Below are 66,712 nucleotides of genomic sequence, written 5' to 3' on the forward strand. Positions count from 1 at the left end.
CTCTGATGAACATGGATACAAAAATTCTAAGCAAAATACTATCAAGCCAAATTCAGCAGCACACTAAAAAGATCACTCACCATGATCAAGTGGGGATTCATCCCAAGCATGTAAAGATAGCTCAACATAAATCAATAGGTGGAATAGTTAACATCAACCTAACAGAAGACAAAAAACATATGATCATTTCAATAGACACAGAAAGAGCATTTGATAAAATTCAACCTTTCTTCATGATAAAAATTCTCAATACTTTAGGTACAGAAGAAAAGTACTAGAATACAAAACTACACAAATAATATCATACTGGAGAAAAGCTGATTTTTTTTTTTTTTTTTTGTAACATCTGGAACAAAACAAGAATGGCCATTTTTACAACTTCTATTCAACATTATAGTCAGAGTAATAAAATAAAACCTATCCAATTTGAAAAGGAAAAAGTCAAATTGTTCCTATTTGTAGTTTACATGGTTACAATGTAGAAAGTCCTAATGATTTCACCTAATAGTATTAGAATTAATAAATGAATTCAGTAAAGTTTCAAGCTGCTACAGTCTGGCTGCAGCAAAATAACCGGGGAGGGTTACGAGCAACTTGTGTACATTGATACAGCAGGAGTGGGACAGGACAGGAGGGGTATATATACATTACACACAGCTTATCTTAATTAACATAAACTAGATACAGCAGTCAACCAATAAGGAATCTCCACACTAAATGGCTCGCTGGCGTTACTTCACAAACCACTCCCTCTCACAAAATGCCAGGCGCCATCTTGACTGGTTTACAGACTCTAACATTAAGCTATAAAACCAACATACAAAAATAACTAGTGTTCTGTTCATCAGTAGCAAACCGTCTAAAAAAACGAAAAAATCAATCTCATTTATAATAGCTATCAAAATTGAAAACTAGGAATAAATTTAACCAAGGGGGATAAACATCTCTAGGATTAAAGCTATTAAAAATTGAAGAGAAAAACTGAAGACAAGTAAATAAGTTGAAAGACATTCTGGGTTCATGGATTAGAAAAATCAATATTACCAAAATGTCCCAAAGGCATATTCATATTTAATGCAAATTTTATCAAAATATCAATGTCATACTTAACTGAAATAGAAAAAAATCCTAAAAATCATATGAAGCAGAAAAAAAAATATTAGCTGAACTATCTTGAGCAAAAAGGATGAAGTTGGAAATAACGTACAAACTGTCTTCAAAATGTACTACCAAGCTGTAGTAACAAAAATAAAAGATACTGTCATAAAGTATCATACCCACAGTCATTGGAATGTAATAAGGAACACAGAAATAAACTCACAAACTTACAGTCACATGACTTTCAAAAAATGTGTCAAAAACCACATTTAGCCAAAGACCTTCTCTTTGGTAAATACTTCTGAGAAAAATGGATATGGATAAGTAAAAGAATGAGATCAAAGAATTCCAAGATGGTGGTTCAGAAGAATTCACAGTGTTTTAGCAGCTTTCCCAGAGTGAATTAAATAAGCCATTTTGCAGCAGTAGAGAAATTTCTCTACCGAAGTAGAGAAATTGGAGAGAAAGCCGGGTAATAACTCAGTGAACTAGTATTCAAAGGAAAACAAAAATATTGTTTCCTAGAAAAGAAATCAATAGAATTAGTGAAGTCAATCGAGGACAGTGGTATTATCAGTCATGCTATGGCTCAGTAGGGGAGGGGAAGGATTCCTTCCTCAAGAAGAAAGACACTTTTCCAGGAGCTTAAGGAAAGCAGATGCTAATCAACATATCCACAAATGGAGCAGATCCTAAATTCAAAAAAGCTAGGCCGTGTTTACCAGGGAAAAAGCCTGAAGTTCCTAGTTGGAGAGAGAAATGGCAATCCCAAGAGTTACCTAAATCTTCAGGGGTGATCAGAGCTAGGGAAGCACTAACATCTTGAAAGGACTTATTGAGCTGACTTGGAACTCCTACAGCTTACCACTGTTTTTCATTTTCTTCTTTTTTTCCGCCATGTTCACATTTTATTATCTCTTTATTTATTTATTTTTGTTGTTGTTGGATACTTGCTTTTTGAATATACAAGGCCAAAACCCACATAGGCAATACTTTTCACTGAATCATTGGTGCCAAACAGCCACTTTCTGAGCATAGAACACCCTTCTGGGCATAGCAGGTTGGGGAAGAACAAAGGGTGCTTCATTTGGAATCTGACAGTCTGATCTGTGAAATACAGTGTGTCTGACAGGGGACAGGAATCTGGGTAGGAGGAGAGTAGATGCAATATCCCAAGCCCACCCCTCCCCAAGCTTAGCACAAGGACAAAAGGCACATTTCAAGCCAGATCAGTCTACAGAGAAAGAAGGTAAGCTTGTTGATCTAATGCCTTGACAGATTCCACTCTCACCCCAGGACAAGACAACAAAGCCATTCTGAAAGAGAAAAACAGTTTACTCATCCCACTCCCCGATAAAAAGACTGGTAAGGCAAGATGGGTGTTTTAGTCAGCTTTTTCACAGCTGTGGCTGTGAAAAAAAGACCCCATTGGAACAACTGTAGAGGAGGAAAATTTTATTTGAGGGCTCACAGTTTCAGAAATCTTAGTCCTTAGAAGGCTGGCTCCATTTCTCAGGCCTCAAGGTGAGGTGGAACATCATGATGGAAGAGTGTAGCAGGGGGAACCAGCTCACCTGGTGGTCAGGAAGTAGAGAGAGAGAGAGTGAGAGACTCCATTTGTTGGATACAAATATATACCCCAAAGCCACAGCTCCATTTAACCACTTCCTCCAGCCACACCAGACCTGCCTCCAATTACCACTCAATTAATCCCATTAGGGATTAATTCACTGGTTAGGTTGAGGCTGTAACCCAATCACTTCTCCTCCAAACCTTCTTTCATTGTCTCACATGTGAGCTTTGGGGGGACACCTCACATCCAAACCATAACAAGGGGATTGAAATCTGCATGTAATACTCAACCTAACAAGTTTGATTGACTTGGAGGAAGAGCTGAAATCAAAATAGATTTACATTTTAAGGTCTTCTTCACAGATGGCAATTTCTAAAAATAGAAACATCAGAATCGAAAAGACTATTTTCAAAAACTTTTGCAACAATTAATCTGAACCTCTGAGTGATGAACAGCATATTAATTGATTGATGTTAACTAATAACTAGTCTCTCTTACAACTATTCCACATCAACCTCGTTTTCTGCACCCACTTCACTCTTCGTATTTTAACCTCTGTCTCCTCACCCACTATCTTCTTTGCATTTTTTCTTTTCTTTTTCTTTTCCCTCTCTTTATTTTTTATCCCATTTCAAATTCAACATAAAATTATTAGTATGTAGCCATTTTTGCCTATGTTATATTAGTCCTCACTCAATTCCTCCTCAGTTAATAGAATTATATAGATCTTTAGAAAATACATTTATAGTATATGTTAATATGTGATTTATTTTTAAACTACTGCTGTTACTTACACTCTCTCCTTTCAAAAAGTTGTTGGAGGTTGAAATTAACATTTGGATGTCACTGAGCATCTGTTGACACTAAGATACACTGACAGCACAGGACAAATGCTCCCCTCATAAAAGAGAAAGAGAAATCCATTTCAGCATATGTACAAGTCTAATACCTCTGAGAACATCAGAGAAGAGCAAACAAATCTACTCCCTCCACAGAACTTAAAATTCTCCAAAAAGGAACTCATAGTTATTGAAAGGGATGAAATTCCAGAAAAAAATTACAAAAAAAATATTGATTTTTAAAATGGTTACTGAGCAAAAAGAAGACCTAAAAATAAAAGAAAGAAAGAAAGAAAGAATGAATGAATAAGGAGTATAAACATAGGAGATAAAAGATAATGTCAATACGGGAGATTCTGAAAAGAAGCCAATCAGAACTCCTAGAAATGAAAGACAAAATAAATTAAATAGAAATTTTACCTGAAAACACCAACAGATTAGATTATGTAGAAAACAGAACTTCAGACCCTGAAGACAGGGTATATGAACCTTAACTCCCAGTAAACAATAAAGAAAAAAATAGGACCATGACCAAAATATATAAGAACCCAGGGACAACATTAAGAAACTAAACATAAGAGTCACTAGAATTGAAGAAGGCATGGAAATGCACGTTAATTATATTATGAATTTTTTCAATGAAATAACAGCAGAAAACTTTCCAAACTTTAAGAATGAGAAGGACATCTGCAAAAAGACCACATAGAACACCAAATAGACAATAGCAGAAAATAACTTCCATAAGATTCATTCTATCAAAATACCTAACACAGAGAACAAGGATATAATATTAAAAGCCAGAAGAGAAAATCAAGTCACATTTAAAGGAAAACAAATAAGGCTGACTTCTGATCATTCAGCTCAGACTCTAAAATCCAGGAGGGCCTGGAATTAGATAACCCAAGCTCCAAAAGAGAGCAATTGCTAAACAAGATAGTTATATCCAGCAAAGATATCATTCAGAATTGTTAAAAAATAAAAAATAAAAAACAATTCTTTCAATACAAAGATAAATGAAAAGAATGCAAGACCACTTAGCCAACACTACAGAAAATGCTTGCAAAAATGTTCTAAACAGAAGAACCTTAGAACAAACCCCAGAGCTCTCAAATGGATAAAGCTCACTAGAAGAGCAATCAAGAAAATGTAAATTAGGAGCTAATTAAATATATGAAACAATCAAAATGGAAAGAAATAATAAACATTGCTCCACAATAACTTTGATGATAAATGATCTCAATTCTCCAATTAAAATATATAGAATGGCAGAATGGATTTTAAAACGTATCTAGTTATAGCTGTTCTCAAGAGACTCATAGGCAAAGATCCACAGGCTGAAAAAAAGACATTCCATGCAACTAGTTCTTGAAATAGACAGAATATTCGTATTAAAAAAAAAAAAATTCAAGCAAACAGAAGAGAAAGCAATTTTACTAAATAAGGGTAGAGAGAACTCTTCAATAAGAATATGTAATAATGAATCCTAGAACAAGGAGACTTGGCCGAATATTCCAGCTGTGCCTTCCCGGAGTGCAGGCCAACTGCACCACAGACAATAGCTCCCCTCCCCTCCAGTCCCTATCCCTCCCTGGGCCAGGCTGGCACACTTGTCTTTTTCTTCCGGAATGGCCCTGCTCCGATGCCTACAGGTATCCACTGATTTAGAGGATTTAATTCTAAAGCTAAGAGTCTTGTAACTATTAAGCATGGGGTTTTATAAGAAATTGGAAATAGTTACAACCAGAGCAGCACAAGTAGTGAAGAAAACTCAAACCACCAATGTATCAGTTCAGCCCACCAAAGCAACAAATATCAACAAACAACCGAAACCTACTACTTCTGTGAAACTGCTACAAATGGAAATGTTGGCCCAAAAGGATCCTTCTCCAACACCTGAGGATGTTCCCATGGAGGAAGAGAGCCTCCACCAAGCTTTTCCTGATTCTTTGCGCTGCAAAATCAAAAACAAGCATAAAGAGGATTGGAAAAATCCTCAGCTCTACAGTGACTACATTAAGGATATCTACCAGTATCTAAAACAGCTTGAGGTTTGTCAGGGGCTAGAAGGAAATTCTCCTTCAAAGAATAGCCTGACAGCCCCCTGGGAGACATCCTGCCTGGGAGACATCCTGCAGCTACCTATCTCCCTGGAACATCCTGCGGTTATCAGGATCAGACATCTTGCAGCTGGCAGTTTTACCACCCACATCCAGCAATTGCTGATTAGAGAGCTTCCCCATCCCCAGCATATAAATACCCCTGTGTGAACAATAAAAGTTTGCAGCTTGATCAGAATTCCTGTCTCGCTGTCATCCTTCTTGTCTCTTGTCCCTTCATTCCTCCCCATCTAGGTTTGCTGCCCACATTGATGTGTCCTGCCAGTTGGGACAGAGGTTTTGTAATCCATTAACCACATTTCTTAGATGGAAGAGATATAAATGGACATATGCTATTCTGGTGGACTGGCTGGTTCAAGTCCACTCCAAGTTTAGGCTTCTGCAGGAAATCTGTACATGCACATTACTGTCATGGATTGATTTTCACAGGTTCAGCCAGTCTCCTGTTAGAAGCTTTTGTTGGTTGGGATTACAGGTCTGCTATTGGCTTCCAAGTATGAGGAGATGTTTTTTCCAAATATTGAACACTTTGTTTACATCACAGACAATGCTTATACTAGTTCTCAAATCCAAGAAGTGGAAACTATTTTTGAAAGAACTAAAGTTTGAGTTGGGTCGACCCTTGCCACCACACTCCTAAAAGCCAGCAACAAAAGCTGGGGAAGTTGATGTTGAACAGCACACATGAGCGGAATATCTGATGGAGCTGACTCTTTCAATCAGGCAAGAGAAGGAAAAGAGAAGAAAAAGGAAAAGGAATTTTTAAAAGGATCTCAGAAAAATAGAGAGGAGACCAGAAGAGTAGAGGAGGGGGATAAAAGGGGAGAGAGAGGGAGTTAGGACATGAAGAACTACAGAGAAATAAAATCTACCAAATTATACTGTCTATGTATAAATACACCACAATGAATTCTGAGGAAGTTGGATGCCTACTAATACTGAAATCAATAGGAATAATAAAAGGACTCGCACCGAATAGGTTTTAAACCAAATCCAAAATCCTCACTGTATTTTGGGAGAAAACTGAAAGGCAATTACTAACTGTATAATCAGAAGATGTGATTTTTCAGTGGAAAAAATATTTTATAATAGGTTATGAGAAGCATAGCATAAATTTTATAGAACTTTAGCTTCATTCTTCCAGGTCAGGAAATGCAGAAGGTCGGGGTTAGAAAAGAGCTCTGAGCAATACTGGTACTATAAGAGCATGGTCTTATAGACTTGGGACTAAATGACAAACTTGTCATTCATGAGTTTGTGATTATTAGCAAAGTACAAGGCCATCTCATTTCCTCATGTGAAAAAAATGGAAATACTGTCTCAAAAGTGCCTGGTAAAGATTAAACAAAACAGTGTTGGACTCTTAATAAAATCTCAAAAAAAAAAAAAAAAGTTTACATTCTACATTCTCTTCCTCATCTTATACTTCCTAATCTGTCTAGTGGGAGTTTGATTGTAGTCCTATATAGAAAAATTTAGAATATAAAATATTTTGATAATTCATTAACTAGCCTTACCAGTTAAGAAGGTTCATATTAGACTTAATTTATGATCAATGAAGAACTTCTGTTAGGTCATAAATTAGCTTCTTGTTTTTCTTCGTACACTGTCTTAGGCATTAGGAGAAGGAGGGTGCCGTGAGTCTCAATGCCATGTATAAAGGATAAGCAAATATCTTTCCAGGGTGCCACTTTGCTAAAAGCCTGCCATATGTCCATGATGCACTGAAGCATTAACAGCACATCTCATTTTATATCCCCACTTGACAAGCACAACTTAAAGCAAGAATGAGCTTGCACTAAGTATGCTTGTCTAATTCCCATTACTGCTAATTATGTGCACACAGCAGGAAGGCCACATCTCTTCAAAATAAGACTTATTTTTCAAGAGATAGAGTACAAAAGTCAGTAAGCTTTCAAAATAGAAAATGATTTAAGACATTTATTAACATTTATATACCTGCAAATAATGTATTTTAGACCTTAACTACAATTCAGTTGTGGCCACATACCCTATATGAGCTTTCAAAAAATAAAAACTTTACCCTAATGCCTAGCAAGACCTAGTGGCAGTTTGTCTTCATAAAGAACCCTGGCAATGCTATTTTCTGAATTGCAAAGTAGAAAATTTGTCTCAAGGCTAAGTTGCATCAGTAAAAGGAATGAAACACACAAAAGTAAAAACCTCCCTATATCTCTTTATTTGAGTTCTATTAAACTAGAGTGTGCCATTTTAAAAAGGAAATGAGAAAATTTTCAACCAGTTTTTCAGGTGATTTTCAATTTTGATCTTTCTGATTATATAAGGAAATACTCATAAAATGTTTTGGGCATAACAATACAATATAAGACATTATAGGATATACTATATAAACACTTTTTTCAATGCAATTTCCCCAGGATATTTATGATGTAATCAAAGGTTAAAACCTAACATGTTTTCAGTCATTCACTATGAAGTACCTATTATCAAGGTTTTTAAGATTATAGGACTTCAGAGAGAAAGTATATTATTTTCATAAGGTATGAAAATATGATATTGTCCAAGATGCAGAGGCTTACATTATTGCTATAGTAAAGAAAATTGAGAAGACTCTTTTATTAAAATCTGCCTATATTTCTATGAGAAATCATTTTCTGATGGAATATTCAATAGAAAAACAAAATTCCTTTTTACACCACAATAAAAATAGCAAAAAGAGTCAAAATTCAAAGCTTGGAGAAAAACAGAGTTTACACTTATCTTCTTTATCCCTAGTTGACAGAATATATATTGTTACTTTCATCCAAATCCCAATCCAACTCAGTATCTCTGAAGACTGATTGCTACTATTGTGCCTTTTGCCAAAGGATCTCTCATTAGATTTCCAACCTGTGAAAATTCTTGAGATTTTATAGTTTGAGTCTTTCCACCTTAAATTTTATTGATCAGAAGTGTTTGAAGCATTTTATGGAAGGGAAACCTTATGTCTACCCTATGCTTACTTTAAAGTGTATTTTTATAAATGGATGTTCTCTATCCAATGAAGTGGAATCATCATATTCAGTTCACATACAAGTTACTGTAAGTGCCTCAGAGGAGAGAGCAGAGACCCATCATTAAGTAAGTTCATGTATGGCAAGAATTGAACCATTTGCTTCTCTAATCTTATCCTATTCTCAAATTACACCCAATTTTATCTGTGTCATCTTCAAAATGGAAAAATAGCAAAAACAAAAATCACAGGTTATTGTCTTATTTAGATGGTTAAGTCTTTTTACTGTTGTCAACACATGGGCCTAAAAGTCTCAATTGAAAAGCAGGGTTTTTATGAGTATAAAACTGACCCCCCAAACAGCAATTGTAATAGTGAGCAACACATTATTTGGCCCCCACATATCCTCTCCAACTAAGCTTCAAAAGCTCTTCCAAGTTAAACTGAGGGCAATTTATGCTTCAAATGGATAGAGACAAATATCCTGAAAATGATAAAATACCTACTTCTCCTCTGCTTCAAAACAATCAGTCTGTTTAGTTCTCAAAAGATCAAAATAAAGTGTATTTTCTAAGCCAGGTTTAGGACTAGTCCTAGAACACTGTCCAGGAAAAATGTACATGTTCAATGGTGGAATGAAATTGGCCAAACTATCTCATGTATATAATAGACCATATTGAATTTCACCTTTATGTATATCTATAAAGCACTAATTTTAAAAAATGTAAATAAATAGATGGAAGACCAGTAGAGTAGAGGGAAGAAAATAGAAGGAGGGAGGAGGGGAAGGAAAGGGAAATACTGGTGATAAATTGGAGCAAATTATATTCCATTTTTGTATAATATGTAAAAATGAACCCCAATATCATGTACAACTGTATGTACTAATAAAAAATGCATTTATCCAATAACAGAATCAGTTTACTAAACTTCCACAATTGAAGATAAAATGTGAACATGCCGACTCTATTCATGTTGATGGATAAACAGATAAAGACTTCTAAGAACAGACAAAAGAGCAATTGTGAACTAACAAGGCATTTCATAAGTTGAATAAATGCAAAATAATTTTTAAGAGGCTTGGAATTTGTTCAACCTGGTTGGTTATTCTAGGCATAATTAGGATTGGTTGATTCTTTATTCTTTTCAAGTGAATTGGATGAATACTTGAAAGTTGACGAGGGGTACAAATCAAGATTCTGGAAGCAAAATAAATAAGTAGTTATAAATGTGTGTGGTAGTGCCTGGTTAAAGGGAGACTCAATGACATAGCTGTAGCCTGGTCCTTTGACTCACAGGAGAGAATCAATAGGTAGTCATTAGGCTGCTATCAAAGTGGCAGGAGTCACAACATCAACTGTTGTTTGCTGCATATTTCTTCCTTATCTCTTTAACAATCCTACCCTGTTAACAGTAGAAAAACAAACAAACAAACAAACAAATAGGAAAAAGCTTTAAAAATGTGATTTCTCCACATAGCTAATTGACAATCCTTTCAAATCAGCACATTTGAAGGAAAACATAGATTTTTCTCTATACTTATATTACATAAAATTTTCACAAGATTGCTCATTACACTGATCAGTATTATGATTTCCTTTAAAAATAAGCATTTATTAGCTGAAATTTATAAATCACATTCACATGTCTATAGGCAAAAACTTCTTTTCCAAGAGTTCCCTAATTCTGACACAGAAACCAAACAAATCCTCATTCCAAGCCTCAGATTGACTTTTGCCATTTCATTTACCCTAACCAGTAAGCCTAGCCCTCCTTTTACCATCACAGGAGATCCTTTCCTTCAGTTTCCTCTTTGGTCCAGTAACACCCTCCCCCTTGCCATTCAAATACATCATGTACGTTCCTAAAGGAGTAAACTTTACATGTCCTACTGCTGGTTATAGCCTCTGTTCAGATGGCTTCAACAGTTCTCAAACACCACAAGTAAAGTCCAGGTACCATGGGAAGGATAAGAGGAAGACATCCAAGTCCACGACCTCATCTGACCACAGCCTTTGACACAATCTTTCCCATTGGTCCTTTTCAAATTGTGTTATGCTCTAAACTGTTAGATTCCCACCTCAGACTGTACTGCAAGCCCTTCTTTGCAGCCTGCATGATATTCACTTTCTAAGTGCTTCTTTCTCTTCCTCAGGCTCCTCAACTCTTCTATAAATTATTTACTTGCCAATTCTGGCTTACCTTCCTCAGATCTCTGCTCAGATTCTATCTCTTCTGGAAATGGAGAAACTCCTTCTCTGAAAGTTCAGACCAGATGAAGACCTTTGTCCCATACTCTCCTGGAATGTATGCTTCTTCTTTATACTGTTCTTAGCACAGGTGACAAATTAAATATTCACATAATTATTTGTCTAATTCTGCTTCTGCCTCAAGGCAGCAAACATCATAAGGGAAAAGATTGAATTTATTTTTTTCCTATATTCCTAACACTTGGGAAGGCAATAACCATTTCTCCTTCTTACCTTTTCTGTGCAATTTCACAGTTCTTAAAGAGAGTGGTTCTCAAACAGACTGTGCATGGTGTCACGATGATGTGTAGGTATCTTATCTGTAGCCTTCATGCTTTATTTACCTGCTTCTCTCTGGCAGCACATTGCACAAATATGTGAAGTTAGTGTGTGGAAATGTTTGTATAATCTAGTTGAATTAAAAAAAGCATTAAATAAATACTTTTTCATGCCGAAAATTCACATCTAAAAAAATCAGTCTCTGCCAGATTGAGATTATTAGCTCTGACTTCAGATAATTAGTATAAATTTCTATCCAAGAGATAATAAATGAAGGGATCTTTTTTCTTCAATTTCATTAAAGTGAAAGTCTTAAACCCTGAACTTCTCTATTGATTCTAAATACATTTATTTTTATTGTGGTGTATACCTTATAGTTACTTTTCATTTACATACCTCAAATTCCTTTCAACATTTTCTTTTTTGTCTACATGTTATAGATGACTTCAAACAGAAATATGTCAATATGCTAAAGGTCAGGTTTTTCCCCCAAACATGAAATATTTACTATACTTTTGGTTCTCCTTCTTTGTCAAATGCATCCTACCAACTTTTGCTGAGGATTGACAATGTGCCAATAGTTCCTGAATTTCCATAGCAGCTCCAGAATTACTACATGGAAATACAGTATCATGCTTGAGTCTAACTCAGGGACATGTATAGAATTTTATAGTAAATATGCTGTTTTTATTTAAACTCTTATGTCCATTTGGAGTGACATAGACCAAAGTTGATAGAGATTATGGGGAACATACTTTCTCACCACCATCAGTTGATGGCACCACTAGCAAGGTCAAGAAAATCCTAGTATTACTATAATATTAGAGGCAAGTTTTTCTCTTGTTCAAAAAGTGAAAAATAGGCAGCCATTTTTATTCTTCTCCTGTCAACAGCCTTATAAAAAAGGTAGAATATTTACTTATAAGGAACTGGGTGTTCTATTGAATTGAGTCAAAATGGTAAATTATACAAAGTCCAAATTTAAAATAATTTTATTAACACTTAGTTAAGTAGCATCCAAGTGTGTGAAGCAGGATCTACTGGAGGTAAAATCTTGCAACTATCTTCACTTACAAATAAACAAATGTCTACTTCATTTATCAGGAGAGGCAACCCTTCCTGACATGGCTCAATAAATATTACACAGTAAATCATTTATAAAATACATGCTTCCTTTCATTCTTGCCCACCTAATAAAAACATTTGTAAGAGAAAACAGTAGATTAGTCAGTTCAGAGAGAGAAGAGCTGAGCAGAGCTTTAGCACATGTTCTGTCCATAGAGATTATCTTCTATCCTTCACCTACTTCTCCAATCTAATTTCTCAAAGCTGTATTTTTAAATTAGGGTATTTTACTACTAGTCAAAACATGTGTTTTTTAATTTCATGTATATTTTAAAATAATGTAAAATATTACACATAAGCACATTCTGAATATGTGATTTATATGTGAGTGCTGCTCATCATTTCAGACCTGTCAAATTTTTCTATTCTAACATATAGAGACTCAAAAATTTACTTTAATTGTTGAGACTAATGACAACTGCACAGATGTTAACTTAACCCCTTAAGTTCCATTGTCCCAGATTTGGGGGTAACTACACAAACTTAAATTGAGCAACAAATACATCACTTACAGTAAGTTTTGAAATAAAATTTTTAGGATTCTATATTTTTGAAAAAGTAGGTGAATGATTAGAGGGTTTCAAATTATATAAGCATATATATACATATGAAAATATATGTAAAGGATTTATAAACTCTAACTTATGATTTCCAACCTATTTTAATGAGCCTGTATCAATTTTGTTTAAATAGTTGCAGAATTGAAAACTTGGATTTAATGGGTTAATACATTAATAATTTTTTTCATGCAGATTAAGGTTAGATGGATGTCAATGAGCTGATCACTTTTTAAACAATGGTTACAAAGCTGTTTCGGTGAAGAAACATAGAGGACATTTTGAGCTATTCCTGAGCATATGGTGGAACAGGCATGCCAAACTTAAAAGAACCTGCCTTGTAACAGTTGGTTTCATATTTATATTTTGAGCAATGATTCAGTTTCAGCAAACAACATCATCTGTCGCAGAAAATCAATGTTTTTAAATAAAATTTTATGTTCTCTTTTAGTTTGGGTTGCATTTTATTCATAAGATTGTTTTGGAGGTTATGGAAGGGTAGAAAATATGGGGAACTACACCCCATGCCCAGATACCAGTTGACAGGATCTTTGGGCAGGACAACAGAAACACAGTGTTACTGTCTTAGATGTAATTTTTCATATTGTTTTAAATGAACTAATGAAAAGTGATATCATTGTTTTTTTTTTCCTTCCATATTCAGCAGCCTTATAATAAGGGATAGTACACTGATGAATAAGCAAAGAACACTTCCACATTTTAAAATATTGACAATAATGACAGATAAAATAATTTAAAATTTCATTGAGAAGGAATGTGCCATTTCTTTTTCAATTATAAGAGGACATGCACTTCTGAATTTTGATAAACACTGTACTCATTTGCTCAGTATTTTTCCCCTTCCTTCAGGAATAGCAACCCACTCTTCTCTTGAAAAACTGTTCCCCTATTCCATGTGGTTCTAACAGAACTACAAATCATGATGGTGCTACTTTCCTTACCCAAGGTATAAGCACATGACTCACATTAGAGCAGATCTCTCCCAGAAATGTGAATATTGAGTGGAGACACATAAAGGTAGAGGGTAGATGGAAATGAGTTATTTCCAAAGAAAATGACTAATCCTGAGATCCTTGGAACTACAATGGGTTTTTGTTCTTTTCTGAATCTATGTTTATTCTGTCATTTTATAAGTAATGCACTATCCTTCCTGTAAACCTCCACCTTTTTTGCTTAATTTAATCAAAGTCAGTTTCTGTTGGTTACCACCAAGAGTCCCAGTCCACACGCTGATTTAAACAAAATAACCCAACCTCACACAAAATTCAAAGAAGATCAAAAATACTCAAGAGCTTACAAAAGGATAAGGAAAATACAGCAAGAATGTATAACATTTCCATCCTTTCTGTGACTGATATGTTTTAGATTCACTTATTAATTAAAACTAACATTCAGGTCTACACAGTATCACACTTAACTGAACATTTCTTGAAAGCAGGAAATAATTCTTATTCAGGTAGTATCTCCAACTTCTCACAGATCATTCAGCACAGATGATAGGTAGTCAATGAGTAAACTCTAAAACATTTCAGCTCCAAGGTAAACAGTTATAACTATGCAAATAAACAAACAGTTTTAAAAATTCATGGAATTTATAAAACAAGTGATTCTTCCAATTTTCAGATCTATTGTTCTTATGGTTTTTAGTCAGTTTAATTACAATGTAGGCATTTACATAAGCATGATTATGCTATTTGTATTCAACTCATTGTTGAAGTTTTATTTTAATGACTGCAGAAGTTAAAGAAAAACATGAACATCATTACCATCACAGCAGTTATAATTGAGTTTTGAATAACAAGTGAAAAGTATGCAAAAATATTGTTTAAAAGAAGTTTATCATATGCATTTTTTTCTTGATATGTATTAATACCCAATGGTTTATTGCTTAAAAATGGTGGAAAATATTATGACATAACAGAAATGTCAATACTAATGATATCACTGAACTTAATTTAAAAATATGTATTAATGAAATTCTATTTCAAGTATTCTTTACTATCAATGTAGTGAAATCATGAGTATGTCATTTAAAACCTAGAAAGAAACCACTTATCAGGAGACTTTTAAGTATTTGTTAGTTTTTGGAACTTTGTACCACAGCAAATACAAAAGAAATATCATTCCTGCTGATGTTTGTTTGTTTCTTTTTATCATTCCTCTATATTTTATTTTCTAATTGGAAAAGAACATGTTTTTGTGGTCTAAGCCAGAAGCGCACTACTTCCAATATTTTGAAGATGCATGTATATGGAAATTAATAGTGTGTCACGCTTGTAATACCAGTGGCTCAGGAAGCTGAGACAGGAGGATTGCAAGTTCCAGGCCAGCTTCAGCAATTTAGCAAAGCCCTATACAACTGAATGAGACCCTGTTTCAAAATATAAATAAATAAATAAATAAGTAGGGCTGGGGATTGTCACAAGCCGCCCAAGAGTTGCAGGTGGGTCACCACACACAGAAGCCTTGTGAATAGAGACATCTGGTGTCTGGGAATAGCCAGTGGACATTTCCTCCGGTCAATTGCCCAAGGACAATGTGAATCTCTTTCCCCACTTAGTACCTGAGATGGGTGTGACCTGCCAAAATGTCAGTAAACCTGCTGACTGTCAGACACCACAAAGCAAGATTCAGCCATGAAAACCTTATCTCTGCCTTTGATGTACCTCTTAAGCCACCAGAGCCCTTTTCCCTTTGTCTAATTCCAGAAGCCACGTGGGCTAGATCTATCAGGGGCTTCACATTTTGTAAATATATTTCTGAGTATCTGTGTTTTGTTACTTATTAATTATCTGAGATTTAAAGTTTTAGGGTAACTTGGATTCCCCTGGGCAAAAGAAAAACCCCTTATTGAGACGCTGGCCAACGTCCTCCCTGCAAAAGGGGATGATGTTCAATTCACAGTACAAAAAAGAGAGAGAGAGAGAGAGAGAGAACCTGATTTTTTTACTATGATTATAAATAGAAAAAAAAGAAGAGCTAAGAATTTGAGAATTTCTAAATTTGTTCTTCTTTATCAAAGTAATTAATACTGTGGTGAGCAGTGTTCAAAAAGTTAGGTGGACTTTATAAATTCTTAAATAATAATAATAATGTATATGGAGGAAAAATAAGAGATGGTACAAAAACAAACGATAAGTCATGATAATTTCTGTAGAGCAGCTAACTAGTAACATATCTGCAACCATGTGGAAAACCTCTAAAAAGAAATATGTAAAGAAATCTTCAATTACTACTATTTCATTGCCTTGTATACTATACATATTGGTGCTTATTTATTTTCATTATTTTATATCTGTTTTCTTAAATTTGTCAGTATGGAATTGGGAACTAAGTGTAATTTTCTTCTAGAGTTGTGATAGCTCAAGGTAACTATAAATTTGAGGAGAAGTAAGTTGGCAACAAATCTGATTCTGCATATTATATCAAAAGGTCAAGAATTAATAAGTAATGTTAAAGAGAACTACCACTTTACAGCACAATTTAATTGACCAATGCAGCACAAAATATTACTGGTTGTACCTTAATGAAACTGGGGCTATCTATTTGAAAGCAAAAGTCTTATTTTACTTTTTCTTCTGAAAACGTTTCAAGGATATTGATAAATTATACAAATTGCAAAATTATCTTGCTTTTCTGGTTACCTGGGTCACATGAGCTTTGATATGTTTTCAGTTTCATTTGTTTTAAGGATTTTCAGATTTTCCCTTTTATTTTTCCATTGATTCACTAGTTATTCAAAAGAATGTAGTTTAATTCCCATGTATCTTTAAAACTTATAATGTTCCTCTTGTTATTGATTTCCCATTTTATTTAGTTGTGGTCAGAGAAAATATGTACTATGATTTTGATTTTTTGAATTTGTTGAGATTAGCCTGTGGCCTAACATATCTGAGGAGAATGTTGATAAGAAAGCACTGTATTCTGTAGCTATAGGATGAAATATTCCTTAAATATCTCTTAGGTCTATTTGGTATATAATATAGTTTAACTCTGGTGACTCTTTGTTAATTTCATGTCTAGATAAACTATCCATTAATGAAAAAAGGGTATTCAATTCTTCAACTAATATTGTTAGTCTTTCTTCTTGTTTAGAGACAATAACCTTTGCTTTATAAAACCAGATGTTCCAGGATTGAGTGTGTAAATATTTACAATTATTATTTTTTCTTTTTGAATTGATCCCTTCAGCATTATATAGTGACCTTATTTCTATCATTTCCCAGTTTTTAACGTATAGTCTACTTTGTCTAAGTATCGCTATTCTGTTTATTTTGGGCTTCTGTATGTGATATAGATTTTTTTAAAAAATTTTAATTTTAATTTGTTATATATGACAGCAGAGTGCATTACAATTTATATTATACATATATAGCACAATTTTTTATATCTCTGGTTGTATACAAAGTATATTCACACCATTCGTGTCTTCATTACATGTACTTTGGATAATGATATTTATCTAATTCCACCATCATTTCTAACCCCATGCCCTCTCCCTTTCCCTCCCACCCCTTTGCCCTATCTAGAGTTCCTCTATTCTTCCCATGTTCCCCCTCCCAACCCCACTATGAATCAGCCTTCTTATATCAGAGAAAACATTTGGCATTTGGTTTTTGGGGATTGGCTAACTTCACTTAGTATTATCTTCTCCAGCTCTATCCATTTACCTGAAAATGCCATGATTTTATTATATTTTATTGCTAAGCAATATTCCATTGTGTATATATGCCACATTTTTTTATCCATTCATCTACTGAAGGGCATCTAGGTTGGTTCCACAGTTCAGCTGTTGTGAATTGTGCTGCTATAAACATTGATGTGACTGTGTCCCTGTAGTATACTGTTTTTAAGTCCTTTGGATATAGACTGAGGAGAGGGATAGCTGGGTCAAATGGTTCCATTCCCAGTTTTCCAAGGAATCTCCATACTGCTTTCCATATTGGCTTCACCAATTTGCAGTCCCACCAGCAATGTATGAGTGTACCTTTTCCCCCACATTCTCGCCAACACTTATTGTTTATATTCTTAGTAGCTGCCATTCTGACTGGAGTGAGATGAAATCTTAAAGTCGTTTTGATTTGCATTTCTCTAATTGCTAGAGATGTTGAAATTTTTTTTGTAGTTTTTTTGATTAGTTGTATATCATCATCTGAGAAGTGTCTGTTTAGGTTCTTGGCTCATTTATTGATTGGATTTTCTTTTAAAATTTTGCTTGTTTAGTGTTTAGTTTTTTGAGCTCTTTAGTGTTCGATCTGATGTGTGAGGGGTAAAAATTTGCTCTCAAGATGTAGTGTCTCTATTCGCCTCACTGATTGTTTCTTTTGCTGAGAAGAAAATTTTTAGTTTGAATCTGTCCCACTTCTTGATTCTTGATTTTAATTCTTGCACTATAGGAATCTTTTTAAGAAAGTTAGGGCATAATCTGACATGATAGAGATTAGGGCCTACTTTTTCTTCTATACACATAGGGTTTCTGATTTAATTCCTAGGTTCTTGATTCACTTTGAGTTGAATTTTGTGCATGGTGAGAGATAAGGGGTTTAATTTCATTTTGTTACATGTGGATTTTCAATTTTCCCAGCACCATTTGTTGAAAAGGCTATCTTTTCTCCAATGTATGCTTTTGGCACCTTTGTCTAATATAAGATAGCTGTAGTTATGTGGGTTAGTCTCTGTGTCCTCTAATATGTACCATTAGTCTACCAGTGTATTTTGGTGCCAATACCATGCTGTTTTGTTTTTTTTTTTTTTTTTTTTACTATTGCTCTGTAGTATAGTTTTAGGTGTGGTATAGTGATGCCACCTGCTTCACTCTTCCTGCTAAGGATTGCTTTAGCTATTCTGGGTCTCTAGTTTTTCCAGATGAATTCCATGTCTGCTTTTTCTATTTCTCTGAGGAATGCCATTGGAATTTTGATTGGAATTGCCTTAAATCTTTATAGTACTTTTGGTACTATGGTCATTTTGATAATACTAATTCTGCCTATCCAAGAGCAAGGTAGATCTTCCCATCTTCTAAGGTCTTATTTGATTTCTTTCTTTAGGGTTCTGTAGTTTTCATTGTATAGATCTTTCACCTCTTCTGTTAAGTTGATTCTCAAGTATTTTAGGCTAATTTAAATGGGGTAGTTGTCCTCATTTCTCTTTCAGAGGATTTGTCACTGATATACAGAAATGCCTTTGATTTATGGGTGTTGATTTTATATCCTGCTACTTTGCTGAATTCATTTACTAGTTCTAGAAGTTTTCTGGTGAAGTATTTTGGGTCTTCTAGGTATAAAATCATATCATCAGCAAATAGTGCTAATTTAAATTATTCTTTTCCTATCCAGAATCATATCATCAGCGAACAGCGCTAATTTGAGTTCTTTTTCTATCCATGCGATATGGCTTTTTCTGTCCCTCCTCTTTTAGTGTCTCTGTGTCTTTGGATAAGCAGTTTCTTATAAGCCATGTATAATTTGTCTTTTTAAAAATCCATCAACCAGTCTATATCTTTTAATTAGGAAAATTAACCATTTGTATTCAAGGTTGTTATTGTTGAATACTGTTATGCCCTATTGTTTTATTAATGTTTTCTTAGTTATTTTGTTTATTCTTAGTTCCTTTCTTCCACTATTGCTCATCTTTATAGTTTGGTGGTTTTCTGTATTGATCATATTTGATTTAGCTACATCAAAGAATAAAATTATCTAATTTGCAGCAAAAATGGATGTGACTGAAGGACATTAAATTAATGGAAATAAACTAGGTACAGAAAGACATATGCTGCATGTTCTCACCTACTGTGGAAACTAAAACTTGATCTCAAGGAAGGAGAAAATAACAGTGGTTATCAGACCCTCAATGGTTGAAGAGGAGTAGAAAGGGAGGGAGAATAGGAACAGAGGTATAGTTAAATGCAAGGAATACTTTCAATATAGCAGAATATGTCAATCATGGCTAACAACTGAATTTTTCAAAAGAGCTATTAGAAACTATTTGAATATTTCCAACCCCCAAAATGATAGATGTCTGAGGTGGTATATATGCTAAATACCCTAATATGATCACTCCACATTTTTATACACATATTGAAATGCCAGACTGTCACTCACAAATATGTACAGTTACTGTGTGTCATTTAAAAAGAAAATATATTTTTAAAAATATTACTTCATATAGCTTAGATAAACCTTTTTTATCTTAATGGTAATGCGTTCATTAAATATGTAGCCAAATATATTAATAATACATCAAAATTGTGACATTATTGTTTGGATAAATCTGAAATATTGTTTAGATTTTTGTTATGTTTTTTTCAAGAGTCCCAGTTTAGCAAGAAATCTTAAGTAATATATGAAGATTGGTATATGTACAAGGAAAAGCTTAGAAAAATTCTACAAGAATTTACTGCTTGAAAAAACAGTGATAAAATTGCAAAAATAATGAAAAGTTGACTTGTCTCAAAAAAGAATCAAAATTATATCCTAAATTGCTGTACCTAATTTGTATCTTATTATTAAAAGCAGAAAATGGAATAATTTGTTCCCATATTGAAGGACATCTTCAGTCATATCTTGAAGGTACTATTCGATTAAATTTAAAGTTATAAGCATTAACTTTTAAAACTGAGCCCAAAAGTAAAATGTGCTGCATTTTAAATAATGTATAGTATTTACAGATTTTCCTCCCACTCAAATATGTGCTTTACTCTATGAGGACAATAAATACCAAGGCCTGAAAAGATTTGAAAGTGGTTCCTTAAAAGCCTTTCTGGAAATTTATTTTAGCCAGAAATATTAAGAATCAAGTAACATAAAGTAAAACTGAACATAAGCTGAATATGATCCTAATGCAGCATCATAATAAGATTGTGAGGAAAAGCAAGTTCCATTTAACAGTTGCAAAAGGGAATGTGGTAGAATTTCTGTTGGTCACATTAGGGGAAGTTTTGAGCTTTGTCCACTCAAATTATGAATTTGTGACCCTTTATTACTCAGAAAAGGGAGTGAAAGCATCTAAATAAAAGGCAAAATATTTATTTTGTTTATAATATGAACAAAGATTACCACTTGGAGCTATTATTTTCAGATAGATGCATGATTATAAGTACTATAAATACAATTTAGCTATACCAGAAGATTATGACACAGTGGTTCAATCTGAAAGGTGAATAGTACAATAATTCAAAATCATATAACACGTTTATAATTCTAAACTGAAAAGTTATAAAATTTGCTACATGTAAATGATATATCAGTAAAAACAACTTGAGGTGGGGACAATATAGGAAGATCTAAGTAGTAAAGCTAATAGAAGAATTATAGGATTAGTCAACTCCTAGTAATAGTGAGCGCTGACTAAAAATTATTCTATTGAAGTACTTTATATATTTAAGATATATTTTCAATGGTTTGGCATAAATGTTGTGATAGACAGCAGCTGGGGAGATGCAAATTAGAGAGCTGAGATTTAGGCACACTAGCCTGCCTACAAGAAATCAAATGCAAGTTCAGTGAGACCACAATATATCCAGCTCCAGTACAGTAAATTGACTCTGCATCATTGCTAGCAAAATACAACATCTTCACACAAATAGTCATGATCATAAATCCATCATCTGGATCTTTCCCTTCACTATCCATCCAGGGGAGAGGAAATGGTAGAGACTGAAAACAGAAAGCCCACCTGCTTAAATTTATGAATGTAAAATTCGGACCCAGTACTCATTCTTATCATTTGAATATTTTACTTACAAGTGTTTATTCCCCATTCTCACATGGTTCTTTCAGTCTGCCTTTTCCCTGCTTTTCATTTTTCAAATATTTCCTTCTTAATTTATTTTTGAGGAAATTCAATTGTTTAATTATTGTTAAAACTGCCATGATATTCATCAGAACTTTCAAGGTCTCTACATTTTATATTTCTTGTTATATCTGCATCAATTGTCTTCAACAAACTTCCAAGATGTTTAGTTGCATAAAGATTTATATGTAAAACATAGTGTTATATGAGAACATAACACATAATTTAAAATTATGATGTTCAATAAATCACTGTTTTTTGTTCTTTCAATTCACATTGTATTTCTTTGATATCTCTGTTGCTATGCAATCCAAGTTTACTCCTTTTGTCCTCTGCATATATCCCAAAGTAAACATGTGGCACATTTACTTATCCAATAACTCTCCAGCAATGGACATCTATATATAAGCCCTATTACATACTTGTAAGAATGTGTCTTAGGATAGATATCCAATTTTTGTATTTCTCTGCTTAATGCCATAGCACTGTCACTCTCAGATATGTACATATAAATGGAAACTTCTACTGTTACATATGAGGAATCCATTTTCTGCATTTTAACTTGTTATTGATTGTATTTCTTTTTAGTTTTGCTGATCACACAGAAGTATAGAGATAAATTATTATTTTAAATTTGCATTGTCTGATTATTATTGATGGTGAAACTCTCATTAGCCATTTTTTTTACCTAAAACAAACATGTCTTTAAACCTCTGTTTTTTGAATTGAGTTTTCTGAAATCTTACTGATGGAAGTGGTTCCATGTTCATTCAAGATATTAATCCAGGTTGAACATTAATCTTTATTTCACCTTCTGCAAGCTTAACTTTTGCTTCAACTAAACAAAATAATTAGTTATATTGTAAATAATGCTTTCTGTGTTAGAAATAATTTCCCAATTATAAAATTTTCTGTAACATTTCTTTCTAGTAACCTCATAATTATATATTTTATATTTAGAACTTTAATCCCAAAATTTATTTTTGTAGCATTGTGAAGTAGGTATCCAACTCAACTATTCATCATATAATTTACCAATGGTCAATACTTATTCTTTCTTATAGTAATCTATCCTTTCACATTAATTGGTGATGCTATGTATAATTTTTATTCAGATTTTATACTAAAAATAGAGGTCACAAATTTAATCAGTGTTTAAATTTCCTATATAAAATTTTTAATTTTGCTATATTTATTTCTGAATAGTGTGTAATGTTTTCTATGCTATGTGGATGTTAATAATAGCCATATAGTGGTCTTAAATTTTTTTTTATAAAAACTTATTTATTCCAATAGTACTTTGATTCTCTTGATTTTTCAATGTAAATGATTATGTATTATTTGAAAATTAAGTGTCTCTTACTTTCAATTTCTGTGTTTATTGGGGTTTTGCTTGTTTTCTTGTCATTGTTTTGTAGTTCATGAAGGAAATAAATTTAAATTTCTCCACTAATATTTATTGTAGATTTTGGTTGTATAATTTTATGATTTTCTAATCATGATATGTAAAAACTTTCCAAAAGATTTTAACATGTATAGACTTTGAACTCTTATCATGTGTTTTTATTCATCTGTGGAGTTGATCAGAAGTTAGTTCTTTTTATGGTAAATTACACTGATAATTTTTAAATTTTTTTATTTTAGCATTATAAAAAATGCACAGGATTAAAAAATTATAACATATAACCAATTTTAATAGAAAAATTATCACAAATAATCTTAACATTTAGAGAAAATGTCTTAATAAATCTGTATATTTTGCTCTAGGTTTTATATATATATATATATATATATATATATATATATATATATATATATATGAGAAATACCAGACACCTGGGAAGCTTAAAATTGTGCTTTGCACATTTAATATTGTACTTTAGACATTTTCAAAATAATTGCTGTATGATATAACCATATTGTTTGTAACAAATATTTTTCAACCATTTCATATGTTAAATATTTAGGGGTTTTTTAATTGATTAAATTCTTACCATATATTTATTTAAATACCTGTTTGTTGTTCAAAAATTTTCCATTTCTGGGGAGCATATTCATTGAGACTTTTTCATAATACAAATTTTCAAGAAGTTCTTAGAAATACTTCCAATATGCTTTCAAAATATAAAAGAAAAGCTAATGCCACCAATATACAAATGCACATATAATCATAATGGTCAAATTTAAGTAAAAAATATCAGTAGATGATTACTAACCAAACTTCTAATGTCTCCTATCCATAAATGTGACAGTATTTTAAATTTTAAAAGAATTTAAAAATTTTTAAATAAATAAATATATATATATATATATATATATATATATATATATATATATATGGAAATAAAGTTCACAGTTAAATAGCCTAGATAATTAAATAGTTCAAGAAATATTAGCATATTTCTGGCAGGGGCAAAAAGAATGTTCACCAATAGTAATTAATACATTACCACTCACATTTAGTATAGCATAACCCGATTCTGTACCTCAAATTCTGTGTAATCTAAGTTTTGTTCCATATTTCATAGGTACCATCACTTGTGTCTTCGTTAGTACTATTTTTTAATTATGCAAAGAACTAACTTTGGGCTATATTATTTCTCTTTCTTTCTACTTTCTGTTATCTCGTATTATATCAATTTCTGCATTTCTTATTAGTTTCTTTCATCTACTTCCACTGGCTTTATTCTATGATTCATTTTCTTCTTGAAAAATTTAGCTTATTAGTTTTATCTTCCATCCTAGTGTAGGTATGTATGAATATAGATGTTCTTCTGAATATTACATTAATAGCAACCTATCATTAGAATGAGACAGACATTATTACCCTGTATACATGTATGATTACACTACTGGTGTGACTCTGCACCATGTACAGATGAAGTAATGAGAAGTTGTGCTCCATTTGTGTACAAAGTATCAAAATGCATTCTACTGTAAAGTAAATTAATAAAGAAATAGCAACTTATCAAAAATATTCATGTAGTAGTTTTAGGACTTTCTTAAAGTTATAATTATATAGGAACAAGAAGTTCTTGTGTGCTATTACACAGTGGAGTGAGTGTAAATAACAATAATGTACTGCATATTTCAAAAAGCTGGAAGAAAGGATGTTGAGTTTTTACCATTAAAAAATGATAAATGTTTGAGGAGGTGGATATATTTAAATAATTTGAACATTACATAATATGTACATGTATCCAAACATTACATGGTACCCCATTAATATGAAAAAAAATATTTGATTCTTCCTTTCATATCAACTTCAAAACTTAACTTTTGACTGTCTAGATACACACACACACACACACACACAATAGGGATTAAATTAGGAGCACATTACCAATGAACTACATCTCTAGTCCTTTTTATTTTTCACTTTGAGATGAGGGTCTTAATAAGTTTCTGAGGGTCTTACTAAGTTACTGAGGTTGGTCTTAAACTTGAGATCCTCCTGCTTCAGCCTCCTGAGCCTCTGAGGTTGTAGGCATATACCACCATACCTGGCAAGTTTTAGTAGTCTTACTAAAAATATTTTAGTTTAGGTTAGAGGCTAGGTACTTTAAAAGGTTGGACATTTAATTAGTTTTTTTTTATGTTCTATATGAATCATGAAATATTTTAGTAAATTTTCTTCATATTCTTAGAGTATACATTCTCTAGTTCTTGGATTTAAAATCAAGTTTTATAAATATATCCTTCTCATTATCTAATTTTATTATCTAAAATTATCTAATTTTATTGTACAACAGTTTGATCAATTATTGAAATGTTTGAAAATACTATTATAATACAAACATCCCTAATTTCTTTTGATTTTATAAATATTTCTTTTGTGTCTTTTTAGACCAAGTTTTTCGGTGCGTACAAGATTAGAATTGTCTCAAGTTATTATCATTATCTAATAATTTTCATCACATATAACTACATATATATGATCTTTATCCATCTATCCATGTATCTAGCTAGCTAGCTAAACACAGAATTTTAGATACATCTCTTATTTAAAACATAAAAATTTATTTAATCATGTTTTATAATGTTTTTTACTTTATTGTTTTACATTTACTGTAGCTAATGATTTGTTTTCATTTATTACTACATTTATACCACAGCATCAGCCTTAGTTTTATAATTTGTTATCCTGTGTTTCTGCCTATGTTCAGTTAGAGAGATTTTGCTTTGCATTTCATTCCACTTTCCTTCTGCAAGTTAATAAAGTACACTCTCTAAATTTTTTCTTGTGATTGCCTAAGGTATCTTAACCTGCATGTTTAACAACATCTAAATTTATTCATCTTTGTCTTTCAAAAAACATATGGATATACCTTGAATGATTTAACTTTGTAAATTCTTTGCCATTTTATGTCAGTTTTGCTCAGGCAGCAGAATACAACAGACACTAATATAGCAGTATGTACAAACGTAGCTGTATAACCAACGTGATCCTGCAATTTGTACACGTGGGAAAAATAAGAATTCATACCCCAATTGAATCAAATGTATGATATATGATATGTCAAGATCATTGTAATGTTTTGAGCAACCAATAAAAAAAAAACACAAAATAGACATCATCATTTTACTTTTTAAGGCCATTGATGATTTGATGATTTGAATACCTATTTTTTTAACATCTTTGATCTTTTCTTACCTTTATTTTGCCCAACATAAATTATTTTTTTGTACCAGCCTTTGGTGAATTTAACACATTTTTCATATTAAATGTAGCATTTTTAGTTATCTTAATATGGAGAGTCTTCCAGATTGGTTAGTAGCTCGTTATTTTCTTTTTTTAAGTTTAAATTTTTTAATTTTTTTTTAAATTTAATTTTTTCTAATTTGTTATATGTAACAGTAGAATGCATTACAATTCATATTAGACATATTGAGCATAATTTTTCATATCTCTGGTTGTATACAAAGTATATTCACACCATTCACGTCTTCATACATGTACTTAGGATAATGATGTCTATCGCATTCCACCATCTTTTTTATACCCCTTGCACCCTTCCTTCTCCTTATCTTCCATTATTCAGATAAATATTAGTGGAAAATCATATTTTAATTTAATATATTCTTTGGCTCAATTAGCTAATATATTATCAAAGACTTTGTATCTGTTGATAAATGGAATTGTCCTATAACTTACTAAAACTATATGTAGTTTTGCCACCAACTTTTACTAGCCTCAAAATATACAGTCTTTGTGTCCTTCTTTTCTCTCTTTCTGTCTCCCTTTTTTTTTTTCTCTTTGTGGTACTGAGGGTTGAACCCAGTGTGTTGTGTATATGAGGCAAGCACTCTACCAACTGAGCTATATCCCTATCCCTTTAAGTCTTTGAATTTAACTATTATTTGATTGACTTATGAGAAACTATACAAACCTAAAATATAAAGTCAAGCGAAGGATAGATGGAAACTTCAGTGGGGGCAGAGTTGATGAATTGGCAGTTTAAGTAATGCTGAGACACAGAAATTAGTCATTATTTGTAAGAAGAAATTCTGCCATTCTCAGTTTAGGGTTCCTACAATCAGCAAACCTGACTTCTGCATATGCCACCTTTGTAGAAATACTAAATAATCAATAATAGATACACTTTCCTAGAACATTTATTATTGAACAAATAAGGAAAAAACATTGAAAGTTTTCTTTGTCTACATCTGTCTGAATGGAAATACAACTTGTGGAAAATAGATACTACATAGCATTTCCTCTTTTAAAATAACAAAATCCCTCTTGGAAGAGTTCCAAAACATCCAGGTAATACAGACATATGATTTAGCACAGTGTTCTCTTTTCCTTGGTCTAGCACAATATCTGCAGATGGCAGTTACTATCATTCAAATATATTTATTAGCATATATCTATTCTCTTCTCCCTACTTGTAGGATTCTGGTCAAGAAACCATTGTTTTTTTAGGGTAGAAGTATATTTTTTGCTCTAATTTTTAATCTCCTGAGATAAAATTCATTTCATTTTTGTTTGAATAATAGATTTAATGCAATTCCTACCAAATTCCAGCACTAGTATTTCTAGACATAGACAAGCTCATTCTAAAGTTGTATAGAAGGCATGGACCCTAGAATAGCTTTAAAAAATCTTGAGAAAGAAAAATTAAGTATGAGAATCATTCATTCAGTTCTATTTTGGACATCTTCAAGTAATTTTTTTAAAAACAGGAAATTATGGATCACAGACTTTACTCACAAAACTGAAAAATTGATTTTTTTTAATGTAAGTATTCATTTTAATTTATTTAGAAAGACTGGAATTTCTTGTACGAATATATGCTTTGACCATTCCCCTACTTTGGAGTATATAATTTCTTTACAGCTTTGTTTTGCTTTTATTTATTTATGTATTTGTTTTAAACAAGCAGCTCTTCAGTGATGTTATTTTAGCCTAAGATCTCTGCAGTATCCTTATTTATTACCTTTGAACAGATTTCTAGAAATTGAGTTGCTGGGTTCAGGAGGATGCACTTCTAGGGCTTTTGATATGCAATAATAAGCTGACTCCAAGAGAATTCTCAAGTAGCACTTCATCAATAGTATAAAAGAGAGGTTACTGCAATCATTTTTTTTTAATTGTTGTAAAATGTACCTACCATTAAAATTACCATTTTAACCATTTGTTTAAGTGTTCACACCAGGACGTTAGGTGCATTCAGATCATTGTGTGCTCCCTACCCATCTCCAGAACTTTTTCAGCAAAAACAAAAGAACTTTAAAAAAAAAATCTCTGCAGTTCAATGCCAAAAAAGGATATTATTGTCTTAATTCGTGTTTCTTTTTTACTGAGAAGGTGTAAGGTTTTTGGTGCTGGGGATTGAATCCAGGGCCTTGTGTATGCCTGGCAAGCGCTGTACCACTGAGCCACATCCCCAGATCTTAGAAGCTGTAACATTTTTAAAATTTATGTATACTATTTATTATGTGACAGCAGAATTCACTTCAATTCATTGTACACAAATGGAGCACAATTTTTCACTTTTCTGGTTGTACACGAAGTAGGGTCACACTATTCATGAAATCATTCATGTACCTAGGGTAATGATGTTCATTTCATTTGTTTTTAATATTTCTTGTTTTATAATATGTTTGCTATAAATGTTTTCAGCATTCTGCTTTAGCCACAACTAGAAGTTTTGATAAATGATGGGAATACTGTTAGGCCAAATTATGAACAGTTTATATCTACCATTTTAATTTCCTTTTGAACACAAAGGACCTAGTGATGCATTTTTTCTAGTTGTATAATTTTTAGACTATTGACATATCACATTGTGAACAGAAAATATGTTTTCCTCTAGGTAAACAATTTCTGATATTTGTTAAGACTTCCAAACAATCTTGAGAGTTATCTTTTGTGTGTTTTTGCATACTCTATGTTGGGGGAATACAAAAATTTATGCAATTCTATTAGAATCTAGTATTTTATGCTATAATATTAATTAATTTAATCCATCCTGTCTGAGGGATAGCTATCAGAATTTCCTGTTATGATTACATAATATTACATTTGTAAGCATTGTATAGTCTGTGTTCCTTTTAACAAAAGGATGAGCATAAATGAGACATGATTTTTGCTAAACTTGTCCCTTACTGGGTAAAAATTTGTCCTGTTTTTGAGAATTTGAAAAAAGTACAATGGATTATCTTAACATATCTGAATGAAAAAGACAATAAATATTGTGTAAATGCTGGTTTTAAATTTTGATAAACATTCCAATAGAAACACTCAGTCTCTTCCCAGAACAGGAAAAAAAAAAAAAAAAAAAAAAAGCAAAACTGTAAAAGAAGTAAAAATGCTGACAAGACATGTCCATGATAATAAGAATTAAGGATGTCTTCTAAACATCGACTAAATTTTAATCTGTTTGAAACCAGTGTCTATTGTACAGTAATTCACCAGTTTAGATGTTGCAATTTTCCCTCCAAGAAGAGTAACATTTCACAAATGATGTAAGGATCTACTTATGTTGTATTTTTTTTTTCATTTTAATAGAAAGGAATGATTTGGTAGCAATAAAATTACAGTAAACTTATAAAAACTAAATTGAAAACCACCACTTACCTTGGTCCTTCAAACCCTCATTTAATTAGTATGTTTTTTTTAATGGTAACAGTTACATGCTTACTGAGAAAGCTTAATTAAGAAATGTAGTGATGAAACTAGTAAAGATATTAAAGGAAGCCATCTGGATATTTAGTTTCTAGATTCATAGACTATTTGTATTCACTTTATGTTTTTAAAATGCATGTAGACCAACCAACGTGGAGAGCCAATATAGCAATACCAGATGTACTTTGCAAGCTGATTATGAAACAGATGGTTTTGTGATCACATTTGTGTTCTAAGAGGTGTTATTCTATTATATAAGTTTCCTATTTATGACACATTCTTCTTGTTTAGAATGATGCCATCCCCTCAAAGCATCTCACATAATTTTCTTTCATTGCATCTGTTCAGCAAGTGCACTGACTGATTATCTCAGCAGGAGAGATAAGTCATCCAATTACATTGTTGGAAGAATGGTGTATAACACAGTCCTAATTTTATTATTAACATTATGACATCAATACCACTTATAGGCAACCATGGGAAAATTAACACAGACATCTAAAAACCAAGTTGTGTCACATCAGTTTATTAAATATCTGACCCATGTAACCTATAACCTAGCAGGATTTGATATGGACATTTTATTTCTAGTGGCTTCTTTCTTCAACATATAATATGTTTTCTTTAATTGAGTTCAAAGGTACAACAATATTTACAAGTAATTCTGTATTGAGACTATAACCAAATTATTCTCAGTATGCTGAATTAATAATAACAATACATAACATAATAATGATATTATGTGTTTAACCGTAACAGAAAATAAATGTGACTACGAAAATAAGTTTTGTTCTTCTAAAGAAACAATTAAGCATTATGCCTTTTGTTCACATAGAAAATTTCAATTTTTTTCACCTCTTTAGGATATAATGAAATATAAGAAATGTGCTGAGGAGAAGCCTTCCATGTTTATAAATTTAGCCTAATCTCTTGACATCCCGGCACTATTACCTGCCTGAATTGTAGAAGAAATTTAATTTTGGATTTGAGTGATTCAGTGAGAATGATTCTATAATCTGAATTGACTAGATCACTGTGACTGTGAGAAGATCCTCTCATTAATTCAATTTATTTACCACCCACTAAATGCTCCTTGGCTAGCCACTGGGAATACAAATATAAGTGGATTATTGTACATGTCTTCAAGATGATTATAGTCCAGTGGTAAAGTAGTTATGCAGATAATATTATATGTATATGTGTTTATATGCATATGTAAATATTCAAAAAGAATTCATATTACATCTTTAGTATGCATATAATTATGTAAATATTATGCATAATAATTAAAAGCTTATGATATAATAATATAAGATATAATTATACAGATGAATATATATGAGAGAATTACAATTATTATAAATAAATATTAAGATGTAGTTTATAATATTCATTCTGAGATATAAAGGAGGAAGTTTCCTAGTACCTGCAATTTACTTTGAAACACACCCAAAATAAAATGGATTGATCAGAAAGAGAGGAACAGATGAATAATAGATTGATAAATAGATAGATAGTAATTAAGTGGGTATATATTGTAGTAAAGAGATGTCAGTGATAGAATACACAGAGTGGGTATATATATATATATATATATATATATATATATATATATATATATTTACCTCTAAAATTTTTTAAACTTTACTTGTAAGTTGGAAAATATTATAAAATTAAATGGAAAGGGAAAAAATATGGTGCTTGAAAATAGTTAGGAATTGAGAAAACAAGGCAAGAAACTATAAGGCTCATTTATTTAAATTCACATGAATATTAAAACCACCAAATTTTATGTTTATTGAACAAGAAATAGTAATAGTGAGTGGCATTTAAATATTCAAGAGTTGAGGGAATGACAACTGAAAGAAACAGTGACAGGAAGTAACAGAGTCTGGTGTCAGAGGATTCAATGCTGGAGGCTTTTAGAAGGAGAGAGGGAGATGTTAACACAACAGAGAAACAAAAGGGCACTTACTTCATTTTTAGGCTCAGGAACATTAAGGGCTATGGGAGAAAAAAATAATGACTTTCTGAAAAAGTAACATAAAAAATAGTACGATACCGGTTCATCCAATTTTGGATTAGAACATAAAAGTAATGGAATTTTTTTAAAGGTTGAATATATAAATTAAGTACAAATCACAAATCCAGAGAGTTTAGGGAATGAAACTGAGCATAAAGGTGGAGTAGAAAATGGTGCAGACCTTAAGAAAACAGCACAGAATTTCCTCAGAAAATTAAAAATAAAAGTACCATATGATCCAGCAATTCCATTTCTGAGTATAAACCAAAGTAACTGAAATCATATCATGAAGAAGTGACCACTTTCCCCAGTTTATAATAGCATTATTCACAATATTCAAGATACAGTATCAACCTAATTGTCCATCAATGGACAAAGAGAACATGGAACATATATGGCACTGGAATATTATTCTGCTTTAAAAGGAAGGAAATCCTCTCAAATGAAATAACATAGATGAAGAACCTGTAAGACATTATGTTAACTGAAATAATCTGCACACAGGACAAATATTATGCTAACACTTCCAATGAATTTAAAATAGTCAAACTCATAAAAGACAAGGATGAAATGGTGGTTTCCTGGGGTAAAAATAGAAAGGTGTTAGTCAAAGAATGTAAAGTTTAGGTTATACAAGATGAGTACATCCTGGAGACATATTGTACAATATAATGACTATAATTAACAATAGTATATTGCATATTTAAAATACATTGAGTGTAGGTTTTTTTTGTTGTTGTTTGTTTGTTTTTTGTTTTGTTTTGTTTTTTGGTACTGAGGATTAAATTCAGGAGCATTCAACCACTGAGCCACATCTCCAGCCCTATTTTGTATTTTATTTAGAGACAGGGTCTCACTGAGTTGCTTAGTGCCTTGCAATTGCTGAGGCTGGTTTGAACTTGAGATCCTCCTGCCTCAGCCTCCCGAGCTGCTGGAAGAGGGTAGATCTTTTAAGTGTTATTATCACAAAAATAATTATGATGATTATGATGAGTAAGAAATTAGGAGGAAACTTCTAGAAGTGATGAATAGGTATGTGGATAGATCATAGATCACAGTATGGATTCACAGTTGTAAACCTATCTCCCCAAATCATCATGTGATATACATTTATGTATGTCTTTTTGTCTGTGAAACATATAATTTTAATACAGTGTTTCTTTTTAAAAAAATACAATCTAGGATGTTCTTTGGCTGCATAACATAAAAATGTACACATTATTTTAAGGACAGATCCGATTTAAATATCTAGGGAAAAGAAAAATATTCATGTTTACTCTAAAGATTTTAGGACTATCTTCCATGAGATGATAGGGGAGAATCTCCCAGTTGAGGTATTTTTGACCTTAATATTAACTATATTCCAAATAACCAGGCCTGATTTGTGTTATGAACACTCTGAGCTTCAAAATTACTGTGTTTATCCCTATATTTTAGCACTTAAACTTAGAGCTTAACCCATATCTCCTTCCTAAAAATGCGTAAGAACTCATGCCACTCATTTTTTATTATTAACATTTCTTCTGGCTTCATTTACTTTTTCTGCCTTCTTTTCCCTTTTGTCTCATTTACTTTCTAAATTTATCTCACAACTCATTGTTCCTATTTTGTAAACCACAAAATGGTTCCATCCCATATGTGATTTCAAAGTGTTTTTGTTTGTCCTACATTGAATAGACGCAAGGTTTTCCTTCACATTAAAAACCAAATCTCAGTGTTCAAGTCCCTCCCTACTAGTCTTCAAAATCAGGATTAGGTCCTCCTTCCCCCATGTTGATGATTAATCACCCGAGAAACACCAAGCAAGAAAACAAGTTTTATTTAAAGGATAGAACAGAGAAAGAGAGACTCCCACAGAGAGGAGGGGATCCAGAGCTGGTGCCAAAGGAGGGGGCGTATCTTGCCCCTTTATAGAGTTCAGTTTTCTTTTCTTTCTATTTTCTCTCCTCCTCTTGTCTTGCCTATGTGACCAAAGTGACCAAAAGGGCAGGAAGAGATCTGTCTAAGGGATGATTGCTTGTGTTGGAAAGTGTGATCCTTCCCCTCCCTCAGAGGCTGTTAGCAACCAGGCAGTGGGGAGTGCTATCTACCCATTTCCTTTGCTTTGATAATCAGCTACCTGTCCTTTGCCAAGTCTCACTATTCCTTTGTGGAGGCTTACAGTCAGTCGTCTTGCATCATCAGAGAAACTTTAAGAGGATGCATTTGATGAAGGTATTACTGGCACAATCAAGCTCTAATTGATACACTCGGTAAATTAAGACCTGACTTCTGGCAATCAAGGAAGACTTTTCTGAAGATTTAGCAGAGGTGCTTAGTTTCTGTAGCACACTTTCTTTGGTCCATAATACTCTGAACTCGTTTCCTCAACCAATGCACTATCTTTATCAAGTTAATCCAAGCAAGATATTTTAACATTTCTGTGTGTGTTCTAAGATGTCTGAATTCTGCTTTGCCAGGGGCTATTTTGTTTCCTTCCTCTGCTGTGTGTTTAGAACTTTCTGTAGCCTTTATCTATGCGTTTCTCTGAGTGATTTTTTCCCCTTTGTTTCTGGGGAAAGGAAGAGCCCCTTAGAGTCCAGGTGAAAAGTATTAGGTGGGATGGAAAAGGGAAGAAGATATTATTTCCTTTTTATATATAGCAGTTGGATGTTTTACTATATTATCCCACCAAATTTCATTTAGATATTTTTGAATAGTTAAGTCCATAGAAATTTTAAAAGAGGCACTGGATGCGATGGCACATATCTATAATCCCAGCTGATTGGGAGGCTGAGACAGGAGAATCATGAATTCAAAAGCAGCCTCAGCAACAGCGAGGTGCTAAGCAACTCAGTAAAGTGCTATGTTAACTCAGTGAGACCCTGACTCTAAATAAAATTAAAAATAGGCTGGGTCTGTGACCCAGTGGTTGTATGCCCCAGAGTTTAATCCCTGTTACCAAAAAGAATAAAAAATTTGAAAAGACAGGTAGGTAGATAGATTGATTGATGGATAGATAGGAATGGCCTCCATTATCATTATATCAAAAAATTAGATTCACATGGATGTTTTGGTGCAGGCGGGTGATGGGGATTGTTGTTGTTCTGCACAAGGAAAAGCCCAGACTTCCTGATATGACAGCCAAAAGAATCAATCAGGGATAATACAGTTACTGCCACTGTCTCATTTCTTTCATCATCAAGGAGGAAGTACAGCAAGCATTTCGGCTTCAACCTAAATTGTACCCACCACTTTAGTTATACCTTTTGAAAGACTCTGAAATTAGTAAGGAAAGCAATCTATAATCTTGTGTAGCAGGCTTTCATTCTGGGCAACTGAATAAGAAGTAATGGAAGATTGGAAGAAACTATCAACTGTTGTCCTTGTTATTATAGAATTATCAATCTAGGGTATTGTACGCTGAAGTGAAGTCTCAGTGTAGAAAGTTATATAACCATTACATCAGAGGATTAAAAAAAATAAAACAGAACCAACTAGAAGTCATATATGAAAGAATGCAATAGTAACTTTAAAAATTTGGTGGCCCAGGAGCTAATCAATGCATGCTGAACCCTCAAGGACCTGTACTGATGTTTCTTTGAGCCATTTTGGTCTTTAAATCAGGAGAAGCAGAAATAGAAGGAACACCTTGAACTATCCTTGACCTATTTTTGTTTTAGATTAAGTAGAACATAATAATGATAAGTGGGAACCTGTCACTTCTTGTAAGGTGATAGGCTGAGAAGCCACCTTCAATTTGTCAAAGATAAATTTAAAGTACACTTCTAATGTGTTTGGGGTGGGAAGGGGCTGCCATACATTTATCTCATAGAATTAAATGGTCCATGTAGAGGATCCACCTGCTACCTCAGTTTTACAGATAACAATTTTGAGGTTCAAGAAGATGAAGTGACATTACTATGAAAACCAGACTAATAATTTTTAATATTTGTGTTTAATACAGAAACATTCAGATTTGTAGTTCATGACTCTTTATTTTTCTTAAAATGTCTCTCCACAGCATGTAGCTATTCATCAAACTTCAACTTTCTTAATTTTAGAAAGGTGTTGGCACATCAATTTAAGATTCTTATTTTCAGATCTATATGACTTTTAGTCAAAAATCTGGTTTAACATAGATACTTTATAATGATCTAAATTATGAATTTGTTATGATGAATTCAATTAAACTATTGCTCAACCTGCCTTTATGCTCACAAGAATCTGACTTTTTGTTCATCTTATGACTACCGGTAATGGTCTTGAATATTAAAAAAGTCTGAATTTGCTATTTCCTATTCATAATATTCTCAGTTTAACAGGTACTCAGTCCCACACTGCACCCATCACATGCCTCTAAAGAACAAAATTCACATAGTAATCTATATTAATAGCCTGGATATTCTGATATATATTGGGCATAAAGTGGGGAGAAGAAGTAGAAATGGTTCCTGCTGACATTGCACTTAGAGTTTAGTGAGAGACAGATATTTAATAAGTAGACTAATGTCATATAATTTTTAAACTTTGAGGAAATGACATGGCTTAATGAAAGTGCACAATATTTCAATGGATATTTTTGAATGAATTATTTGATGTGGATCATATATAGGGATTGATGGAATCGATATGAAGTGGGATGGTCATTTTAAGATTCACAGAATTGGGGCTGGGGTTGTGGCTCAGCGGTAGAGTGCTTGCCTAGCACAGGTGGGGCCCGGGTTCTATCTTCAGCACCACATAAAAATAAAGGTATTGTTTTGTGTTCATCTACACCTAAAAAAATAAATATTAAAAGAAGTATTAAAAAAAGATTCACAGAATTGTTAAGAATTGAATAGAAATGAAGTGAGTCAGAGATGAGATGGAAGAAAATGGATGTAAGTAACTTGATTTTCATGGAAGTGGGATATATTTAGGAGTAGTGGTTGAATGAAAAAAGAAGTCAAATATGATGGTAAACTTAATAATAAATTTCACTGAGATTATAAATTCTCATTTGTTAGCTCTTTTCATGGGGATGTGTGAAGGGTAAATGGAGAGTTTAGTTGCAGATATATCAATTTAAAATATCTCTGGAATATTAAAATAACAGTGGCATGATCTATTGTGTGTGTGAGTGTATGTATATATATATATATATATATATATATATATATATATATATATATATATATATATATATTATATTTGTGGTGCTGGAGATTGAACCCAGGGCCTTGTGCATGCAAGGTAAGCACCCTACCAACTGAGCTATATACCAGCCTGATCTATTGTATATTTGGCAAAAATACTTTTAATTCCACCCTCTCCTTATGAGTTACAAATAAATGTATAAAGAAATAAATATTTGTTTCCTAGAAATGACCAGGAAAAAAAGCAAAGAATTAAATTATTTTTATTTAATGTTATCCATGAAGTCATGTAGTAAAATGATTTAAAACTGAAAAATTTCACTAAATGATGCAATACAAAAAAATTGAAAAAGGATTGGACCAAAACCTTTAATTATATTAATATATCCCTTAAAGATGGGGGGAAAAAACATCCTTCGTATCAGCTCATACCCTGGAGATAAGTTGAAGCAAATTAGCAACATGTAGGATGTCTAAAATGCTTGGAATTTGGACATGGAACTTATGAATGCACAGACCAAGAAAATGCTAACATTTTTTTTTTCAAGAAAAGCAGTACAAAGAAAAGCTTTAAAAGAAAGAGAAAAACCAGATTGTAGCAACAAACTATGGGAGAAAAATAATGTGGAAAGAAAGGTGAAGGATAAAAGTTTTAAGTGTAACCAGTTCTAATACCAACGGCATTAGAGTTCAGCTAGAGATTCCTCATCATGGTGATGAAACGTCTACTTCACCCTCCTCTGCAGAAAGTGACATGGATGAAAACTCCTTCAATTCATCATCTTTGGTCTCCTCCACAAACTCTTCTTCCTCCCCTGATTCAGACTCAGGCTCCAGCTCTTCCAATAGCAGCAATACTAGCACACATGGGAGTTCTGAGGATGAGCCAACAAAAGTAATATATATATATATATATATATATATATATATATATATATATATATATATACACACATTTATTTTGAGGTTAAATCTTACTTTTTTAATTATTAAAATTTGTTTCTTGCCAGCTGTGGTGGTTCATGCCTATAATTACTCCCAGCTACTTGGGAGGCTCAGTCAAAAGGATTGCAAGTTTGAGGGCAACCTCAGCAACTTAGTGAGACTTTGTCTCAAAATAAAAAATGGAAAGGTCTGGGTATGTAACTCAGTGAAACAGAGCCCCTGGTTCTATCACACACACACACACACACACACACACACACACACACACACCAATATTTCTAGGACTTAATGCTGAAATCAAGTAAAGTCATATTTGTCACAAAACTTATCTTTTCTCTCAATGAAATAAACAACATACTTTGGTATAAGTTAATACTCTGCATCATACATGTTTTCAGGATAATGCACCAGAATATAAAATTCTTTTGACTGTGTATTATGTAAGATTTTATATGTTGCTACCATAAGTTTAAGAATTTTCTTAGTGTTAATAAGCAGGCTCTTTTAGATGCAGAATGTCAGCAGCAAATAGTGATAGTTTGTGTTCTTCTTTACCTATTTCTATCCCTTTAATTTTTTTCTCTTGTCTAATTGCTCTGGCTAGAGTTCAAGGATGATGATGAATAGAATTGGTGAAAGAGGACATCCTTGTCTTGTTCCAGTTTTTAGCAGGAATGCTTTAAAGTTTTCTTCATTTAGAATGATGCTGGACTTGGGTTTGGCATGTATAGTTTTTACAATGTTAAGGTATGTTTCTACTATCCCTAGTTTTTCTGGTGTTTTGAACAAAAAGGTGTGCTGTATTTTGGCAAATGCTTTTTCTACATCTATTGAGATGATAATATGATCTTGTTTTTAAGTCTATTAATATGATGAATTACATTTATTGATCTTTTTAATATGTTTTTGTATGCAATTTGTCAGAATTTTATTGAGAATTTTTTCATCTATGTTTATCAGAGATATTAGTCTGAAGTTTTCTTTCCTTGATGTGTCTTTGTCTGGTTTTGGTATCAGGGTGATATTAGCTTCATAGAATGAGTTTGGAAGGATTCCCTCCTTTTCTACTTCATGGAATACTTTGAGAAGTATTGGTGTTAGTTCTTCTTTGAAGGTCTTGTAGAACTTGGCTGAGAATTCACCTGGTCCTGGGCTTTTCTTGGTTGGTAGGCTTTTGATGGTGTTATCTATTTTATTACTTGAAATTGATCTGTTTAAATTATGAATGACCTCCTTATTCAGTTTGGGTAGGTCATATGCCTCTAGAAATTTGTTAATGTTTTTGACATTTTCTATTTTATTAGACTATAAATTTTTAAAATAGTTTCTAATTATCTTCTGTATTTCAGACATATCTGTTGTGATATTTGCTTCTAAACATCTATCTCTCACCCTGCACAAAAATCAACTCAAAGTGGATCAAAGACTTAGGCACTAGATAGAGACCCTGTGCCTAATAGAAGGAAAAAATGGGCCCAAATCTTCACTATGTCAGCCTAGAATCTGACTTCCTTAAAAAGACTCTTAAAGTGCAAGAAGTAAAATCAAGAATCAATAAATGGGATGGATTCAAATTAAAAAGCTTATTTTCAACAAAGGAAACAATAAAGTGAGGAGAGAGCCTACAGAATGGGAGAAAATCTTTACCACACGCACCTCGATAAAGCAATGATCTCTAGAATATATAAAAAACTCAAAAAACTTAACAAAAAAATAACACAGTCAATAAATGGGCTAAGGAACTGAACAGACACATCACCGAAGAAGAAGTACAATTGATCAACAAATATATGAAAAAGTGTTCAACATTTCTAGCAATTAGAGAAATGCAAATCAAAACTACTCTAGGATTTCATCTCACTCCTGTCAGAATGGCAATCATCAAGAATACAGGCAACAATAAATGTTGGCAAGGATGTGGTAAAAAAAAAAAAATACACTCATACATTGCTGGTAGGACTGCAAATTGGTGCAACCACTATGGAAAGCAGTATGGAGATTCCTCAGAAAACTAGAAATGGAACCACCATTTGACCCAGCTATCCCACTCCTTGGTTTATACCCAAAGGACTTAAAATCAGCATGCTATAGTGATGCAGCTACATCAATGTTTATAGCAGCTCAATTCATAATCGCTAGACTATGGAACCAACCTAGATGTCCCTCAATATGAATGGATAAAGAAAATGTGGCATATATACACAATGGAATATTACTCAGCTTTAAAGAGTAAAATTACGGCATTTGCCAGTAAATGGTAGGAGTTGGAGAACATCATGCTAAGCAAAATAAGCCAATCCCACAAAACCAAAGGCCGAATGTTTTCTCCAATATGCGGATGCTAATTCACTAAGAGAGAGTACTCAAGAAGAATACTATTACCTTTGATTACATAGAGGGAATGATGGGAGGGGAGGAGAGGGAATGTGGGGATAGGAAAGATAGTAGAATGAAACAGACATTATTACTGTATGTATATATGTGACTACATGACTAATATGATTCTGCAACATGTACACTCAGAAAAATGAGAAATTTATCCCATCTATGTATGATATATCAAACTGCATAAAAGCATTCTACTGTCATGTATAACTAATTAAAACAAATTTAAAAATTAAAAAAATAAGCTGGCTCTATTTTTATGTTTTTTGTCAGGGGCTGCCCTGCACACAAGCTGAGCACACCCCCTCAGCCTTGAGCAATGAGGGTATTGAATTGGCATTGCACGCTGAGCAAAGCAAGTGGGCCTTGCCTTTGCTCAGCAAGAAAGTGCAGCTCTGGGCCTGGATGACACCCAATGGCATTGGGTTGACACCACTCCCACCCTTTTTGTTTTTGTAATTGTATCCCTTGCCTTATTTGAGTGGAATATTCTATCCAATGTCTTCTCCCTAATAAATAGTGGGGTTCAGGATGTGCTCTCTGTCTTGCTCCTCTTGCCTTGCTTGCTCCTTGTGCCCTTTTCCAGCACAGTCCAGCATGGGAGCTTGACCCTTGAGGTCATGGAGACTCCCTGACCCACACGAAAGGTGCTTCTGTGTTCATGTGGTCTTTTCATTGCCAAACCAATTCACATGGAGTGACCCTGATTCCATCACCTGCCCGGGATATGGGCAATAGTTTCTGATCAAGATGTTATTGAATTCTTGTTCTAAATAAAAAGTTCAAAGAACCTATTACTATGTTTATACACGGTGGCACACATCTATAAATTTAGCTTCTCAGGAGGCTAAGACAGGAGGATCCCAAGTTCAAGGCCAGCCTCAACAATTTAGGAAGACCCTATGTCAAAGAGGTCTTTGCTAAAAAAAAAAAAAAAAAAAAAAAAAGCCTGGTAATGTAAGTGTCAATGGTAAGCACCCTTGGGTTCAATTCCCAGTACCAACATAAGAAAAAGAGAGAAAAAAAATCTGTGTATCTTTTTGAATCCTACAAGTGTTAGGTTACTATGTTGGTCATTCATTGTCTTCTGATCCTTAAGTTCTTCAAGTTGCCTTTTTCTGAAGAAACAGAGAGGAAATCGTAATGGGACAAGAAAATCTGAAACTAGAAATCTAATCTTTATATCTTTTGGTAAATTCAATGTATCAAAAAAGAAAGCAGCCTTGTGAAAGACTAAATTAGATAAAAGGGATAAAAATATAAGTTTATATTTACACACTATAAAATATACCATTTTAAAGGGGAAATAAGGTAGGACAAAGAAACATAATTTTACGGAAAATGAAACTTTTTGGAAAGAGGTATATCTTCTGTAGAAAAAAATTTTGATTTGTTTAAATTAAAGTTTCAAAATGTGTGAACATTAGGTTTTTTGTATTTTCATAAGTATGTATTGAAAATTACTTTGAAAATATGATCTACTTTTAAAATGTTGAAATGTATGTATTATGTGAGTTTAATGAACTTCTAATTTCTTGTTTTACAAAATTGTCTGCTTCCCATAAATGTAAATATACTCTCAAAAGATCATTTTAAAGGCTCCATACATCTTATAAACTACTGTTCAAATAGAAAAAAAGGTAGGGACTTATTTCTACATATTGTTGCATCACAGTGCATAATAATAACATTACTATTTTTGTATTCTACTCCAAATTTCTGGAAATTTGAAACAATTGATTATCTTTCTGTATGCATGTTTATTAGACAATATAGCCAGATTTTCCAATTTCTCTTAACTTATAATTCATTGAAGAACACTTTTCATTAATTTAAATGTTGATTTATTTTTTTTCACAGAAAGTAATGTATTTTCAACTAGGGACAAAAAGTATAAATGTAAGAATAAATTTTGCAAATACTTACTATAATCCTAAAATTGCTTTGTCCCTTCAAGATGTATACTAGTGGTTTTGAATACTGTAGTCAAAAATAATTTCCACTAAGATATTTTCACCAGAAAATTTATCATAAGTTTCTACAAAATCAATTATACATGAGATTTTTTTTTTTTTAGTTTGGCAATAAGAGAGAAAAAAAATGGCTGAGTGATTGTATTCATGGACATTACTCAATTCATTTCTTAAAGAATGTATCAATTCTAAGTGATAGCAACTGAGGTATTCAAATGTTGCTCTTTAAATTTTTTATGGCAATGAACTATTAATATCTCTTGTTCTTTCTCCTGACATTCTGCTTTGAAATTTGATTCTTTGGTCAATGTGAATATATATTTTCTTATATTTTTGGCTGCTTATATGCATGGTGGATAGACCTCTGTATATCTGTCTTCAACAAGTGATTTCTATGGCTTAATGTCTCATTACACAATATACAAGGATGATTTCATGTTTTCAAATATTTGGGGGTCTTATAAACTTCATTGAAAAACTTGCACTAGGGGAAACAATGTAAATAAAAGAAACTGCACATAACTTTCATTGTTTTTTTGTTTGTTTTTGTTTTTTTTCAAATCCAAGAATCTGGGAATGCAGAAATTTGTCTTCTCACAGGGGCTTGGAATGAACTGAGTCAAAGTGAGCTCATTTAATTGCAAACAACAACAAACTTGCTATTGAATACATATGGTTGAGTGCATACAAGTTGGTGACTTTCTGTATAACTGGAAGTTCTCAAACTCTATTTTATATGGAATAGAAGTGAAGATAAAAGTGCTGTATTTAAAGCTTACATTTGTATTATTAAATTTTAACAGTAAAATTGTGATAATGGATTAGAAAATAAACTGCAAAGACATCTTTGGAGAAGGAGAACTTTAGTCAATGAATTTTTGAAATTTGTAATAGGTAATAATAAAAGCATTGATTTTTAGTCAGGATTACTACCGATTTTAAATTCTCTACAGGAACTTTTCTCCTTCCTTATTTCCCACATGTGAAAATATCATCTTCAACAATCCAGTCCTTCATTCTTCACTGCACTCTACATTTGGCTATTATATACATGATCATAAAGCAGAGGTTTTAAATTTCAACATTACTGAGAGTAGGGCTAAACAATTCTTTGTGGAATCAATACTGAGTATGAAAACGTATAGTATGAGGCATCCCAGTGTAACCTTCTAGATTAGACAATGATATGCATGAACAGACAGATAAGAAGGGATTCACTGGCTTAGCTAACACTTTCATATTAATCAGTCTTGGCAAATGACTGGGATGATGATTTTGTACCTAGAACATCCTAAAAAACAGCTTAGTACCTACACAGTCACTGGTGAGCTTGATGAGTCAAGTTTCAGTAGAGTTTATGGGAAAGTTATCCCAACACAGGGCATTGATGAATAGCTGAAAAGTGACAAAGCAGATAGTGTTTGACTAGGAATTGGACAAAATAGCACAGATTCTTTCTCTAACTCTACCCCTTACCAGAGAAACAGTGTTGGATTCTCTCAAAGAGCAGCTCAGTGATCTGCTAACTTTAACTTCTTAGGCTATTCCCCCTAGCGCACTCTCTCTCTCTCTCTCTCTCTCTCTCTCTCTCTCTCTCTCTCTCTCTCTCTCTCTCTTTGTTTAGTTATAGATGGACACAATGCCACTTATTTATTAATTTATATGTGGTACTGAGGATCGAACCCAGTGCCTCATGCGAGCCAGGCAAGCACTCTACCACTGAGCCACAACCCCAGCCCCTCTCTCTTGGTTTTGATGGACAAAGGGCCAAAACAGATTTGCTACAAAATCCTTACTCCTTGATAGTCAAATATAAATCAGAAATGTTTTCTATGAGCAGGTTTTTATGCCATTCACTATAGTCTCCTCCAAATTTCTATTTTAATGATTAAATACAATGCAGCAAATTTTCCATTAAAGATTACTCAACCATTTACAAATCCATCTATTCCCAGATATTTTTAACACATTTCTTAGCACTAAAATTTATAATTTTTTTTAGCCTCAAGACTTGCTTCACTTTTGAAAAAAAAAAACTTAGAATTATTATTTTCAGTAGGAGTGTGTGAGAGAAATATATTCAGGAGACTTTAAAAATTAATTTGTATGCCTCTGGTGCTTTGGGAGCATATAAAAAGTCTTTTAGAATCGTTATTCTGTTTATGACATAGAGTGTCTTTTACTACTTATTTTTATTTAATTAATTTCTTCTGCTGGTAATTTATCCTATTCTATCTTGTTATAGAAGTCCTAACCTTCCTTTAAAATGAACTCAAATCAAACCTCTCTAGGAAAGCTTCTAGTCCTCTCACTCCCCCACAATACTCCATTAATACTTCATGCTACTCCAGAATTCAGTCCAATTTGTCTTGGTATTAGAATTACTGAACTGCCCTTATCACTGTTGTATCTCCTACTGAAATTACACAATGTTTTACAAAATAGAGCTAAAATATATTTACTGAAATGAATCAAAGTTGATCACAATGCCAAAAATGGATCTGAATCACGTTTAAATATTTCCTGAACTTAGTTTCACATTATCATAGGCTTTATTGCAATAATTTTGAGCCCATTTTAGGCTAATTGACAAATAATTAAAAGAAATAAATCATATCTGAAGATAATTGTGGTTTATATGGCGAATTAGCTCATTAATTGCTGAACAATCAATAAATAATTTGTTGAATGGGAAATAATGGTGTGGTGTTCACAAATTATCAATGTGATTTGTATATTCATATCATAGAGCTGTTATAATACTGCCACCGATGATTTTAAGTCATGAGACCAGAGCTACCCTCATGTTCACTTTATGAACTTAGCCATATTTGTTATTCATAATACATAAATCCCTCCTGTGTACCATGCCTAACTCATAAGGTTACTATTAAGATTAAATACAATGAGAATAAAAATAGTTTAAAACTACTGAGAGATAAATTAATAAGTTGTGCTGTTTTCATTTAATCATCACAAAATGATGGATTAATATTCTGATCTTTATAAATAAAGAAATTTTGTCACAGGGAGTCTATGTAATTGTCTTAAGAGCAAAGAGCTATTAAAAGGTAGAAATGGGATTTGGTGTCAAATACTCTGAGCCAAAGTTCTTAGGCAAAATGCTAAATTGCTGAAGTGTTAACTCCCTCATTTTAAATTTTATAAAACTTGAATATTACATTATCTATTCTGAAATACTAAGATCTTGAATTCCTAGAGTAGAACTTAAGAGAATTTAAAAAAAATTCTTAGTGGTATTCAATAATAAATCTAATAAAACACTCCATAAAATTTCAAATAAAATTTAGGGAAAAAATGCTAAAGGATTAATGAAGAAGTAAAGTTATTGGATTAGTGACTTGCTAATTACCTCTCCCCTATACAGTAGCTAGTTGTATTCTCTAGTTTATTGCATGTATCAAAATAATGAATCTTAAATTAATCCAGTAGTGATTCACCTAGAGGCCTTATTATCATTCTGTAACTCATGTAAAGTCAAAACTTGAAAGTTTAAGCATTAAAGACTTGTAAGACCTGGAAGATCCATCTACTTGCCTTCTATTTAAGAAAGTGATATCACTCACATGCCATCATTTGGATTGCTTTCTTCAACTCTGCGATTTCTGTGGAAATGTGCAATTCAGAAAAGAACACTGCCACCCAGGGGATAGAGAATTGAAAGTGCACAGACAGAATGCCTGAAAAATTCACTGCATTTTAAAAATTTTAGTAGACAATTTTAACTCATTCTATCCAAAATATTATTTCAATGGGTGTCCAATATGAAAATTATCAAGAAATATGCCACATTCTGTTTTTTTCTTTAAAATCCAGTTCACATTTCACACTTACAGTACATCTCAATTCAGACTAGTCAGGTGCTGGATGACTTCATGGGATAGATCATGGCATGGCAGCATTGAAGTATAGAATTAGCAGGCAGCTGTGTTTTACTAGATCTGTTAATAGAAACAGCTAGCACATGCTGCATGTTTACACCATGATGCCAGGTACTATACTGATGATGTATGTCTCGTTTAATCTTTTATGACATCCCTCTTGGGTACGTACTTTTATAATTTCCATTTTACAGAGGGGAAAACTAAGGCTTAAAGAAAGAGCAACCAGTATGTAGCAGAGTTAGAATATAAACTTGGCTATGTCCTATTCTCAGAGCTTGTAGTCCCAAAACATAGAACACTTCATGAATTTGCATGTCATCTTTATGCAGGGGCTATGCTAATCTTCTCTGTATCGATCCAATTTTAGTATATGTGCTGGCAAGCCAGCACATCACTGCATTGGTTCTGGATTGTGAATGAAACACTCTGTTATGTTGCAGTGTTCTGTCGGTTGAATTAGTAGTAATTGTTCAATTACTAAACGTTCTAAAGAACATGCTTATGAGAAATGACAGGATTCTCAATAATAACTTCTCTTGTACTCAACTCATTTAAGTAAAAGAGAAAGTTGTGTAGGTACAACCTCCTACTTGGCAAAGTTCCATAACTTTTTAACAATTCTATTGGAATTAGAACATCTATGGGAAAATGATATGAGCTAGAGATACATGCTAACTCTGTTATTAGTTAAAGTTCTAGCAAAACTAGTACAATAAAATGAGATGTTTCAATCTGAAACATCAGTTTCAGAGGGGCAATTATCTTTCTTATACAACTTCTTTCTGCATAGTTAAAAAATTCCTTCCTCTCAAAGGAAAATACTTGAAAAAAGTAATGGATAACAAATGTTCCCCCAAATCATAGTTTTGTCTATACTGGCAATAAATAACTAAAATAGAACATATTCTATTCACAGTGGAAACAAACACCATGAGATTATGTTTTCAATTTTAATTTAAAAGTTAATATTAGCACATTAATCAAAACTCAAAAGTACACAAGAAAACAGTGAAGACATTACACATGTGCCTCAGCTGCTGATTTCTTCCTTAAAGAACAAAGATGCTACAAAGAATAGTAAATATGGTGTGTACACACATTCTTTCACCAAGCACACATCAATAATAGCATATTCTAGTATAGATCCATTTGATTTATTCATTATACAATATACCATCAAGATCCTCCATTCCAGTAAATACTGAATTGATTATTCTTCTATTAAGAAGATTAAGTTCTTAACTTAATCATTTATTAATGATGGGTAGATTCCATCTAAACTTTTATTAGTACATACAAGTAATAAATTTTATTATACATACATGCTTTGTACAGTATAACTGTAGTATTTTTCTAGAAATATAAATGCTAATTTAATAATAAGAATATTTATTTAACAGTTTTAGTGAGTGATAACTACATAAAACTGATGTTTTGACATATATATGCACTGGACCAAAAGAAAGAAAAAAATTAATCCTCCCCCCAAATATTCTCATGATACTTTGACATGTCACCTTGCATCCTTCTACCCTTTCACTACTAGTTTCTCAAGCAACCATTGATCTGTTTTTGCCACTATATATTGTTTACATTGCATTTCCTAGAGTTTTAGGTAAATGGAATTTTAAAATTATTATTTATTTACTCTAATTTTTTATACATAATGGCAGAATGCAATTCATTTCATATTACACACATAGAGCACAGTTTTTCAAGTCACTGTACACAAAGTATTTTCACACCATTCATGTCTTCATACATGTACTTAGGGTAATGATGCCCATCTCATTCCACCATCTTTCCTATCCCCTTGCCCCCTCCCTTCCCCTCCCTCCCCTTTGCCCTATCTAAAGTTCCTCCGTTTCTCCCATGCTCCCCCTCCATCGCCATTATGAGTCATCATCCTCATATCCAAGAAAACATTCAGCCTTTTTTGGGGGGAATTGACTTACTCCACTTAGCATTATATTCTCCAACTACATCCATTTACCTGCAAATGCCATGATTTTATTCTCTTTTAATGCTGAGTAATGTTCCATTGTGTATATATACCACAGTTTCTTTATCCATTCATCTACTGAAGGGCATCTGGGTTGGTTCCACAATTTAGCTATTGTGCTGCTATAAACATTGATGTGGCTGTGTTCCTGTAGTATGCTATTTTTAAGTCCTTTGGGTATAAGCCAAGGACTTGGATAGTTGGGTAAAATGGTGGTTCCATTCCCAGTTTTCCAAGGGAAAAAAAATCTCCATACTGCTTTCCATATTGGCTGCACCAATTTTCAGTCCCACCAGCAATGTATGAGTGTGCCTTTTACCCCACATCCTCGCCAACACTTACTGTTTTTTGTATTCTTTATTCTTAATAGCTGCCATTCTGACTGGAGTGAGATGAAATCTTAGATTAGTTTTGATTTTCATTTCTCTAATTGCAAGAGATGTTGAACAGTTTTTCATGTGTGTTGATTGATTGTATATCTTCTTCTGAGAAGTGTTTGTTTAGTTCCTTGCCCATTTATTTATTGTTTGTTTGTTTTTGTTTTTGTTTTGTTTGTTTGTTTTTTGGTGTTAAGATTTTTGAGTGCTTTATATATCCTAGAGATTAGTGCTCTATCTGATGTGCTTGTAGTAAACATTTTTCCCATTTTGTAGGCTCTCTATTTACGTCATTGATTGTTTCTCTTGCTAAGAAGAAGCTTTTTAATTTGAATCCATCCCATTTATTTATCTTGGTTTTAATTCTTGAGCTATAAGAGTTTTATTAAGGAAGTTGGGTCCTAATTCAGAATAATGGAGATTTGGAACTACTTTTTCTTCCATTAGGCACAAGGTCTCTGGTTTATTTCCTAGGTCCTTGATCCACTGTGAGTTGAGTTTTATGCATTGTAAGAGATAGAGGTTTAATTTCACTTTGTTACATATGTATTTCCAGTTTTCCCAGCACCATTTGTTGAAGAGGCTATTTTATCTTCAATGTACATTTTTGGTGCCTTGTCTAACATAAGATAACTGTAGTTATGTGGGTTAGTCTCTGTGTCCTCTATATTCTGTACCATTTGTCTATAGGTCTATTTTGGTGCCAATACCATGCTGTTTTTCTTACTATTACTCAGTAGTATAAGGTCTAGAATAGTAATGCCACCAGCTTCACTCTTTTTGCTAAGGATTGCTTTGGCTATTCTGGGTCTCTTATCTTTCCAGATGAATTTCATAATTGCTTCTTCTATTTCTATGAGGAATATAATTGGGATTTTGATTGGGATTGCACTGAATCTGTATAGTGCTTTTGGTAGTATGGTCATTTTGACAATATTAATTCTGCCTATCCAAGAGCAAGGTAGATCTTTCCATCTTCTAAGGTCTTTTTTCATTTCTTTTTGTAGTGTGATGTATTTTTTATTGTAAAGGTCTTTTACCTGTTTCGTTAAGTTTATTCCCGTGTGTGTGTGTGTGTGTGTGTGTGTGTTTTGAGGCTATTGTAAATAGGGTCGTTTTCCTAGTTTGTTTTTCTGAGGATTTGTCACCGATGTACAGAAATGCCTTTGATTTATACGTGTTGATTTTATATCCTGCTACTTTGCTGAATTTATTTATTCATTCTAGGAGATTTCTGGTGAAATATTTTTGGGTCTTCTAGGTATAGAACCATATTGTCTGCAAATAGTGATAATTTGAGTTCTTTTCCTATCCATATCCCTTTAATTTCTTTTGTCCGTCTGGTTGCTCTGGCTAGAATTTCAAAAACTATGTTAAATAGAAATGGTGAAAGAGGGAATTTCTGTCTTGTTCCAATTTTTAGAGGGAATGCTTTCAATTTTTCTCCATGTAGAATGATGTCGGCCTCGGGCTTAGCATAGATAGCCTTTACAATGTTGAGGTATTTTCCTGATATCCCTATGTTTTCTAGGGTTTTGAACATGAAGGAATGCTATATTTTATCAAATGCTATCTCTGCATCTATTGAGATGATCATATGATTTTTTATCTTTGAGTCTATTGATGTGATGAATTACATTTATTGATTTCTGTATGTTGAACCAACCTTGCATCCTGGAATGAATCCTACTTGATCATGGTGCACTATATTTTTTATATGTTTTTGTATTTGATTTACCAGAATTTTATTGAGAATTTTTGCATCTATAATGTCATTAGAGAAATTGGTCTGAAGTTTTCTTTTTTTGATGTGTCTTTGTCTAGTTTTGGAATCAGGGTGATACCAGCCTTATAGAATGTGTTTGGAACTGTTTCCTCTTTCTCTATTTCATAAAGTAGTTTGAGAAGTATTAGTGTTAGTTCTTCTTTAAAGGTCTTGTAGAACTCAGTTGCCTATCCATCTGGTCCTGGACTTTTCTTGACTGGTAGCTTCCTATGGCATCCTCTATTTCCTTGCTTGAAATTGATGTGTTTAAATCATGTATAACATCCTGATTTAATTTGGGCATATCATATGCCTCTAGAAATTTGTCAATGACTTTGGTATTTTTTATTTTATTGGTGCACAAGTTTTCAAAATATTTCTAACTATCTTCTGTGTTTCTGTAGTGTCTGTTGTGATATATCCTTTTCATCACAGATGTTAGTAATTCGAGTTTTCTATATCTTTTTCTTTGTTTGCATGGCTAATGGTTATTAATTTCATTTATTTTTTTCAAAGAATCAACTTTTTGTTTTGTCAGTGTTCTCAATTGTTTCTCTTGTTTTAACTTCATTGATTTCAGCTCTGATTTTAATTATTTCCTGTCTTCTACTGCTTTTCAGGTTGATTTCTTCTTTTTCTAGGGCTTTGAGTTGTAATATTAGGTCATTTATTTGTTCACTTTTTTTTTTAAGGAATGAACTCCATGCAACAAACTTTCCTCTTATGAATGAACGCCATGCAACAAACTTGCCTCCATAGTGTCCCAGATATTTCAGTATGTTGTATCAGTGTTCTCATTTACCTCTAAGAATTTTTTAATCTCCTCCTTGATATCTTTTGCAACCCACTGTTCATTCAATATTATATTATTTAGTCTCCAGTTGTTGGAGTATTTTTATTTTTATTTTATCACTGATTTCTAATTTCATTTATTTTCATTTATTTATCATTTGATTTCATTTATTTTATCATTGATTTCTAATTTCATTCCATTGTGATCTGATAGAATTCAGGGTAGTATCTCTACATTTTTGTATTTACTAAGATTTGCTCTGTGGCATAATATATGGCCTATTTTAGAGAAGCATCCATGTACTTCTGAGAAGAAAATGTATTCACTCATTGATGGATAATGCATTCTATATATGTCAGTTAAGTCTCAGTTATTGAAAATAGACCTGCAAATAAAACATGGTTGTGCTAGCTGCTTGAATCTTGACTTACCCAATCATTTCTCATTGCTCATTCTTGTGGATTTTAAAATTCTATCCTTATTCTGTATTCTAGGATTTTTATTATAATGTGTCTTGGTGTAGCTCTTTTGTAATTTTGTACATTTGAGTTCTATAGTTTTTTTTTTTTTTTTAGCTTTTGTTCAGAAGATCTATCCAGTTGTGAAAGAGTTGTGTTAAAGTCACCCAGAATTATTGTATTGTAGTCTATTTAACTCTTGATCTTGAGAAGAGTTTAATTGATGAACATAGATGCTCCATTGTTTGGGCATATATATTTATAACTGTTATGTCTTATTGATTTATGGTTCCCTTAAGCAGTATAAAATGTCTATCTTTATCCCTTTTGATTAACTTTGACTTGAAGTCTACTTTATTTGACATGAGGATCAAAACCCCTGCTTGTTTATGTAGACCATGTGAATGATATATTTTATCCCAACCTTTCACCTTCAGTCTGTGGATGTCTTTTCCTGTGAGATGAGTCTGTTGGAGGCAGGGTATTGTTGGGTCTTTTTTTTTAATCCAATCTATCAGCCTATGTCTTATGATTGGTGAGTTTACACCATTAACATTTAGGGTTATTATTGAGATATGATTTGTATTACTGGTCATTTTTATTTATTTTTGGTATTTAGCTTGACTTGGTTTCTCCGTTGGTTGGCTTTTCTTTTATTGTAGTTCTTCCCTTTGTAGATTTTCATTGTTGTTTTTCATTTCCTCCTCTTGTAATATTTTGCCAAGAATGTTCTGTAGTGCAGGCTTTCTTTCTGTAAATTACTTTAGCTTTTGTTTATCATGGAAGGTTTTTATTTCATCATCAAATTTGAAGTTTAATATTCTGGATATAAGATTCTTGGTTGGCATCCATTATCTTTTAGAACTTGGTATATGTTGTTCCAGGATCTCCTGGTTTTGAGAGTCTGGGTTGAAAAATCTGCTGAGATCCAAATTTGTCTTCCCTTATAAGTAATCTGATTTTTCTCTCTTGTGATTTTAAAATTCTATCCTTATTCTATATACTAGGTACTTTTATTATAATATGTCTTGGTGTAGCTCTTTTGTAATTTTGTACATTTTGGGGTCCTATAGGCCTCTTGTATTGATTTTCCAGTTCATTCTTCATGCTTGGGAAATTTCTGATATTATTTCATCAAAGAGATTACGCTGCATTCCTTTGGTTTGAATCACTGAACCTTCTTCTATCCCAATAAATCTTAAAGTTGGTCCTTTGATGGTATCCCATAATTAATGGCTGGTCTGTTCATTGTTTCCTACTGTCTTCACTGTGAGGTCAACTTTATTTTCAAGATTGTATATTTTGTCTTCATTATCTAATGTTCTGTCTTCCAAGTGATAGAGTCTGTTGGTGGTGCTATCTATTGAGTTTTTTAATTTGCTTATTGTTTCTTTCATTTCAAGGATTTCTGTTTGTTTGGGTTTTTTTCAGTATCTCTATCTCTTTCTTGAAATAATAACTTGTAACCTGTGTTTTCTCTCTTATCTCTTTGTTAGAGTGATTGATTTTTGCCTGTATCTGATCACTTAGGTCATTCTTTAATTCCCAAATCACTTTAGTTATGTATATCTTGAACTCCTTCTCTGATATTTCCCCTACTGTGCTATCTATGGATTGTATTGTTGTAGTCTTGGTTTGTTTGGGGCACTTTAATCCCTTGCTTTTTCATGATGTCTATGTGTCTTCCTCTCTTAAGTGTAGATCTGAGGTATTATAGCTTCTGCCCTATTTTCTTATAGTGATATAGGGAAAGGTTACCAATCCTCACTTTCAAGGGAGAGATTAATATTACAGCACTCAATGTACCAAACATGCAACCATATATCAGTTAGCTTCTATTTTTACATTTACAGTTTTGTCACTATAATCAGAAATGATGAGTTCAGTTATCTTCTACTATACAGTCAATAGGTTTGTGTAATGGTTTATAGTTTCTAATGGTAGAAGGGAAGCTGGAGGTTGGCTGAGATGTTTATGAGGTAGGATGTGAAATATGGAGGTATTGGATTATATGACTGAGTTATATTCCTATCCATATCCCTTAATTTCTTTTGTCTGTCTGGTTGCTCTGGCTAGAATTTCAAAAACTATGTTAAATAGAAGTGGTAAAAGAGGACATTTCTGAGAGGATAATCATAAGAAGTTGGCTGTTAGTAGAAGAAACAAGAGATAGGCAATCCCATGCAAGACTTCCTGTTACCTCAACAACAGGATAACTGTTAGCATCCCTAGTAGAGAAACCTCTGATGCAGCCAGGCTCACAGGGACCTTGGTGACTTCTTACCAGGTCCTTATTGTTGTCCCTTGATAGAAGTGCCAATATCCCAGTTTTGTGGTGGTGACAACCTCAAGCCTATATGTACCCTTGATGTTGAGCTGTGGAGCCATGCTGTGGTGAATGAGGAACTCCAGAGCAGGATGGCTCCCTGTGTAGGCATGGGATGGGCCTTTGTGCAGATCACTGTGGCAAGGCAGGTGGGTGGTCCTCTGTCCAGATCCAATAAATGGAATTTTATACAAACAGGAAAGGTAGGTATTTTTGTCTGTGATCTCTCCCTCAATATAATTATTTTGAAACTCACCTGTGTTATAGTAAGTTTCATTCTTTATTATTGCTGAGAGGTGTTTCATTTTGTTATGTGTGTGTATGCATGCATGCCACAATGTATTTCTGTTAAATGGAATTTTAGAGTATATTTATATTTTGACTATTTCAAGTAAATCTTCTCTGAACACTCATATACAATTCTTTGTATGAATACATGCTTCTATTTCTATATTCATTGAGGAAAAGAACTATGGCTGGTGGATGTATAACTTCTTTTTTTCATGGAAAAAGGCAAGCAATTTATTTGTCAAAACACATTAGAATACATAACTTTAAGTCAGAGTTGCATTGGTCAGTAAAAAGCTATAATAGATGCACTTTGGCTAATATGTTAGTGCTGTATAATTTGAGATAGTCACTATTGACTGAAAAACCTATCTGTGAGATTGTTTGAGGAGAATAGCATGCCAAATTATTTACACTACCATTTTAATTGTATAATAGGAAACAATTATTACATTTTTTCTTTCTATAGGTAAATTTAACAGTAGAAAATCAAATGACTACAAATTAAATTCTTTAGTAATAGAGTTGTTGGAATTAGTTGCATTATTTATTTATGTTCTAAACAGCATTGGAGTTACTTAAATAATAGAATAATGCCATGTGATTTTTCTTGCATTTTCTAGTTGTGAAGCATTACTGTTGTTACACTTTACTTTCTCAGTACTAAAGTCCCATGTTGAAATATAGCAAATTTTGAAGTAAATAGCAATCACCTTGACAGTTGGCTCTTAGATGTTGTTTAGACCATCCTCAGGTTTTTATAACATTTTAGGATGACTACCATGTCTAAGGCAGCTGAAAGATGTCATTCAGAATAGTTGTTCAAGAAACATAGTTTTCTTAAAAATCATTCAATTACTAATGAGCTAATGGAGTTGACAGGGATTCTTAAAAGGTCAGCATTATGGAGGTCATTGCTTGTGCAGGGAGAATAATTAAGTTTATGCACAGCCTAACCCCCTCTTTTCAGCCATTCAATCAACATTTTCACACCACCTGGAGAACATAATAGGATTTCAGACAATGTGATTCCTTAATTGCTTGAATTGAGGAAGCCAGTGACTGGGCCCAATATGGCCAGCCATTTTAATTAGTATCATCACAGCAGTTATGGTTTCAATCCTTCTGACATAATGTAGCCAGCACTCACACCTTTTCCATGTAATGGAAATGGCTGATCCATATTTTGGAGGTGTTTCCCAACCACATGGAGAGACAAGTCCAGAGTAGAATAAGGCAGGAAGCTGAATTTAATTTTCTAATATCTCCAAAGAATGTATTTTCTTTTGTAAATATTGTCTTCCATTTCCAGATGGCACCTGGGCCCAGATCAGCAAAACCAGCGAGTGACTTGGAGATCCCCAGCAATGGAGGACATGGATTCCTTGCTTTTCACAACTGAACTCTCCATGTCTGCTTCAAAGACTCCTCTCGTGTCCTCTTCTTCCTCTTGGAGCACCGCGGCTGCCGCTATTAAGCCTGTATAACTTCTTAAGAAAATTGCAAGACTATTTTAAAAGTTGTTTCACCATTCTACATTATCACCAGTGAGTTTTGAGGATTTCAGCTGCTCATCCTAGCTAGCACTTTGGGATGAGACTTAATTCTAGGCAGGCACTCTAATAGATGTATAGTGTTATGACACTGTGGTTTTAATTTGCATTTCTCTGATGATGAATAATTTTACACAATTTTCATGTGTTTTTTTGCTATTCACTTTAAATGTCTGCTCAGAAATGAATGTTACCTATTTTTATTGGGTTGCTTACTTTCAGTATGAATTCTTCTTAATATATTCTATATAAAAATCCTGTATAAAATATGTAATTTGTAACATTTTTCTCCATGTGTGGTTTCTATTTTTACTCTCCTAGGTTGTTTTTTTTTTGAGAGTTAGAAGTTCTATTATTGATTCTATGCTATTAGTCAATGTATTTTATATCAATTCTGCTTTTTGTTTGAAATCTTTGTCTAACCAAGGTCACAAAGTTTTATGGCCTACATTATCTTCTAGAAGTTTTAAATTTTACACCTACATGTATGAACCAGGCATTGTTTGTGTTGAGAGAGAGATAAGTCAAAGATAGATATTCATATAGATATTCAATTGTTCAGGCCCAAATTGTTGAAAAGACTATTTTCCCCACTGAATTGCCCTAACAGTTTTTTCAAATATCATTTGTCCATACACATGAGACTCTACTTTTCAATTCTATTCTGATTGCTGAACATCCATCTTGAGTTGTGATCCAGAAATGTATTACCACTATTTCTGATAGCACAAAATGATAGCACAAAATGGCAGTTATAAGGCCATTAAAGTGAGAAAATAATTACTTTATTTCAGGCAATTTATAAGGATTTTCCAAAAATGTAGACTTGAGTTATCCCCCCCCCCTCCAAAATCATATGCTAAAGCCCTACGGCCCAATTTGACACAAGTTAGAGATAAATTCTTTAGAAAAGTAACTAAGTTTAAATCAGGTCATGACTGTGAGACCTTAATCCAACAGAATTTGTGTCCTTATTAGAAGAGGAAGAAACACTAGAGATGTCTCTCACACATGTGCACAGATGAAGAAACTTGAAAATGTAATCACAATAAGAGAGAATATAACCACAATAAGAATGCAGCCATGTGCAAACCAAAAAAAGAGTTGTAACAGCAAACCAAACTCAACAGTAACTTCATCTTGGACGAAGCTTCTGAAACAATAAGAAAATCTCTGCAGTGTAAAATCTCCAGTCTATGATATTGTTTCACAAGCCCAATCAGACTGATACAGAGGGATTTGAGAAACTCTTAAAAACCTAAAATGGTCAAACCTGAGTCCCTAGTGAATGTGCCGTGGACCTTTAGCTCCATTAACTGGAGCACTATACTAAATTTAAAAAGTCTCAAATGATTTGCTTTTCATGATAAGAACTTTATAATTTCATAGCACAGATAAAATTTAATTAATCAATATGTTATCCTTTCATGCTACATCCAGCACAGTCATTAATTCAGAAAACAGAGGGGTATAGGGGATTGAGAAAAGATAAACAGACATACATAGAGAGAAAAAGCTGGGGCCACATGGGAGACTGGCCTCGTGGAGGAGCAGTGACCCAGAGCTAGCTCAGAATGTTTATTATATAGGTTTTATCGTCAAAAGGTTATTTGTGAAAAAATTTCACCAAAGCAGACAGACTTGAAGATCTCAGTGAAACTTGCAAAACATTGAGGTTATCTTGTTATGCCCAGAATTCTCTATCTATGGGAGTTGGTGCCTGAGCTCAAGGTCCAGACTGATATAGCTGTGTGAGTTTTCACAGAACCTCCTCAGGCGGGGTGTCACCATAGCAACTGTGCCATCTTGACCTGCATCTTTGCACAAGAAGTTCCCAGTGCAAATGCAGCCATGAGGTAATTAGAGACCATGGTTTAAGTCATCACTTTCCACAACCATGAGCCTCTGAGGGCCATGCCCTTATTGGGACTGTCACAGCTGATTCGGAGCTCTAAGTTCCATGCCTGAACAAGTGGCCAATGGACTGACCGATCTACCCCTGAGGGAGACACATGCTGAGTGACCATGGCTAGATGAATCAGGCTCAGCAAGGAGCCTGCTCCCCACTACTGTCCAGTTCCACCTCACAGTCCTGTGGAGTGGACAGTGATGGCAGTTAATAGGGTTAACTGGGCCTCTCAATCCCTGAGTCTCCTCATCCTCTTCCCTCCCCAGCCACTCAAGTCAGACCTTCATCTCCCCTGTCCTACTCCACTGGCTACCCGAGTATCCCTTGGGAACTTGGTTTTTCCTCCTCTGTCCCCTTTCTGCCCTTTTCTGATCCCAGGGAGCGTTGTCCTATCTCAGACTCACAGAGCCACATCACTCTTCTGCTCTCTCTCTCCAGCAGTCTCACATATCCAGGGCCGGCTCCTCTAGGGAGTCCTCTGAGTAAAGAGGAGTTGTCACACAGCCATCTCAGTCCCCAGTCCTGATGCCTGGCATCCACCTTCACAGGTGTACTTCTACCTTCACTCAGAGCTGGTCTGCAGGTCATGGTGATCACACTGTCTGCCCAGGTGCCTACTTGTTCAGGGATATGTATGCATGGGTGGGAGGGTGGATGAGGTAAAAACTCACCCACACTCACAGGGCAGGGGACAGGAGGCAGGTGTGTACAACAGGCATGCACACAGAAAGGCCACTAAGCCTCCTGGAGTACACAAGTGTGCACAGAGCCTCTCATGTCCCTCGGAGCCCTGCTTGCTCTGCCTTCTGCCTATCCCCATATCCCCACTCCTTCCCACTGCCTTCCCCTTTTTCTCACCCACCCTAAACCACCAAATCCACACACTCTAGGCTCCAGGCAGCTAGAATTCCTTACTTTCCTAGAACCCACCCAGCCTCAAGGATTTCGTACAGGCCATTCCCTCTCACTGGAACACTCTTGCTCACCAGGCTAACTCCCAGTCATCTTTCAGGTTTTGACCTAAAGGACTTTTTTCAAGGACACTTTTCTCAACCCCACAGCTGGCCCATTCTCCTACCAGGCTTTTGTCCCAAATATGTAATCCCATGTAGGATTACTTATCTCCACAACACCACCTTTGGACTATGGGGACTAAAAGGGCAGGCAAAGCTAGTCCACTGGTGTTAAGAAGGTGGGTCCACATAACTATTCACTGAGTAAGAAAACAGGTGAATGAATGAACTACATGCATACAAGAGCATACATACACAAGAACAGGCAGCTAGACATGCAAACACATTTGTGCACCTCTAGGACTGTTCATATGCATAGATTTGTGCATGTATGTGTCCCTTCTAAGGTATATGCATTGTACAGCAAGCATATGTATTCAGGTATTGTATCACATTATTCCAGAAAGGTGTGCTGCAATGACATGCTTACAGATATGCACTATGACACTTGACAAAAATGCACAGAAATTGCACACCTATTATGGGTACCCATGTATGGGGATTTATATACAAGCCTGGGAATTGAACATACTTATGCACATGACTTATAAACATATATTCTGTGGGTTTACACATACAGACAAGCATCATGGGTGCTTGAGTACAAGCTTACAGACCCATCCTCTAGCGTTAATTGTGTATCTGGGGATTAGGTATTCTTTAGCACAAAGTTTACAAATCTACACACAGAGAGTTTACACCGTGTCCTGGGATCAGTACTGCTCATGGTCAGGGCTTACAACATACAGTATCTGAAAGGAAAGTGAGGAACTGGGAGACAGAGGAGCAAGAAATGATAGATGGAGACCAGACAGAGATACACATGAGACAAATAAAGGTATATATCTCCATAGGCTTGGGGTCTAGAGCTTTTATGGAACAGGCTCAGAGATTAGAACCTGTTGGGTCCTAATGCAGGTGGTTAAGGGAGGGGTTGGTGTAAGAGAGTGGTAAGCCTTTTTCAGAACCACCTGGGGCAGGAAAGTGAATTTTTTCTTAAAATGGCAGCTGTCACTTAAGCTGGATGTACAGATGCTAAGCAAGGACCTTATGGTTTCCATTCTCTATGTAGAAGCAGACAGTGCTACTCAAAACCATGGTTTACACACTTATGTTTATACAAATGCGCCCATATTGTGTATGGTGCAGAGGAACATACTCTGATGGATTTAACAATGCTGTTGTGTACCTATGGGTATGATTCAATGGCCTGCTGTGGAGCATGGGGCTCAGTCTCCAAGTATGTCAAGGTCAAGGTCGAGAGGTGTTTTGGAAACTCACAATGCGGCACCATGATAACCTCCTGCACATCCTGGCCCAGCGGGTTGTGCAATATGCAATGTACTGACAGTGACTGATTCATGAGGTGCAGGCGCAGCGTGCTCAGCACCTCATACTCCTGCTCCTCCGCCCAGTAAGTCACACTAGTCTTCAGCTGACTTTCCTCCTCGGAACTGTTCCCCAGAGGTGTGGGCAGCAGCTCTGATGGACACCTGTCAAAAGAGACAGGGATTGGCTTGTAGCCTCACCCTTCTACATACCAGGAAACTGAGAGCAAAAGCAGATAGCACTGCGCAAAGGTGGCAGCAGGTGCAGTGTATGTCCTGATCCTCTGACCAGCTGGGAAGGGGTCTAAGCATGTTCCTCCTGTGATTCCCCAGACAAATCAGCAGATGGCGCTCACATCCCAGAACCAAGAACACCACATCTCAAAAAACACTCATTTTCACACACATAGTGTGTTGAGATAAGAGTCAGAATCTAAACTTAACCCTGCCTCTATCCACTACATCACAACCAGGACTAGTCAGAGGAACAGACAATCTACTGGGTGGGTGAGGTCTCTCTGGGCACAGACCCCACACTGTGTTGGGCAGAGGATAGCCCAGGGGCCAAGTTAAGGAAAAGGGAAGATTTAGATCATGCAGAACATCTCCAAGCACATGGAAGTGATGGATTGGGCTTCTAGGATGTGGCTCTGGTCTGGAGCAATGCGCATGAGGAAAGGGCATAATAGGTAAGTTCCACTGGGTCCTTCTAGCCTGCTGTGGTACCCAAGGAGACTAGGGTCCAGGATCTGCTCACCTTTTGAGGTCTCTTCAGGAAGACCAGGTGAACTTTGGCTGGGACCTGCCCTGGCCACAACTGAATGATCTCTGTTGGCAGGGTGACTCTCCTTCAGCTCCAGCACAGGAACAGGGACTGCATGGGGTAAGGTCCAGGATCAGGAGGAAGGTGGGGAGATGAAAATAGACCCTTAACAGGAGAGGCCCTCAGGGAGACCTGGCCCAGAGCCTCCCTTTGTGTGAGGGCTGCAGACCTCAGGTGAACACTAAATACCAGGATCCCTTGGGGAAGCTGATGGATTTCCCTCTGGGCTACTTCAAAGAGAAAGTCTCAGTAGGGGGCTAGTCTGTCCTCAACACCTCTCTGAGACTTGCTCATCTTCCCTTTTAACAAAGAGAGAACAGGCCTCAAGCTCAGAGCCCTGGGCAGCCCAATTCATGAAACTGGAATTGAATAGCATTTCTCTTGTTTTCGTGGAGTTGATTTTAGTGGTTGCCTAATATTTGTGGCATGTGATGCTGAGAGGTTCAATTTTTGTCTTTCAAAATATGTTTATTTTTAGAAAGCTAATTGACAAATCATGAAGTCATTCCCATGGCACTCTTAGGCTCAAGTCCCTGCATTGGCGATTTGTTAAAGTCACAGTAGAAGTCCTCTCCTCGCCCCAGCCCCATCTCTGCTCTGACCTCATCCCCTGCCACTATTCCTCTCTCCCTTTTCTGGTCACAGGGCTTTCTGCCATTGTTTTGGCTTTTGCACTGCCAAGGGTGCCGTCTCCCCAAATATGCACTTGGCTAATGCCCTCATCTTCTCTTTTTATATTCATTGTCATTTTTAAAAATTTTTTTGTTCTTCTTCAAGTCTTCAATTAAATGTCACTTCCTCAATCTGGCCAAAGCAAACAAGGTCAACCCTGATCACCATATTTAAGTGTACCTCACCAGCCACCTGTGCCTAACACCCTCCTCAATCTTCCTTACCCTGCCTTTTTATGTTGTTGTTTTTCCTTTCCCACAGTGCTTATTACTTTCTAACCTATATCATTTGCTAGGGTTTCCTCCACTTATTTTAAATGTTTGTCTTCCCCCCAAAGCAAGATCTTAAGAACTTCAAACACAGTGGCATATTGTAGTTGCTCAATAAATATCTACTGAAATAGTTGTACCATATAGTTGTCCCATGAGAAGGAAAACTCATGCCATTGGGACATGAATGCCCAAGGTTTTGGGAAACCCCAGTCTAGCTTGATGACCTCCCTTTACAGCTGGGGAAACTGAGGCCCAGAGAAGGAACATGGCAGCTCAATGGCCAAGAAACCAGCCTCCTTAGTTCTAGATGGCCCTCCATCTCCTCCGATGGATGAGAAGACAGTGCAGGAAGAGGGAATGGGGTCAGGGAAGAAGGGAAGAGGGGAGGGAGGTTATCCTCACCATTAACCTGCAGCTTGAAGGAAAGCTGGGCCTCAGCATCCTCATGGAAGGCCCGCATGATATAGTAGCCAGCCTCTGCCACCTTCACCCGCACCAGCGTCAGTTTCAATACATACCTAGGAAGTCACACAGGTCAGGAAACCCAGCTGTCAAAGCTGGAAGAACTCCCCCATTTTTCACCTTCTTTGTACAGGCAGGAAAAACAAGGCCCAGGGAGGGTAAGGGGCTTGCCAAGGTCACACAGTGTCAGGAGCAGAGCCGGGACTCAAACCTTGTCACCTGAGTCCTGACTTAAAAGCAGTTCCACTAAGCCAAGAAGGGTGGGGAGGGACTGGGAAGGTGTCTGAGCAGGGTGGGGTGTGATTCCCTCCCCCTCCACAGAAGGAGCCTAACGTGTTTTATTCTAATTTATCACTTCTCTGTCAGTCTGCAAATCTCCAACCTTGGAGACATCACAGATGGCAGTGAGTGGCCCTCCTGGCATTCTCTTCGCAATAATCCTACCTTTTTTCTTTTGGCTGCCACCTGCTGGCTCCACATATCACAAAGAGAACATCTGGGAATCATCTAACCAATGTCTGTTTCCCGCACTGACTCAGAGACTTTTGGGCACACTGAAATTCTGCTCAGGTCCCTGACGTATCCCAGTGCCTGGCATAGATCCTGGTGTGTGGTAAACTCTTGGGAAAGGTGGACCTAGGTTTTTCGGGGCTCTGTCAGCTGCTGGATAGCTGCAGAGTTTCAAAAAATGGAATGAGTAGCCCTGCTTACCAGATCTCAGGCATATTGCACATGGACAGTGCAATCTCGCCAGCACTGGAATTGCCCAGGGTGTGGTTGTCCTTGAACCACAGCACAGTGGACAGCAGGTATGCTTCAAACACCACTTGTAGTGTCCAGCTCCTATGAGCTCAACAATTTGTATGGCACAGCTGTCCCAAAAGCAGCACATAACCGCTGTCTGCAAGGTACAGCAGTCAGGGACCAATGCTGGGGGGGTGGAGCAATTCATTTCAAGAAAATAAAACCCAAAACCAATATAGATAGGTGGATATAGATGAAAAAAAAATCCAAGAAAATACTGTCAAGCCAAATTCAAGAGCATAATAAAAGGATTACACAGAGCGTACACCATGACCAACTGGAATTCGTGCCAGAATGCAAAGATTGGTTAAACATGCGAAAATCAATGTGATATATCACATTAATAGAGTGAAAAATGCTACATGGTCATCTCAATTGATGGATAGAAAAATCTTTGTCAAAATCCAACATGTGTTCATGATTAAAACTAGCTGGGCACAGTGGCGCATGACTGTAATCCCAGCAGCTGGAGGGTGGTGGTAGGGGCTAATGAGGCAGGAGGATTGTGAATTCAAAGCCAGCCTCAGCAAATTATTGAGGTCCTAAGCATCCCAGCGAGACTCTGGCTCTAAATAAAATATAAAAAGGGCTGGGGATGTAGCTCAGTGGTTAAATGCCCCTGGGTTCAGTCCTCAGTATCCCCCCAAAAAATATGTGTATATATTGTATGTATGTGTGTGTGTGTGTGTGTATATATATATATATATATATATATATATATATATATATATATATACACACACACACACACACACACACACACACATATATCCATCCATCTAATAATAAGCAGCACACTCAGCACACTGTAAACATTATTAAGGACACATTTGAAAAAGCACACCTACTTCAATGATCAAAGACTAAAAGCTTTCCTGCTTATTTCATGTATGCTAATTCTCACCACTTTTATTCAATATTGTACTGGAATTTCTAGCCAGAGTAATCAGGAAGAATAAGAAAGAAAAGACAGCCAAATTTAAAAAAAGAAGTAAAATGATCTCTATTCATAGGTGGCATAATCTTATATATACAAAAACCATAAGGATCTACAAAAATAATAAACCTATAAGCTAATAAGTGAACTCAGCAAGGTTGCAGAATACAAGATCAACATTGAAAACTCAATCATATGTCTATATACTAGCAATAATCCAAAAAGGAATTTTAAAAATTATTTTGTTCTCCCACATTTTTTATTGGTGCAGTATAGTCATACATATTTATAGGATTTGTTGTTACTTATTCCTACATGCACACAATAGAACAATATAATTTGGCCATTTTACTACCCAGGACTTCCCCCTGCCATCCCTTGATTCCTTTCTTCTACTGATCTCTGTTAGAGTCTGTAAACAAGTCTGGATGGCACCTGGTATTTTGCCAGGGGGAGTGGTTTGTGAGGTGGCGCCAGCAAGCCATTAAGTGTGGAGATTTCTTATTAGTTGACTGCTGTAGCTAGTTTATGCTAATTAAGATAAGCTGTGTGAAATGTATAAATATCTCTGTTGTCCTACAATAAACGGCTCCTACTCCTGCTGTATCAATCTACACAAGCTGCTCATCACCCCCCCCCCCCCCCCCCCCCGGTTATTCTGCTGCAGCCGGACTGTGGCAGATCTCCCTTTGATTTTCATGAGATCTGCCCCCACGTTTATTTTCTGTTTTCCTCTCTAGCTTTGCATATAAGGTAAAACATATGACCCTTGACTTTCTAGGTTTAACCTATTTCACTTAACATAATGGTGTCTAGTTCCATCCATTTTCCTGTAAATGACATAATTTCATTTTTCTTTATGGCTGAATAAAACTCCTTTATATATGCATGCCACATTTACTTTATCCATTTATCCACTGATGGACATCTAGGCTGGTTTCATAGCTTAGCTGTTATGAATTGTGCTGCTATAAACATGAGTATGTATGTATCACTGTAGTATGATGACTTTAATTCTTTAGAATAAATACCAAGGAGTAGTATAGCTGGGTCACATGATGGTTCCATGCTTAGTCTTTTGAGGAAACTCCATCTTTATTTACATAGTGATTGTATTAATTTACAATTCCACCAACAGTGTAAAATTGTTCCTTTTTCTCCACATTCTCTCTAGTATTATTATTATTTGTATTTTTAATCCTGCCATTCAGACTGGTAGGAGATGAAATCTCAGTATAGTTTTGATTTACATTTCCCTAATTTCTAATGAGGTTGAACACTTTTTCATATATTTGTTGGTTATTTGTATTTTCATATATTTGTTGATTATTTGTATTTCTTTTTGTTTTTTTTAAGTGTCTGTGTGATTCATTTGTCCACTTATTAACTGGATTATTTGAGATTCTGGTATAAAGTGTTTTGTGTTCTTTATATATTCTGATATTAATCCTCTGCCAGAATAACTAGCAAAGATTTTCTCCCATTCTTTCTTCACATTTCTAATTGCTTCCTTTGCTGTGCATAGCTTTTTAGTTGGATATCATCCCAAGTATTATCTACTGACATTATTTGCTGAGCTTTAGGGGTTCTAACAAACAAAGTCATGGCCTGTCCTATATGCTGTAATCTTGACCCTATGTTTTTTCTAGGATTTACATAGTTCCTATTCCTAGATATTTGATCCATTTTGAATTTATATTTGTGCAGGGTGGGAGATAAGGGTCTAGGTTTATTCTTCTACATATGTATAACCAGTTGTCCCAGCATTAGTGGTTAAAAAGTCTCTTTTCTCCAATGTATGTTTTCAGCACCTTTGTCAAGGATCAGATAGCTGTAGATGTGTGGGTTTGTCTCTGTGTTTATTTCTATACCATTGGTCTATGTGTCAATTTTAATGCCAATATTATTCAGTTTTTGTTTCTACGGCTCTGTAATATAACTTGAAATCAGGTATTGTGGTGTCTCCGGCATTGCTTTTTTGGCTTAGAATTGCTTTGGCTGTTTGGGTTTTTTTATTCTTCTAAATAAATTTTATGACTATTTTTTCTAGTTCTGTGAAGAATGTCACTGGTATTTTGATGGGGATTGCACTGAATATGTATATTGCTTTTGGTACTATGTCCATTTTAACAATATCAATTATGCCTATTCATGAACAGGGGAGGCCTTTTCATCTTCTGAATCTTCCATTTCTTTCTTCAGTGTTGTATAGTTTACATTGTAGAGAGATCTTTTTACATGTTTGGTTAGGCTTATTCCTAGGGTTTTTTTGTTTGTTTGTTTGTTTGTTGAGGCTATTGTGAACAGAATTGTTTTCCTGATTTTTTTCTCAGCAGATTCATTGTTGGTATATAGGAAAGCTAGTGATTTTGTATATTTATTTTGTAATCTGCTACTTTGCCACAATTTTTATTAGCTCTTACAGTCTTTTGGTTAAAGTTTTTTGGATTTTCTTGGTATAGAATCACATCACCAGCAAAGACTGATAATTTCACTTCCACCTTTCCTGTTTTTATCCCCTTTAATTCCTTCTTCACCAAATTGCCCTGGTTAGACTTTCTAGCACTATATTAATAGACATCCTTGTCTTGTTCCAGATTTTAAGGGAAATGATTTCAATTTTTCCAAATTTACTCTGAGGTTGGCTTTGGACTGCCTTTATTATGTTGAGGTAGGTACTGGGGACCCTATAAACTATAGTAACGAAAGAAAATTAATAGAATACATATAAATTTATAAGAAGGGAAAAAAACTAACCCTATTTGGAGATAAAATCATTGTCATTACAAAAAAAAATCACAAAAAATATTTGAACTTAAAAAGCAGTTC

The 66,712-nt window shown here is 34.3% G+C and overlaps 1 non-coding gene and 1 pseudogene across 1 annotated transcript; one reads left to right on the forward strand and one right to left on the reverse strand.

Annotated features, from left to right (window-relative positions):
• The first annotated feature begins 5,135 nt into the window (after nucleotides 1-5,135).
• Nucleotides 5,136-55,597, forward strand: LOC114082940 (G2/mitotic-specific cyclin-B2-like; annotated as a pseudogene).
• Nucleotides 46,386-46,491, reverse strand: LOC114082944 (U6 spliceosomal RNA). Its single transcript, XR_003581067.1, has one exon. It is a non-coding gene; the product is annotated as a U6 spliceosomal RNA (small nuclear RNA).
• Nucleotides 55,598-66,712: the final 11,115 nt, after the last annotated feature.

This window comes from Marmota flaviventris, chromosome 5, assembly GCF_047511675.1.
Source record: "Marmota flaviventris isolate mMarFla1 chromosome 5, mMarFla1.hap1, whole genome shotgun sequence".
NCBI classification, from domain to species: Eukaryota; Metazoa; Chordata; class Mammalia; order Rodentia; family Sciuridae; genus Marmota; species Marmota flaviventris.